The 71,234-nt window shown below is 43.6% G+C and overlaps 1 protein-coding gene across 4 annotated transcripts; it reads left to right on the forward strand.

Moving 5' to 3' along the window:
- The first annotated feature begins 277 nt into the window (after nt 1–277).
- On the forward strand, nt 278–42,133 carry Gad1 (glutamate decarboxylase 1). Of its 4 annotated transcripts, XM_074071075.1 has the most exons (18): nt 278–421; nt 3,893–4,050; nt 5,471–5,615; nt 8,966–9,028; nt 14,525–14,683; nt 15,956–16,198; nt 20,888–20,978; nt 27,971–28,083; nt 29,354–29,469; nt 29,554–29,633; nt 29,859–29,913; nt 31,120–31,236; nt 32,653–32,717; nt 35,140–35,218; nt 36,257–36,406; nt 38,394–38,501; nt 39,725–39,814; nt 40,619–42,133. In XM_074071075.1, exons 3-18 carry the CDS (start codon nt 5,534–5,536, stop codon nt 40,790–40,792), a joined length of 1,785 nt encoding a protein of 594 aa, XP_073927176.1. In that variant the 5' UTR covers nt 278–421; nt 3,893–4,050; nt 5,471–5,533; the 3' UTR covers nt 40,793–42,133. The 4 variants fall into 4 exon arrangements, with proteins under 4 accessions (XP_073927176.1, XP_073927179.1, XP_020035475.1 ...); XM_020179886.2 differs by lacking the exon at nt 278–421 and having other exon boundaries at nt 3,816–4,050; XM_074071076.1 differs by lacking the exons at nt 278–421; nt 3,893–4,050 and adding an exon at nt 4,730–4,862.
- The last annotated feature ends 29,101 nt before the right edge of the window (nt 42,134–71,234 follow it).

The following is a 71,234-nucleotide window of genomic DNA, read 5'->3' on the forward strand; positions in this document are numbered from 1 at the left end:
GAAAGATTCGCCCAAATACAAATCCCCCAGTCGTCCTTGATTGATTCTTTTTTGCTAGAAGGTTCACAGCCTCTGAACATCAAAGGGGAAGGGGCATTTGACAATTATCTGAATCCAGCTCTCTTCGGTACAAGAAGTGATTGTTTCCGGAGTCCTCTCCAGCGTTCTGGCAAGAATTCTGCCTCCTTCACCCCCCTTTAACCCTTCCCTGCCTGCCAGCAGCGACCGTTAGGTGCTCTGTGGGGAGAAGGGTGTGAAGGTAACTGCTGTCCTCCGTTGAAAGTCCAGACTGATTGGGGAGCTATCTTTAGCGTGCACAAGCACAGCACGTGGATCTGAACTCTGACTTAAGAAAAGCCGAATGTAAGGTTAAACGACGCTCCCTCCCCAGGCTTCGCCTCGGGAGACAGACGTTTAAGCGGTAAGCACTGCGTATTTTTTTCCTCTTTTGCTCATAAATTAGATACTTAAAATAGACCTTCCAGAGCCAGCCGGGATGAACCAACACGTGGCTCTAAATTACCTTGTCTGGAAGTTAAAAATGCTAAGTGCGTCAAAAAAAAAATGACGTTTCTTATCTACTTACCTTGTCACACAATATTTTACTCAGAAAAATTTTTTTTAATTTTAAAAAATAAATAAACCTCTATCTGGAGGCATGGCTCAAGCTGTAGCGCGTCTGCCCAGCAAGCGCAAAGCCCTAAATTCAAACACCAGTACCGCCAAAAATCTCCCCGGAACCGGGTTGGGGCACCCTTTATACGCCCTACGCTCCTCCCACCCATCCACTTTTTTCTTTCTCGGAAAGCCTTGGCCCCAAATGCGTTTGGAATCTCTAAACCTCCCAGCAAAGGGCATTGTGGGCGAAGGACTGTGTTCCCAAGTCCCAGCCACGACCTAAGGTAATGTTGTCCTTGGCAGACAGGGCAAAGTAGCCGGGCCGCAGGCTCCCCAACGCCCCGGAGAGAGACCGGAAGGACAGCAGCATATTCGCCCACTTCTTTGCCTGTAGGCGTTGCTTTGCCATTTCTTCAAAGCGCTAAACCTTAGATGTAATGCAAACGAAACAGCTGGGCGGACACCACTCCCTTCCGAGCCACCCCTCACCACCGGTTCGAGTCCTTGGAGAGGATATCTTTTTTCCACCCCCATTATCCTAAGCATCCTCCCCTGAAAGTATTAAGATAAAAAGAGTGAAAACCACAGGTAAAAATGTAAGGTTCCAAATATTGGTTCTGAAAAGCCAAGTGACAACCAGCTATCCTCAGTCCAAATTCTTACGAGGAGAGGAGGGGGGTGGGCAAAACACACCATCTCCCAACGAGGCAAAATAAACAGCAATTACTGTCAAGAGGGAGGAAGGTGGGGGCGAGCCCAGAAGGCTGGCCCTATACCAGTGGTGATGCAGACCAAAAGCAGGCGAGTGGGGCCACGCGGTGACTGTCCTTGGTGCTGAAATCTGTGTCCTGCCTCAAAACTGATGTACTGGACCTGGGTGGATATCCAGGCCTTTGATTCCTTACCATCCCTGCTAAGCCCAAGAGGCTGAGTTGGGATGGGAGATAACTGGAAATTAAATCAAAGTCATGAGTTCCCACGTCTACTTCTCGCCCTGGCTCACTGGAATGTCAACTCTATGAGTGCAACGGTAATGCAATCTAAAGCAGAGACAGCAGTGGCTGGAACACAGTTGGTCATTAATAAATATCCATTTAATTAATTACTAATATTTAAACATCTTAAAATTAAGGACAAACAGGAGCCTTCATTCCTTCCCTCCCCACCATAAAGGAGAAAAAGAAAGGTATCCTCAAAGCTGTTCCATGCTTGTAGAAGATTCTTTTTATCCAACTAGAATTTTCTTGGCTGAAGCCTTAGGGGTGAGACTTTTGGGTTCTGCAGTCAAAGAAGGAAGTGGTTAGAAATTTCTCAATCTAGTGCCACAGGTGAAGTAAATGCATCTTTGCAAAAGAGAGTCTTGGGTCCTGAGTGAAGGTCGTGGAGACGCAGGGCGAGTGGGCATCTAGGTGCGACTGTGGATATCTAGGGACACCGAGATTTGTTGTCTCCTCACTCCTGTCTCTTTGCGGGTGAGTCTTGAATGATTAACCACTGGCACCCAGCTCCTTGATTGGTAGGACATTCTCTTTTTAGGGAAGGCCAGAGGGAGGGGGCGGGGATGAAATCCAAGTTCATCTCTGTAAACCGCGCATTTCAAGCAGTTTGGAGAAGCTATCGAATGCGCCATTTGGAGGGACATTTCCTATGCGAAACAGGCACTCCCATATACACCATGCGAAACCCAGAGCCCCGGCACCTGGAGCTACGGTCACGGTGCACCCCGCCGTTCAGGATGCTTTTGTGTCCTTACAAAGTGTCCGGGTGTTTATTGTAAGGTAGACAGAAGGCGACAGTATTTGCTTTAGTATCCAAAGCAACGCTGTTATTTAAAGCTTCACTGTACCTCCCTCTTGGTGAGCGGACTCTATCTTCCCAGGGCGGGATCTTCCATCTCCCTTACGGAATTTTCAATGATTTATAAGATTTTTTGGTGTTTTCACTGTGTCGTGTGAAAATTGGTAAGATATTCACAAGGGACAAGCTTCGTATAAAGCAGCGAGGGCCCCAGACGTGAGCATAAATAAACCCCTGCCTGCTGCATCGCAGCTGAAAGAAAAAAAAAAATCACTGTGAAAACGAGTAAAGCGAGTACATGGTGTCACCCAAACACGCACAAAGATCAACTTTGTTTTTCCCCAAAGAAAAAGGAAACAGAGGAAAGAAGAGAGCACAAACTAGAGAAGAGAGTGGCTGAGGGAAGGCATAAAAAAGAGGCAAGCGAGTTAGAGAGCCGGGCCAAGCAGCTCCAGGTGTTGGCTACGGCGCGCAGAAACCCCCGGAGCACAGCGACTCTTGGTCTCTGGGCGCTTGGCGCCCTCTGGTGGGAATTGTTCCGCCAACCCCCTTTTCATGATGAGGGACTTTACCCAAGGCAGCAGTTCATTAATGTGCTTAAATATTGCAATGGGAGCATGTAATCGAAAAGGAGTGAGGGGAGTGGGCCAGGGGAATGAGGTCCGGCACACTCCTCCCAGGCCACCTCCGTGCTAGGGTTCCCCAAGCGTGTAGAGCGGCGGCACTCGTGCGTGTTATTAACCTTCAAACATGATCAATCAGGACTTCTTTTCCCATCATCAGGGTAGGGCATACAGAATGGGAAATGGGGACCATTTTTCTCTGGTGACACAGGTAGCTATGCCAAGATGAGGTAATTTGGGGATGCCTCGATCTGGATGAGGAAAGTGGAATGAGAAGGCAGTCTGGTCCCTGGACTGAGTGGTCCCCCCCCTCTGCCGCCTGTGCCTTTACAGCAATTCTGGCTCTAAAGGGAGGCAGTGAAGGCACCACCCAGAGCAATTTCGCCCAAGGAAGCGCTGCAGGGTCGTAGATCTGGGGAAATCATTGGGAAAGAGATTGAGGTAATGCCACTACTCTAGTAGTATCCCTAAGATATGGGAGAGGGAAGAGAAGGAGGGAAGAAAGAAGAACCGCTCAGCGAGGCAGATGCTTCGTAGGAATTGTCTTTTCCCTCCTCTCACCGACACCCTGACTATTTCAAAAAATAGACCGTGCTGAGTACGTTCTGGATTACTCATAGGACCTTCCTCCCCTCCCCTGGGCGCAAAACCGTGAGCTGGATTTATAATCGCCCTATAAAGCTCCAGAGGCGGCCAGGCACCTGCAAAGGAGCCCCGCCGCTCAGCGGACAAGCTGCCCCCGCGAGCAGCGGCCTCGTGATTCCCCCGCGGAGCGGGTCCCCGCCTCCCCACTCCGCCCCCGCCTCCCCCGAAGCCTAGCAGCAGCCTCTCCGGATCTCTCTCTCCTCCTCCAGGCTCTCTCGTGCCGGACAGGGATAGCGCAAGCTAGGAAGCAGCTAGAGGTGACGCCGGGCATTTACGCCTGTGGCAGAGCCTAGCCAGAGTAGAGCGGATCGCTGAACGCTACGCAGAGGAGCAGCGGGAGTGTCAAGCTCGCAGTCGCCGAGCCGAGGTGGGTAAACGCTCGACCGCCGGGACTTCCAGCACCCAGGCTCGCTGTTCAACCAGGTCCTCTCCACCCACGGCTTCTGCTCACCCTCTACCCCAGCGCCTGCCGCCCACTTCCGGAGCCGAGCGTTTCCCGCCAGCCCCAGTCCAAGCTCTCCGAGGGTACCATGCGCAGGGACCCCTGCGCTCTGCACCCTGCCCCTCCTAGTCCGCCGTTTCCTGTCCCGAGGACGCACAGAGGCTGGGGTTCGCCTTGAAGTGAGGCTAGAGCGATTTTCCCTTGTGCTTCCAGGCTTCCAGCGCCAGGCTCCAAAAGGCGCCTGGGTAGCAGCAGCCGAAGGTGCGATAACCTGTTACTTCCCCAAAGGCGGTGTTCCACGGCCGTCCGCGTGGCATTGAGAGTACGCGCTGGGCTAGGTGTGGGGCGGAATAGGGGAAGCGCAGGCCGTGACTGCTGGGCTATTCTCTGCGGGGTCTTAGATCCAGCCAGATTTGCCCTCACTCACTCGGTCACCAGAGCCTGTGGACGCCATCGCTCCAGCGCCAAGCAGGGGCGCCGCGCACGAATCTTTGTCCGCCGCCTTTTGCGCTTTGGGCGCAAGTTCGTCTCCACAGTGACGTTCTCCTTTCTAACCTCCCCCGCCCTGTCCGGTTTTGTACCGCGAAGTCGGGGTGGGGGGTATAGGGCTAGGTAGAGGAGAAACACCGAAACTGGGACGCAGCCTCGCCTAGGCTTGAGATGGCTTAAAACCGAGTGGGACAAGAGGCAAACGAGTGAGATTCTGACCCCTGCTTTCTGGATGTCTGGAATGCAAGGTGACTCTCTAGTTCTTACTGGGGTCAAGTCTGGGAAAAATGAAAAGATACAAATCTTTCTTTCAGCTCACCTTGTCTCACCAGAGTGCCCGGTTCCCGGAGCAGTTAGCCTCCTTCTTTCCAGGGAATTAGCCAGACACAACAACAGAACCAGACGCCAAGCCAGACGTGCCCGCCCCGCGCGCCCTCCCCCCGCCTGCCCGCACGCCGGCTGCTGGGAACCCAATAGGGCTTGTCGTGGCTTGGCTGGAAAATCGCGCACTGAGTGCTTCCTTGTGCTCCTAGCCCAATCCCCTGCATACCCCCCCGCGTCCTGTACTGGCCTTGGGCCCCCCCTTGTCTCAGAGCTTCACTCATGTAGTCCCGCTGCACCTCCAGACTGGGGAGCAGCCTAGGGTTACGTTGCCTGAGCTTGCTCGCACGTCTCCCCGCTCCCCCCGCCCCCACACTAACCGTGCACCCCGACCCAGCCAGCTCGCTGCCCTCCTTCTCCCTTCTCCTTTCCGCAACGACACTTCAAGGGGAGCTTCAGCGCCTGGCCGCTTAGTCGCCTCCGGTGCGCAGGACTTCGGAAGCCCTCCCCGCACAGCTCCCGCTTCTCTTTGCAGCCTGTTCCTGCCCCCGACCCGCCGAAGACTCCAAACAGTAGAGACCCCCGGACAACTGAGGTGATGGCTTCTTCGACTCCTTCTTCGTCCGCAACCTCCTCGAACGCTGGAGCAGATCCCAATACCACCAATCTGCGCCCCACAAGTAGGTCCTGTCCCAGTTTCCTATCGAATGGACTGCGGGGAAGATGGGGGCGCTGGGACGTCTGGAAACTGCGCTGTCAGAAAGGGAAACCTGAGCGCACAGATGATGGAGGCTGGGAAACAAATGGGGCCCTAACCCAGGTTTCTGCTAGAGGTCATTTGACTGTCAGGGACGTCAGGTTACTCCCAGGGCACCAAAGAGCGAGGAGCATGCCGGGGCTGAGCGGCGGTGATCGTTGGGGGCTGAGCGGTAGGGTAGGGGCGCTCGCCGAGAGCACTGTTTTTGTTGTGTTGTGGTGGTTTCTTTGCCGAGTGGGACACAGGGGTCAGAGTAAGGGCTGATGTGGGGAGCCGGGAGTCCCAGCAGGAATAGAATTTTCTGTCTCTGGCTTTCGTTGAGCTAAGATCTGACATCCTCCTCCCTTTTTCCCCCTGCGCTGTGCTCAAAGTCTATAATCAGCGGAAATTTCGACGTTAATAGCAGCTTTTTGAAAACTCAGGGTACCTAATTGCTCCAAATTTGCCTCGAGCTATTGACGGGTGAGAGCGAAGCCAGGGGCGGGAAAGGTGCACAAAACTGTTTCAGACTGAGCCTCGACATTTCATACAATTAATTACATCTCAGAGACCAAAAGGGCGGGAGGGGGGATCGGGAATCACCTTGAGTGGCAAGAGGAACTAGGAGGAGGCAAAAAGGTTTGTCAGGGCGAGAGGAGAAATCACTCCTCCTTTCTCCCCAGCAAGAGAACTGTCAGCAGGTGACAAGCCAGAGAGAGACCAGATAAAGGGGGTTGGGGAATTTATGCTACTCCATCCGCTCCTCTACCATTTGCAGAATCTGTCTTTAATTCGGACTGACGTTATACCTCTAGGTAGAGGCCTGGGGATGAAGGATTTGTTTTTCCCTTTTCCATCTTGGGGTGAAGTGTCTCCTCCGCCCACCCCACCCATCTATCAGCTCGAGACAGTAAAGCCTCAGAATTTCTCTTCAGGAGAAACTTGAGGAGGACAGTGTGGTTAGAAGGAGGGCTTGTTCTGAGTTTTTAGGGCACTTTCTATAAGCTTGAGAACATAATTGCCCTCATCAGCGCAAGTGGGAGGTATTATTCGGGAAAGCCTCTTCTCCAATCCTTTAGCTTTAGCTGCCGGGCCGGCAGGCGGCCTTTCTAAGTCCCTGGGCCACATTCCAGATCCTTTTGCAGCTCCCTTTTCCCGCCACCCAGGTGAGCTACAATTACCCACCAACAAAGAAGGACTCGGACAGCTGCCAGTCCAGGTGGCACGTGAGCCAGGCTCCGACGGTAGAGGCGGAGAGAGCAGGCCGGGAGGAACTCGAGGCCTGCGTGCCTTTTGTCTATTGCTTTGGCCTTGATAGATTTCTTTTCCAACCTCATCTCCCCACCGCCACCATTTTATTTAGGGGTGTGCGTCTTTCCTGTTTGCCTGCGGTGTTGGGCAACAGTTGCACTCACCCACCAGCATCCCCATCTTTCAACTCTAGATGCCCCATCTTCCCGGCTGACCGCGGTGGTGTGCAAATGCCTAGTCCACACTTAGCCTATCGCGCCTGGAAGCCACCAAGGTGGAGACAAGAGACCCGAGGACTACACACACGCGCGCGCGCGCGCGCACACACACACACACACACAGAAGAGCAAGCAGCCCTGTCCCAGGGATACCGGTCCTCAACAGTCCAGCTGCGGTGTCAGCGCCCCAGGCTGAGCGCGCACAAACAATGCTCTGTCCATTTTCACCCTCCCCTGCAGACACACCCTTGCCCAGCCTGCTGATTCCACTTCTTTGCCCTTTCAAGGTCTCCTGGAGGTGTCCTTGCAGCGCCTGTACAACCTGACTCTCCTCCCTCTCGCTCTAGCAACCCCTGGGTCCTGCTCAGAGTCCTCCTTGCGCTCGAAGACTAGGTCTTCCTTGAACTCTGCTACATCAAAGGGGCTCTCACGCTCCTCCCTCTCTTTTCCTTTCTTTCGCCAGAACCCTCAATTCTGAAAGGCCAGTGCAATGTGTGTGATTGGGTGAACTCCAATCACCCGCTGAGTGACATTGGAAAACCCGCTTAACTTCTCTGAGCCGAAATGTTTTTGTCAAAGGAGCCTTAGATCTACTCTCCTCCTGCGTGTTTCGTAGGGTTGTTTCGTGGATTAGATGAGGTGTTGTTTAAAATGAAATCACATTACCGGGTGGAAATAGCTCTTCGCGCACCAGGTATTATTATTAGGGTTTTGCTTTCGTACGGATTTCCTGTCAGTGGAACTCCATCTGTGACACGCTGTCTTGCCGACGTCAGGCCGTTTCTTCTCCCGCTGGGGCTCTGTTGTGCCTGGGGTTTAATGGATGTCACTCTGCTTATCACAGTCAACACTCGCGCGCGGCTGGAGGCGCGGGACGGAGCGGGGTGGGGTGGGGGGTGGGAGTGACTGGAGGCGCCTTGCTTTGAGGGATTGGAAGAGGATTTCATGCTGGGCTCATCACAGTAGCCTGCACGCAGGAGTCAGGCACAGGGCCGCTCTAGGTGCTCCTTACTGAAAATTAACCCCTAAGGCAGGCAGACCCAGAGGAGTTTGAGGAGGCCTAGAAAGATGGAAAATACGGCCGCCCCGCGGTCTGAGATTCAGACCCAGAGGAAAGGTGCCTGATTCCACCCGCCTTCGCCTGCTCCACGCCGACACGTCCAAGGGAAGGGTTAATGAGGGGCAGGTTGAGAAGAGGGGGCTGGTTTTTAAGGACAGGAGGCACGCCATTGTCTTCCCAACTCCCCAGTCTGACTGAAGAGCAGCCATGCGAGCCCGATCATCTAGTCAAATACTGTTTTTCACCCAATTAATTCCTGAACTCTTCCGCGACCCCATTTCATGCCAGTTTATTTTAAGCTGCCACTCGGCTGGAGACCCGCCAAGAAATTATGAGACGTTTCAGTCCCAGATGCCTCTGTGTTCCCTTTCTGTGCTGCTGTGGTCGCCCTTCGAGTCTGCGGGCGAGTCAGGGGACCCGGCCTGGGTGCGTGCTGGGCATCTCAGGCGTGGAGGGCTGGCCCTTTGCGCGTGGGTCAGCCTCCGCCCCCCCCCCAGAGCGGGCCCGGCGGGGTGCTGGGAGCCCCGTCTTTTAGAACCCCCGCTCTGTCTCTGAAGTCAGGAGCGGGAAGGACGGTGATGAGGGCCTGGCTGGGCCTGTGGGCCCACAAATCTGGCTCCTTACTCCTCTCAGAAAAGTTTCTAATGGGGAGAAATGAAGACCACTTCCCTTGTGCCTGCGGAAACCTTTACCCTCTTCCCAGTTTCTCGCCCTCTGGGTCCGTGCCTTCCTAATCACACCTTTTCTTGCTGTCTCTCTTCCTAGCATATGACACTTGGTGCGGCGTGGCCCATGGATGTACCAGAAAACTGGGGCTGAAGATCTGCGGTAAGTGAAAGGACCCGCTGGGGACAGAGGGCGGGGCGCGCGGGCCTTGTGGGTTTGGGAGAGCGGGCCGCACACGGAGGGAGATCCTGGTTCTTGGGTTTGGTTTTCCAAATGTTATCACAGCAAGGACGTTCCCTTCGAGGCCTTGTCTCTCCTCCGCGCTCCCCTGACCAGACAGGGTGGGGGTACAGGAAGCGGCTTTTTCCATTAGAGTCTTTGCTCCCCATGACCTCCCAGAAAGAACGCCCGGCGCCCAGTGAGCGCGCGGAAGCGGGGACACAGCGCCCCCACGCGGCAGCCCCGCTCGCCTAACGCACCGCTGGGGCCGCAAGTACCCGTGCGCTCAGCCCGCGGGGCTCAAAGGTCGCGTAGAAAATGCCAACTGACCTAGCTTTCTTGAAGTGCAGGGCAAAGGCGCAGTATCTATCTAAGGCGGTGGCTAACATGCCCCCTTCCGCTTCATGATCGCCCACCCTCACCCTCGACCGTTGCCCCAAGCCTGGGTGTCTTGAAAGTGGCTTCCCCAGCTCGAGATGTCATAATGGATTCAGATGTCGTTCCTCGGGGCCTTGAAGGCTAAGGGAAAGGACTTCTTGCAGTCCTTGGTGGCCTGCCTTGGGGAAGTGCGTGTAGCACAGGGCAGAGGATTTGCCGGGCGTTATCTCTGAAAGCAAGGAACGAAAAGGACAAGGGACAGTTGGCCACAGGGGATGGAAGGACAGGGTTTATCTGGCACGATTTGCCAGCGGGGAAGGAAAATAGATCCGAGAGCGGGAGAGGAAAAAACTGCTCTCGGGAGACGCGAGGGTCTGAAATGAAAACGCCCAAGGGATGTAATTTTTTTTTTTAAGGGAAAAAGGGAGATTTGTTCGAAGGGACACAGTTGAGTGGCTCCGGCTGAACAATGAGGACTTGCTTTCCTTGCTACATTTCACCGTCTAAAATTCTCTAGCCTTATCGGGCCAGAAAATACGGATGTCCTCGGGCAGGAGGAGGAGAGGCGGGGGAAGATTAACGAGGGGCTTATTAAAGAGCCATCCGTCAGCTGCTGCGCGCGGAGATAGCGGTCGAGCAGGCGCGGGGCTCCGGGAGCAGGTCGCCTAGCGGGTGCTCTCGGGCCGGATGCTCCTAGCCTCCCCCGGCCCGGGGCCAAGGGCAGTGACACGCGCCCCGTCCTGCCTGCATTTCTGGAGCTGTCCCCCGATTCTGGCACTTGGCATTTATGGCGAGAAAGGGTTGCTCAACTCCTAGACTTAGCTAGCCATTTTCCAAGAAAAGCCCGCGGAGCGGCCTGGGGTGGGAGGGTCTGGCCCACTCCCCAGGCTGGTGGGCGAAGCCAGAATGGCGTCTCTGCACTGGGGCAGCCGGCAGCCCGGAGCTTTGTTCTATTAATAACCCCTTCCCACTCCCACCCAGCCGCCATTCCCGGCTTAATGGCCCATTTCCCGAGCCAGGTCCCTTTGGCGGCCGCGGCGCTCGCCTTCTGCAGCCATCATTGTCTCGAGCCGGGCAAGCAGAACTGAGCGAGTTTGGGCATCCTCCGAGGCCGAGGACTACTGAGTAGGGACAGGCTCTGAGTGACTGCTGCCTGCCCTACTGTCATTTGCCTTCGCAGGAGGGGGACGTGCAGGGACAACCCTCATCCACCCCATCCTGCCTCCTGCTATTGCCCTCTGCTGCTCCTGCTACAGGACCCCTGGGTCCCCAGAAAGAATAGTCTAAGTGCCCCTTCTGGGGACATACCTGAGGTCCTGAAAGGGTAAAGACTTAGGGACATGTTGCCTGCCCCAGCTCAGGGAGTGCAGGGGCAAGACAGAGTTAAGGTTTGCTGGGTCTTGGGGGGGGGGCCCTAAATTGTCATCAACTTTCTGTCCTCCTTTGCCAGCCAGTGCCAGAAGGGAGAGCCCATGGGCATTTGGGGGGGTTACCATCCTTAGAGTATGAAGTTACAACCTGAGTGACAGAAAAGGAGAAGAGGACAGAGTGGCCTGATCAGGGAAAATTACCTTCTACTAAAATCCTGTGCCTTTGGGGCCACAAATTAGAAAGTCTCCCATTAGGTTTGATTGTAAAAGAAAACAAAACACCATGAGGATTCATTTTCCATACTTTGCGCCAACTCTGGCTTTCCATTTTAATCCAGTGAAGCAGAGTACACTCTTTAGTTTGGCCTTGAATCCACAGCGCCCTCCCCAGCACACTCTCTTCATCCCAGACCATCACATACCAGAAGGCTGCTTTCTTGACACCATCTAGGTTGGTTTGACCTTTCACCTTAAGACAGCAGAAAGACTAATGGTCCTCTTTACACCTTCAAATCCATTGCTGTGGGTGACCCCTGCTCATAGCATCTTCAGCACTTTGCCAAGATTCAACCCTCACCCACTGTCCTACCCTCCCTCCCCTTGGACGGAGGAATGAAACTGCAAGGAGGTCCTTAGTGCCACTGATGGTGTCCTTAGTTTGGAGGGAGCACCCCTGGGAAAGTAACCAGACAGAAGAAATCCAGGATTTTGCCAAGAGCTGGAGAGTGGCTGCAGGCATGGTGGCGTGACCTACATAGAATGGGTCCCAAGGAGCCCTGGGCTCTGCTAACTCCCCAGTGTTTCCATCAGCATCTATGCAGAGGTCCCAAACGTGCTACCAGTTACAGCCCCAGAGCCATTTTATTCAGTCCACATCATGTGTGTGTGTGTGTGTGTGTGTGTGTGTGTGTGTGTGTGTTGTGCCAACTTTTAAAAATAGAGAATACCTTAGTATTCTGTATACAGTATTTTATACTTCTGGTTTCTTCTGAAAAAAAAAAGAGTAGATTTGTCAGGGTGCTGTTAGCTAGAGCCTGAGCTCTCTGGTTCCACACAGCTCACTGGTCTCCCCCCTTGTCTTTGAGTTGGGGAGCAGGAGTAAAGAATGGGTAGAAGGACACCCCCACCCCAGCCACCACAAGGTGGAGTCCTGGCTGGCCAGCTATGACCAAACACAACTGCAGTTTTGCTTTCCTCATCTTCCCTCTTTATCCTCAGAATGTCGAGCTCTGTGACCAGTTACCCACAGGATGGTACTAGGTCCTCGCAACTGGGGTACAGAGCAGGGAAGAGTACAGTTTCAGGGACCCTTGCTCCCAGAACCCCTTTCTAGCAAGGGCCATTGTCAAAGCACCCACCTTAACATTATCCTCCACCTCACTGTCATCATCCTTGAAGCTTTGGAAAAAGAGGAAATTCTTTCCAAGGCTTCCCTGAACAAAGAGAGGTCTGGACCATTTGTTTTCTTTAAAGATCCCAATATTTAAAAAAAACAGCAGCTTCCTAAACAAAGTGAAATAAATGACAATCTACCTTAAAAGCTTACATTAGCATATTAATGGTTTTTAACTCAAATTATTATGTCAGTTCATAAGATGTTCATAAGATGATCACAGAATCTAGAGAAAATTGTGATTCTTAGTGCATCAGAGGAAGTGCGGTCCAGGAATACCATGCAGGTGTATAGTTTTGTCATTGTCAACTCTTGACCCCATCAGGACATCTCTGGGTGAGCCTGTGTATAAACTTTCACAGACAATATCCAAAGCCTAAACTCAGTCCTTCCTCCCTGTAGCTGGTTTCTAAAGGTGTTCAAGGTGAGAGACTTCAGACTTTTCCAGGAGTGGGTCAGAACTCAGCACACAGGCCGGAGACAGTTGGGCAGCATCTCACACCCCAATGGACCACATAGATTTGGTCTCTCCAGCCTGGCAAATTCCATAACCACTATTCTGGGACAAGAGGAACAGCATCGGGGTTTGGGAATCAGATGATCCTACATCCCTCTGGCAAAGGAGCACTAGCACCTGATTCTAGACACGGGGGATTTGGAGAAGAAAGTAGAAAAGAGGGAAAGGATACAACTCCCATCTTTATACCCATTTATAGTGTACCTCCCTCCTTCTGGTATCCTTTGGGGCTTTAGTGATAAGTTTAAAAGGTGCTGGGAATAGTGAAGTGCCTGGTGTTTCTGCCTTGCTTTTCTTCCCTCCAAAAACAGCCCCTGGCTACTGTGTGTGGGAGGATTCTAATCACCACAGCCTTTTCCCTGCATTCCTCTGCCATCCATCACCATTGAATTGCCGTCCAGGGAAGCAGAGCTGAATTCCCAGATTAACTTGCTTTTCTTTGTACCTCCTGGGACTTCCCTCTAAGCCTGTCTTGTGACAGCTGTGATTCCCCTAGGATCTTAATGTCTATAAAGACAGGTTTGGGGTCACCAAGAAGCTTTGCATTTTCTTCCTCTTTTCAGTGTGCTTCCTTTAGGGCTAGACTGAGGCTGCCTTGGAGCAGGAGACACTAAGGAAAAAGCAGGGTGGCAGGCCAGAAGCCCAGAGGGGATGGAGATGCTCCTCCAAGTTGACATATTCTCCAGCCCTTTGACTCAACCCTGCTTCCCTGTTTCTGTGGATATTGTTTGCACTTCTCACCTCCAGTGGAGAGATTTCTCCTCCCTGTGGGGGGACGAGATGAGGTGAGGTGCTGTGGATCTCATCCTGAGCTGAGGATTTGTCAATGGAGTGTTCTTGGCTGACTTCTATCTTCGTTACAACAGTGGTCACCATTTATCAGACTGTGAGCTCCTAAGGGAAGGGGATCTCACTTATTTTCATCTGTCCCCATCCTAAATGCATAACAAACTGCTTTTCTACAACAGGTGCTCAATAAGGACTTACAGAATGAAATGCCAAGAACCATAAGATTTAAGTCTTTTTGTCTTTTTATCCAATAGCTTTGTTGTGGCTGAGGGGAGCAAAGAGGTGATACAGGAAAAGTTGTATTGTGGGTTTGGGTCAGAAAAATCATTATCATGTTCAACCTGTGAGGGTCACATAGTGTCAGAGGACAGCATCTTTCCTAATCCCCAGGCCCTCACCATCCTCCCTCTGCCATCCTCACTCTCCTCTCTTCCCCCTCCTCCTTCTGCTGTCCTCACCCTCCTCCCTTCATCCTCCTCCTTTCACTGTCTTCCCTCTGCTGTCCTCATCCTTCTCCCTTCACCCTCCTCCCCCTGCTGTTCTCACCCTCCTCCCTCTGCCATCCTCACCCCTCCTCCTCCTTCTGCTGTCCTTTCCTCTCCTCCTTAGGTTGCACAGCCCATAAACCTACTGTTGGCAGCATCCTCTATGATTGGCTCCCATCCTTCCAAACCTGATCCTGGGGCTGATTACTGGAGTGGAAGCTGTCCAGTTGACTTAATTCTGAGTTCACCGTCACGTTCAGCGAGGAGAATGGGCCTCACTTACTATTTTTCTCTTTTGCATGACTGGGTCTGTGTCACTGATGACACTTGTCACTGCCCTCCCTGCCTAAACATGAGCAGGGTCAGAGTCGTGACATACAAAATACAGAGAGTCACTCTGCTTCCCCTCTCAGCAGAAGCAAGAGCCTTGCTCGGAGTTGACCTGGTCCAGCAGCCTTGTTGGCTGGCTAATTCCCAGCCTCTCTGACCCAGCTTCTTGTGCCCTAGGCTTTTTGCAAAGGACCAACAGCCTGGAAGAGAAGAGCCGCCTCGCGAGCGCCTTCAAGGAGAGGCAGTCCTCCAAGAACCTGCTTTCCTGTGAAAACAGTGACCGGGAGGCCCGGTTCCGACGCACAGAGACAGACTTCTCCAACCTGTTTGCCCGAGGTGGTCCCTCCCCAGCTCCCAGCCCTGGTGCTAGCCAGTTGATTCCTTATTTGAGTGTCCTGGTTTTTTCCAAAATTTTATTTTCTTTTACTAAGAAATGTCACTACTCTCAGTGAATGCTCATGAAACTGCGTTTCTGACATTGGGATATGACAGACTCCCTACCGCCCTGATATCTACTGTTTCAGAAGGTAGATGAAGGTAGTCCATAAATCTGTCAATTCTAAAGACACTTGCCAGGATAAACATGGATTAACAGAATCTCAGAATCTAAAGGAATCTTAAATGTAAGAAAATCCAATGATTCCCAACAACATCTACCCTCCAAGATTGCCTTCACTCCCTCCTAAAAAGAAGGAATCTTTATGGCTGTGCCCATCCTCATAACAAGGACTATGGATGTCGTTTTCCTCTTGAGATATTTCTCTCACTTCTGCTGCCCCCACAATGCTAGTCTCAGTAGGCACTTTACCAGCCTCTCCTGAGCAGCTCAAAGTTAGACCTAACAGTGCTTCCTCCTTACTCCACAGGGGCCCACAAAAGGCAGAGCAGACCATTGAACACCACTTCACTAAAACCTCACAGATGGTCCAGGGAATAGATATGGAGCACCATGCATAGCCAGACAACCCATGCTTGAGCTATGACTGACAGTCTCAGCTGGGGTCCTCCACAGCTCTCCTTCCTGGCTAACCCCAGTGTCATGTGACTCTCCTTGCAGAGCCTATAGCCCAAAGTCACCTCCATACATCTCAAAGTCCAGATCCCAAAGGATGAGGTCAAGAGAGAGCTGGGGGTCCCCTTTTACCTTCTCAACCCCCCTCCTCCAGTTTGAGTTTACTGTCTGAGGATGCCATGAAGGACACCTCTCTTCGGGAGGGACTTCAGCCTCTATCCACAGAAGCCTTACCCTCTGCCATCAACAAATCAAGCAGATCATTAACACTAAGCTACCTGTATAGGAACACCTGGTACCTGGAAGCCCAACAGAAGAACCTTCCATTGCATTCCTTACAGGTGCCCATTCAGCAAATGGACAAATGTAGTGGCCCGACTATCAGAAAGTCTGTGACCCCCTCCCTAGAAAGTGTGTGCAAATGTCTGTGTATGTGCACAAATGCACTCTTCTGAAAGTCCAATTCTCAGTACAGATAGATATCTTGGAATGCAATTAAGCCTGTCAGAATATCTTGGCTGACATTAGGAATCCCTGGACCCAGAAAACCCAGGTGTGAAGCAAATAATAACCACTCTTTGGCTTTCTCCCTTCAGATCTGCTTCCAGCAAAGAATGGGGAGGAGCAAACTGTGCAGTTCCTACTGGAAGTAGTGGACATACTCCTCAACTATGTCCGTAAGACATTCGATCGCAGCACCAAGGTGCTGGACTTTCACCACCCACACCAGTTGCTGGAAGGCATGGAGGGCTTTAACTTGGAGCTGTCTGACCACCCTGAGTCCCTGGAGCAGATCCTGGTTGACTGCAGAGACACATTGAAATATGGAGTTCGAACAGGTAAGGGCAACAGTCAGGTGGACAGCCCTGGGGAGGGAAGGTACCAGAGTGCTCCCTGACCCCAAGAACAATTCAGAACCTAAAGGGGAAGAATGGCTTATTCCCGACGTGCTTTCCCACCCCCATGTTCTTGCCTATTTCATCCTTATAATTCCTACCTACGCTTGCCTTCACTGACACTGGGAAGAATTAGGTCCGTTTTCTTCCCTTTCTTCCCTTTCTGAATTAATCTCCTAGGACTGTCATTACAAATTACCAGAAACTGAGTGACTTTAAGCAATAGAGTTCTGGAAGCTAGAAGTTCAAAATCAAAGTGTTGGCAGGGTCATGCTGTCTTTGCAGGCTCTCGGAGACGATCCATCCTTGCCTCTTCCAGCCTCTGGAAGTTATGGGAATTTTCCTTGGCTTTCTTTGGCTTGTCACTGCATCACTTCCAGCTCTTGTCTTCATCTTCACGTGGCCTTCTGCCTGTGTATATTTATCCAGATAGTCTCTTCTCAAAACTATACCAGTCTTTGGGTTATGGCCCACTCTAATCCAGCATGACCTCACCATAATCCGCAAAGACCCTATTTCCAGCTAAGATCACACTCACAGGAGCAAGGGATTACATAGGACTTGAACTTACCTTTTTGAGGAATATAATTCAACACAAAACCTGTTCTCATTGGCTAGGCCAAAAGGTCTGGTATCTTTTCTTAGTCTCTTTCTCTCTGTTCCTCAGTGACCTAACACTACATTTTTCCCCACCAGAAGTCAAAAGTCATTCACTTTAAAGTGTATATATAGCAAAACACCCAACATGTTCTCTCTCTCTCTCTCTCTCTCTCTCTCTCTCTCTCTCTATCTCTCTCTGTCTCTGTCTCTCCCCCCACACTAGACACACACACACACACAACATACACACTCCCTTCACATTCTGTTCCAGTCTCTGGAGTTTAGACACTCTGAATCACCAAATCCTATTTCCAACTAGGACACTTCAAGGTTGTTCTCTTGCCTCCTTTTCATGTTAACAGGAGTCATCTCTAATCAACAATCCTGGCACAAGTGGTTACTTTCCAACTGCCTCAAGTTCAAGGACTTTTTGGACCTGTGTCTAAGCTGTTTCTTAGCACAGAAGTCAAGCAGTAGATTCTTCTTCCTATAACCCTTTCTTCCATGCCCTGCCTTTGCTAAGATCTGAGACACACAGATATTCAGGAACTGGCAGTCCTTGGCACAGTTGCCATCAAGAAGGGAAGCCACAAGACCATGACCAGCAGGCAGGCCCTTGTTCTTTTTACTTTTTCCTCTCTCCTTGTCCTTTATTTTACCTCTCATTCTTCTGAGTCATTAGAAGATAGATTTAAGACCAGGACTGGGGAGGCAAGTTGGGATAAAGCTGAGTAAGGCTATTAGATGTCAAAAAAAAAGTTATAATGAATTAATGAGACTGGCCAAAGAAGTTTTTTAAAATAAGGAATCCCAGAGAGCCTTTTGGTCTGCCAATACCAATGGAATAAATGTAACTTCACGAAATAACTGCTGTATGGACCAGACTCAATTATATGTGCAAGGTCTCTGTTGTTTGATCATGAAAGAAAAGCACTCATCAATTTAGGTAGATCTCACATTGGTCTAATGGCTAACCTATTCCTGAAGTCATGTTATTTGACTGAATTTTTTTAAAAGTCCAAATTCCCCACATATGTTTCAGCTTGGTTTTTTTGGTCCAATGTTTTGCATTTTGTCACTTTGTTCTACACACATGATTTCTCAGAGAGTTGAGGACCACATATTTTTATCATTGAATCCCAGAGTGGTGTTGTCCCTTAAAGAAAAACAAGTGACTTTGTCATAATAGTATCTCATATCAAATCAAAACTGAAGAATATCATGGTCAGGAAAGCATGGCATTGGTAAGTATGAATCCACTTAGAATCTTAGTCTGTGACCAGGCACTGTGAAACTTCCTGCCACACCTCAGGGTGTTAGCCCTGGTTAAAGTATAAACTATTGCTGCCACATCAAAATGCAGCTCCTGGATGCTGATCTATGATTTGAATGTAAACACAGGAGCAGTGGGGTAAACCCTGCAGGTTGCTACTCACAGTGGAATGTTTTTTAAAGGAGGTATTAGTGAATGAGTATTCAGCCAAAATAGTGAACTGGATTTTAATAGTGAAGATATACTGATGAGGACACAGTGTGTAAAGGGATGATGATGGCATTTGGAGGCTTTTCTACAACCTAACAAAAGATTCTCCACAAAAGGAACCAGCGTGTGCAGACTGCCACAGACAAACAGAGATCTTTGTCAGCCTCCAGTCACAGCAGCTATGTGGATGACTTAGTAGACACACTGGGCTTCCTTTCTTGATCATTTTCTAACTTATTATTAAGGAAAAATTTTAAACTTACGCAAAATTAGAATCCTATAATGAACCCCATGTACCCAACAACCAGCTCTAACTATTATCAACTCCTGCCAACTTTATTTCACCTGTACGTCCACACACTTCCTCTCCTCTCTATTACGTGGAAGGAAATTCCAACCTAATGTTACTGTACCCATCCATCTTGAGTTCTTTATCTTCAAGAACTTAAAAAAATAACCATGACATCATTGTTCTATCTGAAAAAAACCAAAATTTACATCCCTTAATATGATGAAATATTCAGTGTTCAATTTCACAATTGTCTCATGAATGTCATAAATGTTTTATTTTATTTGAATCAGGATGCAAATAAGTCCTCATATTGCAGTTGGTTGATATGTCTTCTACTTAATAGATGTCCTTTTCCATCTCTTTTTTTCTTGCAACTTATTTGTTGAAAAACTTTACTTAAAAAATAATTTTATTTCTCCCCTGACCCCCTACTTGACATTAGGCCATGCACTGCCCAATGTCCTGTCTATCATCTGTTCTGTTCATTGAATACATAGAGTTGAAGTTGGAAACTAGTGGTAGGTATGGTGGCACACAGCATTTGGGAGACTGAGGCAGGAGGATCACAAGTTTGAGATCAGTCTGGGCTATATTGTGAATTCTAGGCCAGCCTGAGCTACATAACAGGACCCTGTCTCAAAGAAGAAAAGAAAGAAAAAGAAAATGGTACTGGAATCTAAACTAGGTTGTCATGAGAAATTCTGATGGAAGATTTTAGGGGTAGAAGTTGTAGCCATATGCCAAAAAGTTTGTGCCTTACATTTTAATGGACAAAGAGATAGTGTTTCACCTTGTACCAATGTCTGTCATTGTCCGTCTTTTGTCTCTGCATAATGTGGTTTTGATTCATTATCAAATTAAGTAGGATTGCATTAATGATTCAAATCCTATCTCAAGATGAAAGATTTGTTTTCTAAAGTTTTCAAATGGGTACTGCATGTATATTTTAATGGATATCAATAAAATTATTTATGTTATAGGAGAGCACGTAGATTCTGTTGGTACTGAGCAAAGTAGAGTAAAATGGAATAATTTAAGCTACTTAGCCTTGTCTACATGAATATCCGGAATCTGGGGCATATGTACATTATGTTTACTGCTTATGATTCTTTCAGTTTTTTTCTAGAAATCAGTATTATTTTTGGAGGGGTCAATATGAAGGAATTGGTGTCTTCTGATATAAGAAACCACAGTCCAGATATTCTGAATGAAAACCCCTCACATCTAGAGAACAATAGATTCCCAGGGAGGGGAGCTAGAGAAGAAACATTCAAACAGTAGCTCTCTGACAGTTATTTCAGAGACAAAGGCAATTTCCACTGGAAACATAGTAGTCAGCAAATCTTTCTAACACCAGTTCTCTGTCACACATCCCCAGATAATCTATTGTGTTGACTTCTTTGTGACAGCAGAGCCAAGCCAGCTGATGTGAAGTTGAGTTTTTTGGTGAATGCCAACTTGGTAAGAACTTGGCAACAGTTCTGACTTTGCTGAGGACAAAGCCAGTTAAAGTATCCCTTGGGTTACAGAAGGCTTTCAACTTGCACAACAGTAACAATTCTTGCTCCACCAGCTCAGTGAATGAATAAGGACTGGCACTGCCCATTTCACTGAGGAGGTGCTAGGTCAGCTTGGCCATTTATCAGCTCAGCTCAGCTACTGTAATAGGCACCTGACTCTAGACGGGCAAAACACACTGATGCTTGATGTCACATCTGTCACAGAGACCCAGAGAGTGATGGGATGGGGATGGCCTCAGCATCATTGTCAGAGCTGATACTTCCCTAAGCTTGTTTTGGTTCATAGAGCTAGGAAACTTCCCTGAGGCCTGCAGTCTCTTCTCTATCAGCAAATCTTGATCCAGGGATTAAAATCCTTGGGACATTGAATTAAAAGTTGAAACAGATATGAAAAATTAGTAACACCACATTCTTTTTTTGTTTAAAAAATTATTGTGACAGAGGAGTTTATCTGGAAGTCAATGAATAAAAAAGGAAACATGACTAGTTTCATGGTGCTCAATTTTTCATATTTAAGGGCAAAATGCTTTAGAAACATAGACATTTGGGGGTATCATTAATGCTAATGGTTACATCGAGTAGGTCAAGTTGTCCTTCCTTCTCCAGTATTGTTGGGCAGCCCTGTCAGACCACAGGATAGAGACCTCATCAGTGTGGTTCAGTAGGGCAGGCTTGTTACTCTAAAGATAACTTGAAAATTCTGGATTTGGCTTGATGCTTACTTGTCACCTCTCTAGGTCATCCTCGATTTTTCAACCAGCTCTCCACAGGATTGGATATCATTGGCTTAGCCGGCGAATGGCTGACATCAACTGCCAATACCAATATGTAAGTCTCATATATTCTTTCCACATAAGTACCCGTAATTCATGTATAGCTATGACTTGTTGCATTAAAAATCTAGTTCTAATAGTTTTATTTCTTAAATTTTGTTTCTCCCTTAAAATACTAGGTTTGTCAAGTTTTGGTTTAATAGTAGATGCTTGCTAAAATATTCTTGAATAATGTAACCTAATAAAATCATGGTCATGAGAAATATTAAGTCTAACTTTCAAAGTTCAGTATGAAATTTCATGTTAATAGACTTTATTTCTCAGAGTGGTATATCTAAAAGAGGTCATGTTTTGGGTATGATCTTGGTTTCCTTTTCCCATCCAAGAACATTGGCCCTTACCACTTAGGCCATATTTTCTCTATAATTAAAGCTGCCATAAAGCCACAAATCAATTTCATCAACTTATTGCTTGACTAAAAATTCAGCTGGTATTGATACATTATGTATTCATGACTACTAACCATTTTTCTGAATTTGGTATTTTTCCTGTATTTGTTTATGTAGATGAAACTTTCATTTCTTTCTAAATTCTTATAAATTTATATAAAGCAAACTCTCAGGCCCTAGGGCTACAAGTACTACATGAGTTGCTTTCTTGCAATCACTCCAGAATTTCCTTTGTATACAGGTGCCTTTCCTGGAGATAAAACAGATTATAAGATATGGAAAGTCACCAGAGCCTAAGAACTACTGTCTTTTAACACTAATGACAGTGTTTTACCACTACCTATACACCCAGACAAAAGTACTGCATTCAGTTAAAGCATGCAGGAGGGAAATAATGAAACAAATTTCTTACAATATCCTAATAATAACAGCATATGAATTATAAGGGTGTCAGTCATTACGGCAATATTCAGAAACAAGGTACCCTCCTACTTACTTAACAGCTGATTCCTTTATTTATTTATGTTTTGTGGAGCTGGGGATCACACCCAAGGCCTAATGCATGGTAAGCATGTGCTCTATCACGTAGCTACATCCTACCCTCTGACTTAGTTTTTAAGTTCACAGTAAAGTAGATTCTGAAAAATGAACTAGTAGAAAGAGTGGTATTGTTTAAAATGAGAAATTCCATTTGACATCAAGACAGAATGCAAGTTATTAAAGTTCAAGCTATTCTATTTTTCTTAAACAAAACTTGACCAGCCAAAAAATCAAAAGGGTGTTTTAAATTATATATTGTTCATGTGTGTTCCAAAGCTGTCTAATGCTGTAACTCAAAATACTAAAACTACATTCTATTAAGAATTCCTCCTATGTTTGCTAATTTTAAACACCACTGACAAATCGTTCAAAGTCAATGTGACAAGTGAAGCCTTTCATGCTAAAAGGCATAAAAAATTCAATTGATTGAAAAACGAAGATGGTTTCATGCTCCCTGCTCACAGTCATGAGTAACTTCATGGAGTGTCCACATTAATCACTGAGACTTCAAAGGGCCGAGAAGAATTCATGTCAAAGATACAATGACTTAGATGATCTTCTCAAACAAAAAAGTCCACTTTGCAATCTTTACTATACTATGATTTGTGAGATAAAAATATATAAGCAAGCATAAACATCCTAGTTACTAACTTTAACAAAAATACCAATGCTTAATTATAGCTTCTAACACTAAGGAACAATTTAAATTAGAAAATAGTTTGTTTCTGTTTTATCTCAACAATTTGAAAAATATGTGAGAAAAGCAGAGTAAAAGGTATTCATCCACTAAGGCTCAGGTATCCATAGTAACATAGGTACTGAATTCGACCAGTATCTTTAACTGTATTCTGTAAACCTCCAGCTGCTGCTCTTAATATAGATGGCCAATATCAAGGTAAATAAAATGAACTCGCCCTTTTGAACTATTTGTGACCAGATAATCTCCTAAGAAGCTTTTCTCCAATCAGAAAGCTCCTGCAAATTCTCCCTTTTTTTGGTCTGTGTTCATAAAATCAAAGTCCCTTGCTCTGCTCTTACCTCAGCTCAGTCACAAAACACTAAAATATGTCCCAGCCATCTGAGGTCAAGGCCAATCCAACTAAATGACACATAGTAATTGCCTCTTTACTGAACAGTAGGTATTTATAAAATATGATCTGATTCCGACTGATCGATCGAGGTTATTTAAAATAGTGAAATAGTTTCTGTCAGTTGTAGAGTCAAGGCATTTTCTGAGGAAGTAATAAGTATTATCTCGAAATTGTTCTAAGCCAGTTTCCCTGAAGATCATGAAATGTGCCAGCATTGAAGGAATGTGGCAGCATTTGCTCTCTTGTGATAATTCCTTCTTCAACTGGGAACAGTGTTCAAAATAAGTTCAAAAAAATAGCAAAAGAATTTTTCTTTAGCAGAGTGTGATTTTAAATTAGTGATACTCTCTTTCTTTTTAACCTGTATTCATTGAGTTTGGGTGGCTCTGGTGACAGAGAATACTTACTATACTTCTCTGTATAGTCCTTGTAAAAACAATGATTCAATGTTCTCATTCAAGTGGTGGTGCAAGATGCCTGTCAGCAAAGAAAGAACATTAATTTTCATGTTTTTACACCTGTTTGTGCATGCAGCTTTGAGAGCTAGTCTTCCAAACAAGGACCAGTGAGTATCCAAAGAAAACTTTGCAAACGTGTAGTTCTCCTTGACACGTATAGCTCTTCTCTTCCAAAACAAGTCCCCCAAGAACAATTGTGCGGGTTAACCAGAGTCCAAGTGCAAACAACAGCCTGCTCTCAAACAACTGAGGGCAATGCATAATCTTAGTGGCAAGGTCCATCACAATCCTTTGCCCTGAGATTCTGACTTCAGTCATCTAGTGCTTTACTTCCATAGAAGTTACACAGAAGAAATGGTCTATGGAATTATCAGTCATGTACACTACTGGCAGGCTGTTACAGAGAAGTCTGCAGTAAGCAGTTCTGATTTGTCATAGAAAAGCATTAGTGATGTACAGAACTAATAATTCTGGCTCTGAAATGGACTAATTGTGAGATCTTAACACATATCATGGAGTTTCTCTGAACTGAGGTTCAGATGGGGGGACAATAATATCCATCCTACAAAGTGGTTCTGAAGACTAAAAAAGGCTGGGGTCTTAAGTGCCTAGTGTATACAAGGTACAATGCATGTACCTAGAAGAGGCAGCCACCCCACAGGTCACTGTCAGCATTTGAGACCCCTCCCTTCAGCCTCCAGGCTCTTTAGTTTCTATCTTAAATCATCTCTAGAGGGTCCCACTAACCTCCCCTCAAGTGTATTATCTTTGAAGTTAAAGATGTGTTACCTGCTACATCTATAAGGAGAGGATGTCTAAGAGGAGTGTTGTGATAGTCAGTGTGGAAGAATGTTTCTTTTTCTCATTAAAGAAGTCTTCATTTGAAAGTCATCAGGGAGCCAAGTTCCTTGTGCCTTTCTGATCCATATTGTACCACATGGCTCTCATCTACAAAGTTACCTCATGGTGCATGCTGGCTTGCTGGAGTGCTAGCCATCACTTCTGTGTTCTAGAGCTCAGAAAGGAGGGGGGGAAGAAAGGGGTAAAGAAGGACTGAAGAAGGAAGATAGGGAGAGAGAGAGAGAAAAAAAGGAGGGAGGAAAGGCGAGCAGGCAGGCAAAAGGGGAACATACTCCCTACTGCTAAGAAACTTTCTCAGGAGTCACACACATTTCCCATAGCAACTGTTTAGCCAGTACTTAGTCCTGTGGCCACACCTAAAGAGGCTACAAAATAGTCTTTGATATTGGTGAACTACAACCCTAAATAAACTTTAACGAAACAAGGGGAAACTGATACAGTTACAATGGCAGACTGCCACAAGAGAACTACACCATCTTGATAATCTGCCTTAGCTCTGAGTAAGTCCCAGTGGGAAGGTGAGTTGAACCACTGAGAAAGAGCTGACTCACCTCTCTACTCAGAATTTAGAAAGGCTCGGCATTTTCCTTTAGTGTCACTCCATGTATGTCACCATCTTCCTGCTTTAAATTCTTCCTTCCAGTTATGCTATAACCCAAAGCATTTTATAGTTTTAGTTTCTTATTCTATGATTCTGAAATGTAACCTTGTCCTCTGACTTTAGCATCTCACAGGCTTCTTCTGAATCCATATTTGACCTTGGATTTCTTGATTTCATCTGCTTGTACCTGTCATTTAGGGAAGAAGTACCTACCCTGGGTTCTGGGTTGTAAGAGGAAAATTTCCTGTAAGCGTATACACAAATAATGTCATCCTTCACCTGGAGATAGGGACCACAGCTTTTCTAGGATTTCCAAAGAGGGCTGTGACTCCAATTAAGTCAAGAACCACTGCTCTTGGATGAACTTCAGAGCCTCCTATGAGGCTTTGAGTGCTGGCACCCCACCTGATTATAAACATGGATCAGAATGAGAAGTATCCAGAACAGAGAATACCAACCATATTAGCCTGTTTGCCTATCAATAGCCACAGACCAGTCTCCCAGCTTCTAGGAGAGGATGAATATCAAAGCTAAGCTTCTACAAGTCAGGACAAGCTTAGTGTTAGCTGTGGGATAATTGGTCCCTCATACCTGGGCAGGGACCATTAAACAGGATGCAGCTCAGGTCAAGAGTGAGAGACACTGGATTCATCCAGTTTCCTCCTCAAAGTTGGGAAGGGTATGTAGCAACATCTTTTCTGCTACAAACATAGGATGTTGTGTGGCAGAGAATAGTTACTTCGTATTTGTGGAACAAAACTGAAAGGAGGGTTTAGGAATCAAGTACCTAGCATAGGTAAATAGCCTGAAATAGAGAAAATCAGATGGTCTTGTGACTGAACTCTCTAGACTCTTCCAGCTGTTCCTGATTCTCAACTGGGAATGCCAATTCACGAAAATGTGGGGCCTAAGTTGCTTCAAATCATGAAGCACAGAGTTGGACCAACTCTCTGGTCTTCAATTCCATGACTTCTCCCCTCCCCATGTGGTTCCTGCCTGACCATCCAACACTGACTTCACTCTAACTCAATTTCCATCCGTGATATGGTTCTGATACTATGGTGTATGGTTCCATTGTTCCTTGCCTTACCCCAGAGAGCCTTCTCATTTGATGTTGTAAGATTCTAACATATGAACTCCACCAGTACCTCTTCACCATGAAAGCATTTTTTGCCATTCCAACATTTCCAATAATCAGTGGAACCATGGTAAAACATATGTTCAAGAATGGGTAGATGTACACCATGAGTTTGCCTCTTGGTACGCTCATCAGCACAGGCTAAACCAGGAATCCTTCTCTTCTTCTTCCTTTATCAGGCCATCAGACATGAGGGAGTGTTGGTTGCTACGGTGATGGGGCTCAGAGCAGAACCAAAGCATGATTGTGACTTCCAGAGGTGATGGTAACTGAACATATGGTTTCCAAGGGTCTTCCTCCTAAATTTCCAGGGTCCTCCCAAGGAAAATGGACATACTCTTTTGGGAAACAAAATTCTTCTACCAAAAGACATATCCTGAGGATCCTTCAGGATCTTTTGGTCTTCTCCTATTGCCATGTGATTAAATGTGACTATTTTTCCCCTCCATGATTAAAACTTAGTAGCTTCACCTGTGTCTTATGTCTGCCAGTAGTTATCTCATCCTTGCAAATCTCTTTTCTAAATCATTAAGCAAGCAAGAATTCCCATTAGTTCTCAGCATTGGCATTCAGCCCAAACAACCTAACCACTGATAACACCTCCTCATATCCTCTGGCTTAGGCAGGCTAGGCATCTCTCTTCAGCAGGGATGGTCTAAGCCCAGCCCACAGACTCTAATGGTTAAGAACTTCAAGCCAGAACAAGAAAGACAAAGAGCCTCAAAGCGTAGTAAATATCTTTTTGTCTTCTGGCTTAATTATCTGGGGATGAACCTTCCTTGGTTTCTCTTAGGCCTTATGTTTGCTACCCTGATCTTGTTCCAATGACTATTCTACCAGACTGTGCCTCTGCTTTGAATTGCCTTGAAACAGGATGCTTTGCTTTTATATCGGTTTATTAGGAGACACATGTAAGACACCAGGAGATCTGATGCCCACAGCTATGTATGCCAATTGACCATCTTCCTGTTATTTAGAAGTCACAATTAAAAAATCATCACTTATAATTATTCTTGACAGATATTGACTTCAGAGAATTATAGATACATAGCTGTCCTTGGAATTTATCAGTAGAAAAACCATGAAGATAATTATATTGAGATCTTTAAAACATGGGTCAATATTTCCAATTATCTTCATAGTTAGCTTTCAGATGTTTACATTGCTTTTAAAAAGATCAACTTTGGCTCTAGCTTTTATAGATTCTGCAAGTGTGAAACTGGCAGTCAGTTTTTTTTTATTTATTTTTTATTTTTTGGTGGGACTAGAATTTGAACTCAGGGCTCCATTCTTGCAAAGCGGGCACTCTATTGTTTGAGCCACACCTCCATTCCATTTTGCTCTGCCTATTTTGGAGAGGAAAGTCTCTCAAATTATTTGCCCAGGCTGGCCTTGAACTGTGATCCTCCCCATCTCCACTCCCAATTAGCTAAGATTACAGAAGTGAGGCACTGGCACCCAGAAAGGTTTTTTGTTTGTTTGTTTGCTTGCTTGCTTGCTTGCTTGCTTTGTTTTGTTTTTTGATGTTTCAAACCAATTTTAAATAGAACTTATAATACATTTTTTTCAATTAACATTTACATTGTCCTACAATTTTAACATAAAAGAAACCCAGAAAAGTCTTTATCTTCCCTCAATGTCTCTGGGTAAACCACACCTGTGACATGAGACTCTCTTTGCTGGTGAAGTATCACAGACCAGACACTTCCACCACCTCTCTGGGTAACCCAAGCTGGTTTCTAACATTTTATGAATGTGGATTTAATGCATTTCCAGGAAATGAGTCATTTCAGTGGTTTAGAACATTTTTTATATTTTTAGAACCCAAGCACATGTACCAAGCCAATCATCTGTACTCCCCAAATAAGTGGTTTTGCTTCCTTATTTTCATCCTTCTCAACCTGTCCAGGTTTACATATGAAATTGCACCAGTGTTTGTACTCATGGAGCAAATAACACTTAAGAAAATGAGAGAAATAATTGGATGGTCAAGCAAAGATGGCGATGGGATATTTTCTCCTGGTAGGTTTCCTTTCCTTTCTCTGGTTATCCTCAATGTTTGTTGTATGGGCCTTTGGAATTCTTGGGAACATTAATTAAAATGTAAATTTATGGAAGATTTATATTTAAAATATTTTTCCTTTTTTATTATTATCATTATTAACACATGTTAATTGCAAAAATTGGTGGTGTTCATTATGATATTTCCATACATGCATATATCATACCTTGATGATATTAAAATTTTTTCATAACATTCTGTCTTTCTGTCTTTGTCAGGTCAAAGGCTAGCAAGAATGCTATATTCTCTATAAACTAACTTTAAAAAGGCTGTGCCTAAATCTGTACACACGAAGTCCATGTCTAGGTCATGCTAAATGACAGTATTCTGTCAACAGCAGTTTGATGTGCTGGGGGGTCAGTGAGTCAAGATTATCAATTAATTGACATCAGCCCAAATAATATAACTATTATCCCTAGTAATCACTAGTTCAGAGCAGAATCTGTAGTTCAGAGTAGATGCAAAGAATCTTTGACACAAGGACAGGTATTCCCGGAGGTAGGGAGAAGATACAGGTGGTGTTAGAAACAGTGCAATTATGTATGGGAAGAAATAAGAAATACAACCCTCTAGGTAATTCAAGCAGATCCTGAATTTGCCTATTTCATTCTCAAGTAATTGATGCAAAAGTAACTAGTTCATATTGGCCAGACATACCTAGATAGTTACCTCTGTTCTCCCTGTGTCTCAACATAGGTCAACATGAATTTGTTTTTATTTAAATAAACGTAGAACTCTCCTGACTCAATAACTCAGTTGGACTCTTCTTGAAGAGAGTACCCAGGCTAGTAACCAAGCAATGCCATGGTTTCCTTCTGTAAGCTCCATTACTCTCTCATTCTCTGTCCTTCTGAACTCGGAACAGACCCATCTTTGTTCGGTAAATAGATTGAGCAGAAAGTGGAAGCTAGAAGATTATAACTCACCCATCTCTTTGTACTCACCACAGCCACCTCCTCTTATATTCTGTGTAGCCCTCAGGTGGAAGGGTACTAGAATATGTGAATTGCCTCCTGCCAGATTGTCTAGGTGGCTTTGGGAATGAGTGTGACTATTTTTATTCCCAGGGCAAAGGATCCAGAGGGAAGCCCTGATAAGAGGGAAGCCAGCAAAACTTATCAGGATATTGTCCTTCCCCTTTCTGACATCCTTTCTCTCTGGAAATATCAGCTGAGCCTTTGTGCTAGTAACAATAGCCCAACATCTCTCATTCTGTCTGCTCGCGCGTAGGGGGAGCCATATCCAACATGTACAGCATCATGGCTGCTCGCTACAAGTACTTCCCGGAAGTTAAAACAAAGGGCATGGCCTCCGTGCCCAAACTGGTCCTCTTCACCTCAGAACACGTGAGTAAGGGGCAACTGCTCATGGATTGTGGTGTTTTCCAAAGGACTACCTAACTTTTAACCTCAAGCCCCTGTTTGTCGCAGAGTCACTACTCCATAAAGAAAGCTGGGGCTGCACTTGGCTTTGGAACTGACAACGTGATTTTGATAAAGTGCAATGAAAGGTAGGCAGGGGAGAGTGAAGATTAGGTTCTTGATGTATTAAATGTGTTCATCTGTTAAATTTGTTTTATTGTGCTTTAAGAACTGGCTCAGTACAGTATGCCAAGTTCCTAATGATCTGTTGAAAATATCTGATTAAATCACTTTTTTGCGGCTGCTAAAGTGTTTTTCATGTGCAATCTCACTGATTCTTCATTTTAATTTCTCTCCTTTTACAATAATTACAGGGGGAAGATAATTCCAGCTGATTTGGAGGCAAAAATTCTTGAAGCCAAGCAAAAGGTAATACAACATAGTGCATTCAAACTCCAGTGAATACAAATTTTTAAAAATACCTTGTTTCCAGTCTAGACAATAAAAATCTTTGATAATGAGATAACTTTAGTGTTTCTAAATTTTTATTCTAAGCTATTCCCTTGTTTCCAACTTACTAGATGATTAGGCCTTAAAGTTGTGTCTATAAAATATCAGTTTTTCTTTGTGAAAAATGAAAAAGTTCATCCATAAATCACCTTTAGGCCAAGGTGATTAGTTTGATGTTCTTCAATAAATTAACTACCTGGGCATCAGGAAGATGCAGCCCAACTGAACTTTTTACTTGTTTCTTGTTAGATATAATTTCATTTTAATGAGTACCATTTGAGGCCTTTGCTAAATAGGGCTTGCATGACCTAGCAGATGGTACTTGGCAAATCCAGCTTCAAAAAACTTTATTAAACAAAACAATCCTAGAACAGATACATCCCTAAGTAGCTGTCAGGCCACCTACCACCACATTTTTGTTTTGGTTCCCTTCGTGTACCTCCTTCTCTGATTGAAGAAGAGGTGAATGGGAGTATTGCTAGGACCAAGCAAGGTGGAAAGGCACCACTGAGCTTCAAAAACATCTAAGCCTCACAGGTTTCCCCAACCTATCCTACCACTATTAAGTCACTTCCTCATTTCCTTCTCATTCTATGTTAACATTTTATTAATGTTTCAGCTTTCACAGTGTATAGACATATTTTACATAACCAAACAATAAAGTTTAATTATTTTATCAATACACTTAGAACAACATAGTACCTACAAAGAATAACATCCAAATGATATTCAGAAGCAAAGAATTTGGAGCGGTACCTACCTATCACTCCAAATACTTATTTTTACTCTTTCCATTTTTTTTTTTTGTCAAATGACATCACTACTAAATATACTATATGCTTTGCTTATTTAATTTTACCCACATGATGGCAAAATTCTGCATCTGCTGTGCTATCTGCTGGAGCCCCAGTATCTTCCATAATACCTGGCACATAAAACTCACTCAAAAATTTTTTTATTGCATGAATGAATGAATGAGTGGCTGAACCAACCATTGTATCCAACATCACACCAGCTTTTTGATCACTTGTACAAATAATTGCTGTTGTAATTCTTCTGTTTCATGTGGAAATGAACAAATGAGAAAGGTTAAAGCAATAATCAGCAATCTCTCTCACCTTGTAGGGATTTGTCCCTCTTTATGTCAACGCAACTGCTGGCACAACTGTTTATGGAGCTTTTGATCCAATACAGGAGATTGCAGATATATGTGAGAAATACAACCTTTGGCTGCATGTCGATGTAAGTGCTATAATTCACAGGGACCAGGCCATTCAGCACTGCTTTATGATTTGCCTCAAGCTGCTCCCAACACCCCAGCTGGCCCCCCTTCTGCACACCATGTTAGTTCCAGCTCTTTCCCGGCCCCAAGCCAGCCACTCAGACCTAGTCACCTTCCAGGACTCATCCAGTCCCATACTGGCCAATTGCTTGCTGTCTTCTGTGAGTTCTCCTAGAATATGGATATGGAAGTGGCCTTCCCAGGTCACTTTAAACAAACAGCTGCAAAGTAAAATATAGCTGAGTTTAGAGGGGAAAAATGATACAGAGTATTGAAAGTGGCTGTGAATGTGAATGTTCAGTTACCTGCCAGTGTCTACACATCTGTGACACCTTTCTAAAAAGAATGCATGCCTGCTACATGCAGGAGAAATCAGGAAGTTTCTGAAAGACATTATCAGCCAAGAGATTTAGTCCTGACTTTTCCCACAACACAAAAGGTGCGTTTTCATGTGTGACTGGGTAGTTTTTTTCTTTCTGTCCATTATACTCGACTTCTCACAATTGGACAGTGGGAAATGCCATTGAGCAAATGACTAACAAAAGGTAATGTGTCTCATGACATGCCACGCTATCCAGGAACCATGTATCATGTGCCCAAATAAAGTCTTGCTGGTGCTGGAGCTTGTTGGGACCTCCATACCCAGCAGGGACTGCTGCTTTCCGAGTTTCTCAGGGGCTGATAGAATTCCACCCCAAAAAGAAGCAGACAGTGCACCCCAACCCTGTCATTAGCTTTCAGAGTCTCCCTGAGGGCTCAAAGTATCCCTGGCTTTCCACAGCACATTGGGCCTTTGGTTCTTTCCTCACAAGCACCACAGGCTCAGCCCTGGCTTACCTATATCACCTAGACAACAAGCAGGAGGAAGTTTTGATAAGAAATGGGGCTGGGTGTAGTGGCATGCCAATAATCCCAGCTCCATGGGAGGCAGAGATAGGAGGATTGTGGTTCCAGTTCAGCCCAAGCAAAGTTAGCAAGATCCTATCTCACAAAAGAAGCCAGGCATGGTGGCAGGAGGTAGCAGGGTTGTTCAGAGTCTGAGGCTGCCCATGCAAAAGCATAAGACCTTAACTGAAAAACAAACCAAAACAAAAGAACTGGGGCATGACTCCAGTGGTAGAGCACTTGCCTAGCAAGTACAGGGCCCTGAGTTCAAACCCCAGTACCACCACCAAAAAAAAAAAAAAACAAAGATGGCGAATGGTAAATAAGCACAGCTGCCCGCGCTGGTGGAACAGCATGGGCTCCTCCTGCCAGAGACACTTACGTTTCACCTTTGCCATTCTTCTTGCATTTTTACTAGAGGTGTGGCGTGACCGACTTTAGGTTCTTCAGCATCGCTGCTCCCTGTCCCTCTCCTTTCTCTGTCCTCACAGGCTGCCTGGGGCGGTGGGCTGCTCATGTCCAGGAAGCACCGCCATAAACTCAGCGGCATAGAAAGGTATGGGCAAGCTTGCTAGGCCTCCATCCATTCGGAACATCACCGCCCCATGCACCACACTCCTTCCCACTCCTCCTCTCCCAGCTCTAATCCCCAGCACCATATTTCAGTCTGACTAAGTGCACTTCGATTCAGTAGCCATCTGTGCAGTTCTTATTGTAAGATGGACTTCCCAATCAAATGAGTCCTCAGTGAGGCCACAGTTTAGAAAGAAAGATATGTAAACAAGTAATTACAGCATCACATGAGAAGTGTAACAACAGATGAAATTGCAGGTGACCAGGTAGGAAGGACTAGAGAGTGTGGGGGACTGGAAGCTAACTCAGAGTTTCCCAAGGGGGAAGACAGGCCCACTGGTTCCTTATGCTCTTCCTCGGTAAGCCGGCTGAGTCCTGTCTTATTTCAGTAGACACTGTGATAAAGGAAGACAGCAGCTAGCAAGGGCATAGGAAAGAGTATTCCAGGCAGTGGAAATGACAAGTGCAAAGGACCTGGGGCAGTACTGTTCTTGGCAAGCTGAAGGGTCATCTAAATTGCCAATGGGGTTGGAGCAAAGAGGGAGGGGTTAAGAGCAGACTAAAGCAGGAGAGATGGATGAGGAGCAAGTCTCAGGAAAGCACACCATTGACTTTTCCCACAGCAAGGATTCAAGGTCTCTGCTACTGTGCCTCCTTCCTCTGTGTCAGTTTTGGAAGGTCAGTGTTAACATAGGCAAGATTGGTCCTTTAAAGCAAAATTCTATGATTCCATAGCATGGAGAGGAGTATGGTAAATATAGATGCCACAACACAACTGTACTTTAGATTTCTCAAGCAATTTTCATCTTCCATCCTTAAGTCTAGGAAAACTTAAAATATTCTGCACTAGACTTTTTGTTTTCTTAGCATTTGAAAGCACAACGTGTACCCTAAAGGAAACCAAAAAACCATATCACGTGCTCTTACATTCCATTTGGAGCAGCAAAGAATCATTTATAACTCTAGAAATTCAGAAAACCATTTAAGGTATTTTATGAGATCTAAATTTGATTTTTAATGACTCAATACATGACAGCCATGAGAAAATGGGTTAAATTCACTACTTCCTAAAGGTGGCTCAACTCAGGTTCTTTTTCATGACGTCAGCTCTTGGTTAACTTTCCTTGAGGTTTCTCACAGGTCTGGTTCACGAGGTTTTCTTCCATATGCAATTAAGGGAAGAGTTCTTCAGGCCTTCCTCTCTTCTCCTTGAAACTTGGCACACACAGGCACTAAATTCTTTCCCCTCTAAAAAACCTAAGCAAGATGAAGAGATTAAAAATTCCAGCCAGGGCTCAGTGCTAGGAGAGCAGAGGCAATGTAATTCCAAGGCAACCGCTAGTAGGGGACATCCTTCACAGGAATTAAAGAGCAGAGCCCAGCTGTGGGACAGGCCATCTGGAAGAAGTCTGTAACCCACTGAAGCAAGTTACTCAAGTTTTAATCATCATCCATTATTCTTGGTTGTGTCTGTGATGTACTAGCTAGTGTGCTCCTTGACCATCTCATTGTGTCTGATGGAGTGATGCGGTTGCTAGGAGACTGCTCGTTAAGCTAGCATTGCAACCCAAACTGGCAAAATCATGGTCATTTAGATGCAAGCAACCCTACTAGGTAATCAAAGTCTATAATAGTCCAGGTGATCCTTGCTCCATAAGTAGGTAGGTCCACATCACCAGTTCATCTTATAAATACAAATAGAGAGGCGAAAAGAATGCAGTCTGTTACCTAGAGGAAGGTCATCTGGTGGAGTGGTTATAAGCACTGGCTTTGGGATTAGAATCCCTGAAATTGAATCTTGGCTCCATGGCTTCCTAGCTATGTGACAAAAGTAATGTAGTTAACCTATCTGTGTATCAGTTTCTCCATCTAAACTAGAAGTAATAGGAATACCTACAGCATAGTGCTATTGTGAGAATTATGTATACCAGGAACTATTATAAGCATTTTATATTTATAAAGTCACTTTCTTTTCTTCATTTCTACTGAGGCAGATACTCTTCCATTTTACAGATGGAAAAACTGAGGCACAGAGTTTGCTATCTATGTGCCCTAAATAGCAAATGTCAGATCTGGGATTCAAACTTGGATAGTATGGCTCCAAAGCCTGAATTCTCAACTGCATTACCATAGTGATGGATACCTGAAGCTCTCAGGACAATAGAGCCCATCCTAAGCTCATAAGTGGTAGTTGTTGTTAACAGCAGTAACTTAGAAGGTATGGTCTGCAATGCCATAGCCTGAGACTGCCTGCAATTATGTGTCCCCTACTTGACAATCAATGTAGGAGACTAGATATGGAAAACATCTGTGACCTGAGCAGGGGTGGGTGGTGGTTTCTTCAACAGGACCGTGGCCTCTCTCTTACTCATGCGCCTTCTCAAAGGCTCACATGCTTCTTTCAGGGCCAGCTCAGTCACCTGGAACCCTCACAAGATGATGGGCGTGCTGCTGCAGTGCTCCGCCATTCTGGTCAGGGAAAAGGTCTGTACACTAAAGATACGCTGCTGGCTGCACATCCTTTCGACAGTGCCTGAAGGGAGAAGCAGGGCACCTTTTCACAGCGCTTGCTGGCTAACTGGCAAAGTAGGCAGCCACTCTGTGAGAATGCCAGGCTTGCCTTCACTGCCCTTGAGGTAGCCTAAATTCTACTCTTGGCTCTTGCTGTCATCTGCCCTTCTTCTTTGTTCAACACTTAGGGCTTTGTTTGTGACAGAACCTTTACAGGAGCTCTTTAATTGAGTATTTCATCATGTTTGCACAAACATGAAAGTTATGCGGTAAGCCACTCAATCCATTTTGTCCCCAGTGAGAAGAAAAAGTGCTCACTGGAGCAACCTTTGACTTCTTACTGTAAATTTGTGGTCCCAAGAGCTGAAATCAATGAGACAGAACAAAACCTGCAATTGCCAACTTAGAGCAACAAGGAAGGTTGAGCTAGTGCCGTACACCATTCTGCATACATTTGGCGACAGGACCTGCCCGGCAGTGTGTTGTTGCTTTATAGAACTGCTGCACCTGAGGCACCCCAAAAAGTCTGTCCCCAGTCTGTAGGAGTCAGAACGTACACAGGGTCTTCGCTTCTCTCACATGGAGAGTCCTCGTTAACGTCACAGGAGAGCTTGCAAAGGTTGGAAGACTCTGGAGACAGGGCCTTGCAGGAGGAGAGTTCACAGCTTGTGACTTTCCCACCTACTGAGGAAGTTTATTTCCCCAGCCCCTGCCCAGACTGCCATAGTAATCCTCAGTCTCTGAAATGACCCACGACACCCACACACATTTCCATGTGTCCTTTAGAGGGACAGCGGGGCTTTTGTTACAGGCCTCTGAGACAAGGGATCATTTTCTAGCCCAAGTGATAGGAGGCAAAAGGACAAAAAGTTTTTCTGAGGATGGTTTCAGAGGACATCAGAACAAGTGAGGCCTCCAAAAGACAAAAGAAAGATTTCATGTGACCTCAAATCCCTCCTTTCATACACATCTCTCTGAATACAGATGCGTGAATCTTGATTTCCACAATAGGGTATACTCCAAGGATGCAACCAGATGTGTGCAGGGTACCTCTTCCAGCCAGACAAGCAGTATGATGTCTCCTATGATACTGGCGACAAGGCAATTCAGTGTGGCCGCCATGTGGACATCTTCAAGTTCTGGCTCATGTGGAAAGCAAAGGTATGGGGGAGGGGACCAGGAAATAGAGCAGAAATGTAATTTGCACAGACTAGCTGGGGAAAGAGAGGAGCATAGATAATTCACTATGTTTGTAATCAATATCTAGATAATTGGGTGAGCTATATTTTCTTTGTAAAGGAAATAACTTTATTCCTTATGTCAAATTCTCTCTTCTTCAATTCAGTCTCCTCAATTTGAATTATCATGAACTTGCCTTGTAACTTTCTCTTACCGTACTAGAAATTATGCCAAAATAAGGATTTCTACAGCAGTCTTTAGAGGTACTGAAATATTTAGTGCAGATACAGGGAAAGAAATAAAACTACTGTGTTACTCTGAGTAGAGACTTGGACTTCTTTCTGAGGTGGAATACATGTATGACAGTTTTAAGTTCTACTTAAATAATGGCGTCCCTAGTATTCACACTTTATACTGTTATGAAATCTGCACACTACTTATCCATCTATTTATTTATTTATTATTGTGGCTACAATTGCAAACTGCATATTTTAGTCTAAGAAATCCTACTGCTACATTGAAGTATGCTTGCGGTCATCAACTTCTCCGATAGCATTTCTAAGAAAAAGCTAAACTATTGGACTTTCCCCCAAAATATGAGTAAGGGAGACTACCACTTTTATGCACAAAAGTAAAGGCAATTTTGATTTTATAATTTTGATTGTTTTTATTCACCTAAAAATTAATTTCCATGTTTAATACTGGGACTACATAACACAAAAAAATCTAATCAGACATTTCTTCTGTAGGAAAAACTTGGTAGATTATTGGGGTTTTTTTTCCTCATTAAGTCATTTTGCCTCAATATAGAAAGAGTCTACGTTTTATTTCTACCACAAAGTAGCCATAGGTATTTTAAGCATATCAGTGTCATTCATTGCAATAAGAGAAAGCCCTATCATTTTGAAAGATTATAATGACCATATGGCCTGTTTCAGTTTGCCTGACAATAACCTCCTGAACTGTGTTCAAGGTTTGGCCCATAGAACTGTGTTCAAGGTTTGACTGAAACAGGTCCTAGTGTGGGTTTTTTCCCAATGTACAATCAGCAGTGACTCTACTTGGGGGGCTCACACTTTGCCAGTGTTGGACTCTGCCTCAACGCATTAGCCATCCACAAACCAGCATCTGTTCTTGTTAACACCGACCCACTCACCAGCCCTCATGCTGCTGTTAGTAATCAGCCATGCTGGCTTTTGAAACTCATGGCCAACCAGTATGTCAGTAGTTGGAGCTATTGCAATCTCAGGGCATGTACTGGGACCAGTGGCTTCCCCATCTGCCTGCTTGCCTGTCACAAAAAAGGAATAATGCTGTGTTGTGTGGACGGCAGCCTGCGAGGGTGTGAGACACATTTGGTGGGGGCTTCCTGCTAGAAAAGTGAAGAAGGGTTCTAAGACAGTGCCTTCCAAAGTACTGCTGATGGAGAACCAGTTGTCTGTTCTTTTAACCTGCCATGAACCAATGCAATAAAGATGAATTGTTAGAAAAGTAAAATATAAAGTATTCAAAGTACAAACCCCTATTTTTGTATTAGTGTCACTGGACATAAAATTACTTTTGAAGTTGCTTTAAAAGATTCTTAATGCTTAATCTCAATTTCTACATTCATCTCAAACCTGGATCAGTTACAGGTTGTGGACTGGCCTCAGTCTAGGGAGGACACTTTGAGTAGTACTATCCAAAGCCAACCAGAAATAGGCTTCAAGTTCATGCTGAGTAACTAGCAAGAAGCTAAAAGCCCTGTTGACAAACACTGCCCAGAGACTAGAGAGCCTTCAAAAGAGATAGCAGGCACACTTTATTTTGTCACATGCAGAGCTGCAAAGAGGCTGCATCTTTCCAACAGTTGCTCTTTCCAACTGTCTCCAAAAATATGCTTGCTTATATTTCTCCTAACAATGACAGTGTAGCCTTCCCAAGAGACCATCACAGCTATCAACAAACATGACTTTTCTCTTTAAAACAGGGCACAGTGGGATTTGAAAATCAGATCAACAAATGTCTTGAACTGGCTGAATACTTGTATGCCAAGATTAAAAACAGAGAAGAATTTGAGATGGTCTTCAATGGTGAGGTAGGTTGTCCTCAGAGATCATAGATGCATAGTGCTTTCAGAAAAAAATATCAAAGAAAGCTTCTGAAGCCATGTTTCCCACATTGGCATGGCTGCTTCTGAACTTTCATTCTTATTCCCTCTTCACTTAATTCCCTTCTGGTTGCACTGGGGTGAGTTTCCTCCATTACCTCTTCTACAGCCACATGGCCCTCAGACGACCTTTGCAGACTAGAGATCTTGCTATGGCAGTCTGAATCCCTCACCATTCTGGGCTTTCTCTTGTGTTGGACTCCATGTTAAAATATTTCTCAGATCCAAGAAGCTTAAAGTAAACTGGCTCTAAAATGAGGTTCTACTTGACATAGATTCATTGTGAAAAGAGCCAAATAAAACCATCTCTGCCCTGAGTTCAAATCCCCATTACACGCAGTAAAGTATCTGTCATACTCATGTTTCCTGAGTATTCACCGTATGCCAGACCCTATGGCAGGGGCTGGATTACATGGTATTGACCACAGCACATACTGTCTTTGCTAATGGAGTTCACAGTTGAATAAAGATTGGATCAAAGCCAGTGCCCATAAAAGAAAATCCACTTGCAACCCAATGTAATAGATATAGCACCATCTACATTCAGCATTTGTCTATCAGACAGCCTCAACTATTAGGAAAATACCCGAGAATCACCAGATAAGCACAAAAGAGCTCTGGGCAGGTAAAATCTATGGTCTAGTACTTATGCACCTCACCTCTAGGACCTTACTCTGATTCTTTATACTATTTTAACATTGTATTTGCAGATTGAAAACAGAAAGTGTGATGCCTCATGCCAGTTAGAAATAGCATAGTGCCTGCAGGTAGCAACAAGGAGGAAAATGAAAAAATGATACCATCACCAGTTAAATATTCAGTATCAATAAAATAAACTGTCTTTTGAGCACTGTCTGTAGGTGAGGCACTATAAGTGGAAAGGTATATAGAACCTTTTTCTCAATTACCCAAATGTGATGAAACACTTCGGTGTTTAAAGGTGGTAACCTTACTTAGCTAGAAAATTGATGGTGGAGAACAGTTCTTTTGCCAGATTTGATTAGGTAAACCAGGAATCAACTTTGCCTTTGAGACAGACAATCTGAGAAACTTATTCCAAGGGTGCATATGGGTTTGGGAACAGTTTTCTCTCAAGTGCTTATAATTATTTGTTTGTTCGTTTGTTTGTTTGTTTGTTAAAATCTCTGCAGCCTGAGCACACAAATGTCTGCTTCTGGTATATTCCACAAAGCCTCAGGGGTCTTCCAGATAGTCCTGAGCGACAGGAAAAACTCCACAGGGTATGGACTCCCTTTTTGTCTCATTTAATCCTCTGAAGTTTTTCTGGCTGGTCAGGACATCCTCATTCCAATGTGCTGTTCTAAAGGGTGAGGAACAAAAAAGCCTTGGGGTGGGCTTCCAGAAATGGTGGGGTTGGGAAGCCATCTTGGTATGTACTTCTGAGATCTGCATTATTCCATTGCTGTGACTTATATATATCAGGCATCTCTAAAGGATGCATCTCTGCCATAGGTTGTGCTCATTACAGGGGCTGTATGCAGAGCAAGCAAATGGTATAAATATTCCTAAGAACATTCTACATTAAACTATGTCTGTTATAATATCTTCTAAGCCTAAGTTCACGCTAATGCTGATTCATTTTAGAAGTTGATTGCTGTATTTAGTTTTATGTTATTCAGAGTTGTTGGTATTATATTTATGTTATATTGCATTTATCCAACCATTGAACAAATATTTGTTAAACACAGTCTGTGTGCCAGGCAGTGTCCTGGGCTCTGGGTTATGCTGAAACCTTAATTTGTATTGTTGAGGTTTTTGTCATTGTTTTCCTTTTTGATTTTAATATCATTGTTCCATGGCTGACTTCAAAATTGAGTCACTCAGTACCTTTCAAGGAAACTTATGATTAGGCAGGCTTAAATAATTACTAGATATTAACCACCAAAGACACCTGGAACTAAAATATTTCTTTGCTTTTATGTCAGTATAAACACAAGTAATGAAAAGCAAAATTAAATTGAACTGTTAAAAACAGGAGGTGCTCATGTCAGTGTTCTACTTTGTTTTGCATTTTCCATCACAAGGTGGCTCCAAAGATCAAAGCTCTGATGATGGAGTCGGGCACAACCATGGTTGGCTACCAGCCTCAGGGGGACAAGGCCAACTTCTTCCGAATGGTCATCTCAAACCCAGCTGCTACCCAATCTGACATCGACTTCCTCATTGAGGAGATAGAAAGACTGGGCCAGGATCTGTAACTGCCCTTTACAGAACAGGAGTTGATGGGAATTCCCTTTCCTTTGGCAATCTAGGTCAAACCTCTATCCATTGCTGAAACACCTCTGCCATTTCACTGAAGGAAAACATAATATTTTGAAGAATAGTTGTTACAACCTTACTGAAGCTTGTTTGTTAGAGTTAGCAGGAAATAATGTTCTTTTTTATTTAAAAAAAGTTGCACATTAGAAACACAGTATATATGTACAGTTATATATACCTCTCTCTCACTCTCTCTCTCTCTCTCTCTCTCTCTCTCTCTCTCTCTCTATATATATATATATATATATATATATATATATATATATATAGTGAGTGTGGCTTAGTCCTAGATCACAGCATGTCTCGCACCCCCACAGAATTAACATCACCTTCAACAGTTACTGTGGGTCCAAACACCCTGCAGACCAGCTTGCCCAACAGCCACAGGAAAGATGGCTTTCCAAATGCTGTGTCCTAGGGACCAAGGGAAATGCTATTGGCAAGGGTTGACCTCACTGTCAGCATTTTTCCCACCTGAAGTAATGATGGATGAGAAAAAAGTACTACCAGATGACAAGAGTCACACCCTCTCCATTAGGATGCTGTTAGGGAAAAATAGTAGCAGAGTTATTGTTATAGGTGTATTGTATTTTTAGAGATTAATTTGTGTAGATTGTATATATCACCGTTGTCTGACCTCGTGCGCCTGCGGGGAGGAACATGTAAGGATTTCAGTGACTGTTTAATTGTCAGTCAGTGAAATATTTGCTTATTTATATTCAGAGATTTACCATGTTAAAGAGGCATCTTGTATTTTCTTCCCATTTGTAATTTATCTTATTTATATATTAATGAAGTAAGTTCTGAATACTGTTTATGGTATTTTCGTGCATTTGTGAGCCAAAGAGAAAAGATTAAAATTAGTGAGACTTGTATTTATATTAGCGTGCCCTTAAAAATGATTTAAGCATAAGTGTACTGTCTTTAAAAGAATTCTCATACAGTACATAGAGTCATGCATATGGAAATCCTATTACTTCAATAGTATCTGCTCTTGTCTTACCCCCGGTCTGGCTGTATGTCTGATGTTCTCAATGCTTTTCTAGTAACTGTTGAATAATAACTAGATCTCCTGTAATTTTGTAGTAGTTCATGACCAATCTCTGTGACTCGCTTAGCTGAAACCTAAGGCAATGTTTTTAAAGACCTTCTGAAGATCTCCAATAAATTGAGCAGTCTCACAACTGTTTTTGAAGAAATGAAATCCACACTGTGCGTTTTAGAGTATGCAAAAAGAATATAAATAAATAAAAATATTCTCCATGGAGAATTTGAACAAAGTTTCTCACTCTGGTTTGTGTTTCATATGTAGAGATTTCTAATTATTAGTTACTTGGTCTCCCCAGCCCATTCATTTTCCACTAGTTGACTTTAGGTTATGCTCAGTATTTTTATTAAGCTGAGACTCGATCCACTGTCATAGGTCCTGAACCTCTCATCAATATCATTATGATTGTAGTTAAGTAAAATTTGCTGATCAAGCCTTGAGAAAGAGAAGCCATCCCTGTTTCTCATTTTCCTGTTTGCATCTTGGAGTTCTATTCATTCAGTCTTTCCACAAGCATTGTCTTCTAGGCACTGAATTGCAGTGGTATATAAGACACACAAGTATTCCTGCTGGTGAGAATCATATCATTAGGCACAAGATCACAGAATCATACCTTCTTGCTGCATATGCTTGTATTGTATAGTGTGGTCCCGATACAGTTCCTCAGAAAATAAATTTTGCTTCTCCATCATTAGGAAAGAGGCCCCAATTTCTATGATATTTTATTAAGTTACAATAAATACCATCTCATCATGAGGAATTCTCTATTTAGCACATCTAGGGAATAGAGAAGAGTCATTTGTAGTTAATGTACTGATTACACATGTAACTATTATATTGCACATACTGAACTCTACAAGGAGTGGTCAGAAAGCCATTTTATTCTTCCACTGTTCCTTCAAATCCTTTCAGTGGGCTGATTTTTTTTCCCATGCCCTTATTTTAATTCAGGCCAATTCCATAGCTATTCTGGCCTCTGAGGCACAAGAAGTGTTTAATTTTAGCAATTAAAGGTCCATCTCAGCCTGATAAAGTGGCTCAAGTGGTAAGAGTACCTGCCTAGCAAACTTGAGGCTCTGAGTTCAAGCCCCAGTACCACCAAATCAATTAATCAGTAAATAAATAAATAAAGGTCCATCTCAGTGAAAGAAGCAAGGCTTCAAATTTTTATACCATATAGTCTCCCCACCCCTAGTCTGCCACTGTTTTAGGCTGCAAGCCTCGCATGGCAGGGAGGCTGGAGGTGAGGAGAGGTCTTCTTTTCTAAACCCTTTGAGTTCATACCCAGCAACTGTATTTGCTCATACAGGGTCACCCAAGGAGTTGGGGGAGGGTTAAAGTAACAAAGGCACAATTTTTCGTAGCATGATTTAATTGTCATCTGGCATTTGGGACCCTGGGACAGTTTTTGAGGGTTTTTAAAATTAAGGTAAATTCACTCTTTGCAGTGTTCTGTGTATAGTTTTCTGTGAATTTTGACAAACCCATTCATTCATGTAACCTCCACCACGTTGAAAATCTAGAAGAGTTCCGTCATCCCAGGAACTCCCCTGCCTCTTTGTACTCAATATCTCCAGCCCCTGACCACCTGGTTTGTTTTCTCCCCTTGAGTTCTGCCTTCCCATCATGTAATGAGTCATATATTGTTCAGCCTTTGTGTCTGCTTCTCTCACTTCTCATGGTGCACTTGCAATCCATCCATGTTGTCTATGTATTCCTTTCATTTCTTTCATTACTGCATCACAGTCAGTGTGGAATTTGAGTTGTTTTCACTTTAGGGTAATTAAAGTTGCTATAAACATTAGTATGTAGATTTTGTGTAGACATACATTTCATTTAACTTGGGTAAATACATAGGTGTGGGATTCCTAGATTATATGATAAGAGTATGGTTAACATACTTTACAAGAAACCGCTAGCTGGGCATGATGGTGCACACTTGTAATCCTAGCTACTCAGGAGGCAGAGACAGGAGGATTGCAAGTTCAAGGCCAGCCTGAACAAAGAAAGGACTATGTCTCAAAATCAAAAGGGCGGGCAGTGTAGTTTCAGTAGTAAGTACTTGCCCAGCATGCACAGTGTGAGCCACTAGAGTGGCTGTGCCATTTTGCATTCCTACCAGGAATGCACAAATTTTTCATTTCCTCCATATTCTTCCTGACACTTGGTATTGTCAACTTTAAAAAAACATTAGCCATTCTGTAAGTAGTACCTTGTGCTTTAATTTGCTTTTTCATGAAATACTGGGAGGATGCCACTGGGGTTCTCTTCCCTCATCACAAAGGAGGCAACCGCGATGACCACTTAAGATGTGACCCTTTCTTCTGAGCCCCTGACAAACTACTCTGAAGATTTAGTCCAGGTTTTTTGATGGGATCCCTTCTCCTTCAGGCAGGATTGTTGGCATTCCCATATACTGTTTTGAAGATACGTGCCTTGTTATTTTTCTTTTCTTTTTCTTTCTTTCTTTTTTTTTTTGATACCTTTTTACTTTCAAGTCTTTAACTGACCTTTATGTTTGGCTCTTCTTTAATATGACTAGCCTTCTCTTCCATATAAATTTTAAAACTATATAATCAAGCTTCATAAAAAAATTCCTGTTGGAATTTTTATTGGAATTTCATTGATCTCTGGACCAATTTAAAGAATACTGAAGTCTTTCTATAGTAACCAAAAGCATACTTTATATCTCCATTTAACTAGGTCACCTTCGCTGTCTTCCAATACATTTTCATAACAGACATGCCCAGCTTTTGATAGATCTGTTCCAAGGTGCTTTATATTGTTATTTTTGAAGGCATCTTTTAAAAAGTACTGTGTGTGTGTATGTGTGTGTTTTGAAACAGGGTCTCACTATGTAACCCAGGCTGGCCTCAAACTCCTAATCTTCATGCCTCCAGCTCTCAAGTGCTGGGATTACAGGTATGTACCACCATACTGATGAAAAATTACATTTTCTGTTTGATTGTGGTTAAACATGTGGTTGCATTTTGGGTAATGATTTTGAATCCAAAAAGCTTGCTAAAACTCAAATAACTTTGTACCATTGATGGATCATAACAGTATAACAGTTTTGTTTATTGATTCCTGATTCTCATACTTTCTTTTCCTTAATATTCTGCCAAAGCTTGGATATGCAGCACTGTGCAGAAAAGAAGTGTGAGTAGGCATCCCTGACCTATTCCTGACATTAGCAGGAAGGCTTTCACCACACGCTACTTGGCTTTGTTGCATTCAGGTTTTTTGGAGATAACCTTCACTGAGTTAAGGACATTTCTTTTTACTCCCAGATAGCTAAGAGTTTCTATGCTAAGTGAATGCTTAATTCCATCAACAACATTTTCTGTTGATTGGGACAATCATATCTTCTTCACCTGGTAATGTGTCTTTACTCATAAACTTAAGCTTCCCATGTCTTATTGAGTCAGTTTTTGCAGGTTGTAGGTTTCCAGAAATTTATACATATTTGAAGTCTTCAGATTTACAAAGTCTGTTTGATCTCTAGTCTGTTCCCCATTTTTCCCAATAGTGTTAACTTGCATCTCCTCATCTTCTGGTATTGATTAGTGTCAGCAGAGAATTACCAGTTTCATTAAGCTTGTCAGAAAATGTCTTTGACAATGCTCTCAATCATATGATTGTTTTTTACCTCATTAATTTCTCCTCACATTTTTATTATTTTCTTCCTTCTACTTTAAATTTCTTTAAGTTTTATCTGCTATACTTTTGTCTAACTTCTCAGGTTTCATGTATAGGTCATTAATTTTGAGCTTTTCCTCTATTTGGAAACATTTAAGAAATGAGGGCTGGGAGTGTGTCTCAGTGATAAAGTGCTTGCCTAATGCATGAGGCTCTGGGTTTGATCCCCAGCACCACAAAACAACAACAACAAAAAGCCAAAATAGAACAAGAAGTATATGTTTCCCTAAAATCATCCCTTTAGCAATATATTACAAGTTTAAGTACATAACGTTTTGTTATCATTCTATTATATATATGGTAGCTTTGTTAATTTTCCCTTGTACATCATGATTTTTCTTATTTTTATCTTTATATTTTTGGCAACACTGAGGTTTGAACTCAGGGTTTCATGTTTCCTAGGCAGACACTCTACCACTTGAGCCAGCCCTTACTTTTCAGGTACGGTCTTGCATTTTTGGGGGGCCAGCCTCAATGATCCTCCTACCTACAGCCTCAAGAGTCACTGGGAGCCAGGTAAACACCACTACGTCTGACCTGTTGGTTGAGGTGGGGTCTTGCTAACTTGTTCCCCTGGGCTGGCTTCAAATCATGATTCTCTTGATCTCCACCTCCTGATTAGCTGAGGCTATAGGCATGAGCCACCACACCTGGCCTCGTTTATGAATTTTACTTTATCATTAGTTATTATTAAGTTTATAATTTTCATATTTTTTCTAGTGATTTAAAACTTATCACTATGCAGTACCTAACAACTTTTTGTCTAAGTCTGTTTGTCTAATACACAGCTATACCATATTTCTCAGTATCAATCTTTGCAGGTGCACATTTTCTTCTCTTTGAATTATATTTCTATGACCTTAAGCAAACCTTTAAGTTTACCTTGTGTAAATGGCCTGGTTTTTTTTTTTTTTTTTTTTTTTTTTTTTTTCATTTTTCCATCTTCCTTTGTCTTCCAACTGAAAGATGTCATTCACATCATTTATTCTGATTGTTGATATATTTGTCTTATTTTTACCATGTACTTCACTTTTTCTGGTTTTTCTCTCCTTTCTTGTGCAAAGCTTTGCATTCATTGCTGTGTGTTTTTGCTTCTGTTGCTTTTCTGGTTTCCCCTGCCTACCCTAGATGCAACAGCATGAATGCCCTTCCATTCCACAAGCTAACAGTTTTGCCCTCCTCACGAATCATATTGGAACCTTAGAACTCTTTGATCATCTACATACCAGCATCATTCTGTATTTTCAGTCTTTTTTTAACCCACAATTTCTACGTTAATCATTTTATTCAGTTGAGTTTTGCTTAGATCCACTCCTATATTTATACTACATTTCTGCAAGATTCCTTCTTACATCTCGGACCTTTCATTTGGATCATTTTCTTTTTCCTTGATCTCCATGTGTTTGAACTTTGCTTTATTGAAGCCGGTTAATAGCCCCCTCTCAGAACAGGCTGTCTGACTCTGCCTCCTGGTCTTCATTTGTGAGGCTGTTTTGAAAGCCCAGTGATCCAGGTGTTTTGCTGCCTTGAGGATGGGGAAAGTAGCTATTAGATAAGGCAGACGTTGTTAAACAGGAAACATTCCAGCCACACCAAAGGGCTGTGCTTTCATGCTTTAAAGAATTCTGTTATCTCTTACACAAAAAGGAAACCAGATACATGCAACAAACTTACCTGCCAGAATCTTACATCCTTTCATCTAAGCAAATGAAGTAAAGCAAATTAATAAAGAGGATCTCACTAAATTTAGAGCTGATGAATGGAGTTTTTAAAACTATTTTGGCAAAACTGGGTTTGAATTCAGAGCTTCCCACTTGCTAGGCAGGTGTTCTACACCTGAGCCACTCCTCCAGCCCCTTCTGCTCTAGTTGCTTTGGAGATAGTGTCTCACTTTTTGCCCAGGCCAGCCTGGGCTATAGTCCTCCTCTTTTAAGCTTCCTGCCATTACCACAACACACAGCTTTTTTCAGTTGAGATGGGGTATCATGAACTTTTTGCCCAGGCTGGCCTGGAACCCCAATCCTTCTAATCTCTGCAGCAAGGATTTTAGACATGAGCCACCAGCACCTGGTTTGTAAGTTTTTATAATAAATGTGGCATGCAGATTTACTACCTAATAAAACCACTTCAAAACTTGTCTTCCTCCTTCCTCATTCTCTGCAGTGAGCATGTCGGCCTGACATCTGTTCTTTCTTCTTCTGGACATATAACTCTCATTTTCTTTGAGAAAAATCCATTCTTCATTCTTGCCCAATGTAATTTCCAGGGAAAAGCCCACTCTCTGCTTCCAGAGGTGGTTACCTGTCCCAGGTGTGGTCAATCAGAGTCCTTCATCCCTTGAGTCACACACTCAACCATCTGATGAGATTCCTAATGTGAGGTCATAAAGCCACAGACCAGGAATGAGTCCATGAAGAAAGCAACACTGGAGAACCTATGCAATCTTGGCCTTGACACGAAAGATGGAGCAAGAGCCCCATCTTACAAGCCCATGCTATGTGCAATCTAACATTTCCTAATAATGGCTGACCTTATCTGGGGGACTATTGCTGGAACCAATTACCACAAATTTAGTGACTTACAACAACACAAATGTATTTTTTTCTTATATTTCTGTAAGAAGACCTACAGTCAGTGTCAGTGGACTACAATCAAGGTGTTGGCAGAGTTGTGTTCCTTCTAGAAGCCCAAGGAAAGAATTGCCTTTCTTGTCTCTTCTAGCTTCCAGCTTCCTGCATTCCTTGATGCATGACCATACATCCATCTCCATTTCTGTCCCTTTTGCCTCCCTGTTTCCATTATGAGGACCTGGTGATTAAATTGGACCCACCTAGAGAAGGCAGCATAATCTTCCCATCTCCAGAGCCTTAATCTAATCACACCTGCCAAGTCCCTTTCGCAATGGAAGGGAACTCACTCATGAATTCCAAGGGCAATGGTATCTTTGGGAACCTTTGGTATACCACAAAGGCCTAAGGATAGCGTCCAACATGAGTAAATGTGCACAGGGACCAAATCCTGTCACAAACCTCATCTGAGGAAAAGGGACAGGTGATGGTCCAAGAATGTTGTGTTGGTGTGAACAGGTGTTGAATGCAGCTGTCAACATCCTGCTGAGGTTATTATTTTGTAGAGGGAGACCTTAGATTATTTGTAAGAACTTGCTCCAGAAATCTGTGAAGAGGAGGTGGTAAGGACAGAAGTTATTTCATTATAACCTGAGAAATTAAAAACATAAATAGGCATGGCTTTGAAGCTACACAACAGAGGAAAATGCACAGTGGAGTGTGTGGGGAGCAGAATCCAATGGCTCTGTGGAATGGGCCATACTTCTACCTGGAACTCAAGTTACTGGGTTAAGTTTGGCTAAAACAAAGACTCTAATGATGATCACTTCAAAGCAGTTAACTTCTGAAAATGTTTTTCCCCGCCCATAAATACAATTCCTTCCAAGCCTCAAGAGAAGAGCACCAGATGAAAAGAATAGGATTCTTCAGCATGAAAGGATCCATTGACTTGAGGGAGGCAAGTAGGGATTAAGAAAAAGACACAAAAACAAGCATAGAGAAAAGCTGAGATCGGATGGGTCCAACACTCCTGATGAGAGATGCTGGTGACCCCCTCCACTTCCAAGTGCATTTATTTATACAGCATGTATGAGGAAGCAGAGTGAAATACAGGTTAAGTTCTCATGGGTCCAGTCATGTAGGCAGCAGGAACAGAGAAGCTGTGGTATGTTGTTTAGTGCAGACTATCCTGACCAGGTCAGCATGTCCTGTTTTTCTTGCAAGACAGCCTTGTTGAACCTTGCCTCCCTTTGGCTGGGTCCATGCCTATCAGCCAAGAGGCCCTTGACATAGCCATACTCATGTCAAGGCCTTCTTCCATTGTCTCAGTTTCCCACACTCCTGCTCCCATGCCAGGACAACTTGGCCATCATGACACCCACCTGCTCACTCCAGCAGGCGTGAGCAAAGGAACAGCAGCAGATCAATGGCAGGAGGACACGCCTGGCAAGCCATCTCTGCGCTCCTGCTCCTCAAGGCATGGGTGTAGGGGGAGGAAAGAGGGTGTGAGGGATATTTTTGTGCTCTGGAGCAGGTTAATAAATGAGATTTTTCTGTTCACTTCCAAATTGGTGCTTGGGATTCAACACAGGAAACACAAAGGTGGTAAGTACCCCATATTCTAAGTACCCCATCATTGGGTCACTCATTACTTACTGGGAAGGTAGAACTGGCCCTTCTGACAATGACCACAACATCAAACCATCCCTCCAATCCCGCCACCTTCTCAGAGAGGAGAGAAGGTATTTGTCAAGGTTGTGAGTTGGGACCTAATACCCCAGAGCAGCTAGAGCCTGGAAGATGGAGCCATCCCAGAGGAGATGCGAGCCCCTCCACTCAGGTGAGGGGTGAAGAAAGAGAAACAGTGGTCGACAGCCCTACTTCTGCCGCTTCATGTGCCTTGAGTCAGAAGACTGGCAAGATGGAAAAGTAGACAGCTTTGAAAAGCTGGAACATCCTTAATAATCAAGAGTGGTCAGATTAGATCAAGGGCAAGCACAACAATGGGATTGGACTTTGAGCACATGATAAAAGCGAGATCACACAAGGGAGGGGTGAGGATAGCTAAGACACCTAAAAAACTAGCTAGCATGTGTTGCCCTTAACGCAGAGAAACTAAAGCAGATACCTTAAAAGCAACTGAGGCCAATAGGAAAAGGGGACCAGGAACTAGAGAAAAGGTTAGATCAAAAAGAATTAACCTAGAAGGTAACACACACGCACAGGAAATCAATGTGAGTCAATGCCCTGTATAGCTATCCTTATCTCAACCAGCAAAAACTCTTGTTCCTTCCTATTATTGCTTATACTCTCTCTACAACAAAATTAGAGATAAGGGCAAAATAGTTTCTGCTGGTTATTGAGGGGGTGGGGGGAAGAGGGAGGGGGTGGAGTGGGTGGTAAGGGAGGGGGTGGGAGCAGGGGGGAGAAATGACCCAAGCCTTGTATGCACATATGAATAATAAAATTAAAAAAAAAAAAAAAAAAGAGTGGTCAGGAGTTATGTAATCTAAGTTGTCATCAAGGGGTCCACTACCTGAGAGAGACATTCAATAATTGGGAGCAGATACTGGAAGACAGGAAAAAAAAAAAAAAAAAAGCCAGTTCATGTTTTACCCCACTGATAGGATTTAGGCTTGTTCAAACATTACAGCTAATTTACAATAATGGCAGAACAAGCATGGCACCTTTGATCCCAAGGTCATAGTAGTCAAGCTGCCTCACTCTTTCCTAGAAGCTGGATTTTCCCAAACAACTATAGAGAACAAAAACACAAAAAAGGGCAGGCAGACTCAACCATTTTGTGAGCAAAGGACTTTGACCAGGCTTCCTAATGCTTCATATTGGGAGGAACAAGACAAAGAAACTGTCTCCTTTCCCATCAAGGTAATGGCTCCATTATGCCTGGCCATGGGGTCCTTCCCACCTTGAGTAAAGTAACACTGAAGCATGCCTGCAGACGCTGGAGAACATGTGCCATACTGTGGCTGGTTGGGAGCCACCAGTGGGACTTTGTCAGATCACAGTAAGAGTTAGGGGAGGCATGAGAGCCTGGCTGGAGAGAAAGGTGAATTCCCCATAAGGAGGAAGCAGTAGGAATATCCCAGTCCCTGGCTGGCCCTGAGCACTGAGGAGATACCATCCCTACCTGGAGCTTTCCCAACTAGCTAAAAAGAATCTGAACTGGCCTGCAATTCCCTCAGATTACAGGCGGGGTAGTCCCAAAGAAATTGAGTCTTACTACTATTGCTATGACCCAACTTTTTACTCCCATGCAGATGTGACCTGGGGAGAAATGGGTTACAAAGTGTAAGACTATATTCAGGAACTGGAAGGCAAAATTCCAACTCTCTCCTTCAAGCTGATCTAAAAATCCACTTTTAAACTACAAACTCCTTTGAATTCCCTGGAAATGGCAATGTCTTTTATTGGCATGGCTTCAGTTTTTATTTTGTGGAAGCAAATCAGTGTTACTGCTCACTTTTAGGTCAAATTCCCCCAACCCCCCATACACCGAGGAGGAGGAGGAGGAGGAGGAGGAGGAGGAGGAGGAGGAGGAGGAGAAAAAGAGAGAGAGAGAAGTCAGTGAATTGTGGGCTCTGGAGAAAATGAGCCAAGAGGAAAAAAAGGAAGGTGACAGTTATGGTGCTCAGTGGGCTCCAGTTACAGAGAGCAAAAGAGACCGGTTAGGCCAGTCTCAAATACAAGATTTAAAAAAAAAAAACAAAAACCCAGCTTTCTCCCCTTACTCGGGAGCAGCTGAAAGGCTGGAATCCTCCTGAGAGGGAGAAGTAGAAAGGTGCGTTGTTTTAATGTTATCTTTAGGATTCAGGGGTAGGGAAGATGATGGTGGTGCATGAAACCAATAAGAGAGAAAATAAACCACACACCTTTCCTTTGTGCATTTTTAAGAGCAAAGCCCTAGTCTCCCCATTAGAGTCCAGAGACGCCACCTAGTGGACAAATAAGTTGCTTGCACTCAGCTAGGACCGGCCAGCATGGCTTAATGTACCTTGCTTCATCTGCCAAATACAGGAGTGGAAACAATGAGTTAGCCCCTTGAAGGCTGCCCATCACATTGGGGAAGAAGTAGCAGCTAATCAAGACTGATGGAGGTGAGTAGCGGATTCCTGAGAGGTGGGATAGAGCAAAGCAGAGTCTGGTTGCCAGACTCAAGCCAGAGGCTAGAACCAGAGACAAAAGACTGGCCAGGTTACAGCTGTGTGTGGACAGTAACAACCTTCATCTGGAGCCTGGGGCCTCCAAGGAGGCAGGCTGAAACTCACTGGTGCTCAGGACAGAGGTCTGACATTTAGGAGGTCATTACTATTCAAGACGGTAGCACCAGCCAGCAAAACTACGGTGTTGGGAGTTCATTCTACGCCACATGGTGTATTTTACACCACTGTGTGTTCCTAATGGGTCTGCAGAAGGCTTTAGGGGTCCGTGGGCGTTAGCAAGTCTGAAATATGTTTAGACATTATCAAGAATCCTGAATAATACAGTTGCTTACTCCTTTGCAATGGACTATGGAGTGTGCCAGCGGTCAGAAATAAAGTGTCAGCGAGGCAGCAAACAGGTTCCCTTTACCTACCTGCCCTGGACAAAAATGCAAGACCCTATCCAAAAAATAACTTATGGGATGGGAGCAGGGCTCACATGATAGAGCCCCTGCCTAGAAAGCATTAGATCCTGAGTTCAAAACCCCAGTACCACTACCAAAAAAAAGATGCTAAATGTTATAACTTACAAACGTCTAAATTGCAGGTGCAATTTTGAAATGAACACAGAATACTTGTTTCTCTTTCACATTACAATTCAGGCAGCTTTCTACTTGGTGATTCAGAATCCCAGTCTCCTCCTATAGAATTACTCCACTGTCTCCTATGGTCCCAGAGTCCTCTTCCCGCTGGCTAACAGGGAAATAAAGGTTGGAGAAGTGAGAACAGGGGCTTCTTAAGGCCTTTGGTTCATAAGTAATGCACACAGTTCCACCTACACACAAGGTAGATTGGAAAATAAAGCTCCAGAATGGACAGCTACTTCTCAACCACAACACTACACTAAGAAGGAACAAAATCTGCTGGAAGCCAGCCATCCTGCTGCATGCATTAAAAGATAGCAAATACTTAAGGTATTTTCCCATTTGTGATCAAGCTATGACTAAAGGAATGTATTAGTTAGTTAGATTGGCTGAGGTGTCAGAATGGGGAAGACAGGTGTGGGGATCAGCTGCTTTAATATGAAGTGTTTCTTATGTGTAAAAGTCCAGAAATGAGCAGTCCAGTGTTCGTGTGATGACTCTGCTCCATCAAATCCTCAGGGGTCTAGAATCCTCCACTTTGTTGCTATAGGCACAGCTTCCATTCTCCAGGATGGCTTCCTCTGGCTCCTCATGACTATTGCATGCCATTATCTAACCAGTCACTTGACCTTGAGATATGGATCTGGTAACCAAAGTGAAACCATTGCAACCACCTGAGCCCTTTGAAGCAGAAGAGTGTGGAGAGATGTAGCAAAGGGAGAATTCAGGGCACAGTGGCTGTTTTGAACATAACACTGGTGGTCTCAGGAGCCAAAGACAATCCCAGACTGACAGCCAGCATGGAAACAGGAACCTCAGACTTATAGTTGCAAGGAACTGGGCTCTGTTAATGACAGGAATAAGTTTGGAAATGAGTTCTACCCCAGAGCCTCCAGATGAGCAGACAGCCCAGCTGACATCTCAGGTGTGAAACTCCAAGTAGAGAGTCCAGCCAATCCCATCCAGACTTGTGATCTAGAGAACTGTAAGAGAGTAAGAGTATGTGTTGTCAGTTGCTAAATTTATGATAGTCCATTACACAGCAATAGAAAACTTTACTAACACAACTGAGTTAGCTAGAAGAGAAGTGAGCTAAAAGTTCCATGGTGTAGCCACTTTTTATGAAGCACTCTCTATTCTATGCATAAAAACTTGAAATGGTTCTATCTTCCTCCAACCATGGCCTCCAACTATATCCAAGGTACATCTCATTGCCCATTGGATAGCAAGCAGCCCAACAATATTTTGGGTGATTTCTTCAACCTTCTAGTCACTGTTAATTATGAAGTCTACCAAATCTGAAGTTCCAACATCATACTGGGTTGAAAGCGTTCCCTTCCCTCATCACCTGCCAGCTGAGGCTCCTGGGAACTGAAGTAGAAGAAAAGACATGGCTGTTCTTTTACTCCTCCTCCATCTCTCCTGAAGCAGGGGCTATCGTGTGGACTGGATCTGGGACACTGTCCCCTCCTCTTTCCTGTGAGCAATATCTCCCAGTGGGTGGGAGGTGAGGCAGGGAGAAGGCAGAGGGAAAGGGACTAGTGTCTCTACTCTACCCGCTGCTGTTGTGGCTTCTCTCTGGTAGCTTTGGGCACTGGTTCTCTAGTAGGATACAGGGTGCTCGAAGCAAGGAGCCTCCCTACTTCACAGTTGCCCAGATGGGCATTCACCTCTGACTCGGCTTCTCCCAACCCCTCCTCATCTCTGCCATCCCTCTTGGTCCAACCCCATTCACCCTTGATAGGTCCACTTGACCTGTAGGATCCTGGCCACACTTACCAGTGGGAGTGAATCCTGATCACAGTCTTCTCTTGACCCTGCCATCATTCTGCAATTCTCATTTCTCCTGGTTTGAAAGATACAGGACAAATGCACGTGTCTACTGCCTAACCAGATAGCCAGCAAGAAAGTATCTATCCACTCCTCCCTTTGAAATTTCCCCACTCTCTGTGAGTGGATCTCTTGGAATTCCTTCCCCCATCATTTAGCTTCACTAAAGCAGTGCTCCTTGAAAAAGTCACTGCACAACACACTGGGATCACAGCCACCCTACTTGAAATGGGTGGAGATGAGGACTTGAATGATGGATCCAAGTACATGAGCCATTAAGCCACAGTTTCATACAACCAAGGGGTCCAACCCCAGTTGGTGATTCTTTCTTTCTCTCCTTTTCTTTTCATTTACTGTATTATTTTTTGAAATGGGGTCTTGCAATGAAACTCAGGCTAACCTGGAACTCACTATGCATCCCAGGTTGGCCTTGAAAACTCACAATCCTCTGGCCTTGGCCTACCAAGTGTTGAGATAACAGGTGTGTACCCCCACATCTCCGCTGGTAGATGGCTCTCTTCAAAACATGAAATGCCATGTCTTTGCCCTCATCTTTGAATGCAATCACCAATTCCTGAGCACAAGAAAAAGTCTCACTCAATATCCTATTTTGACAGTACAAAAATAAAAATTGTCTCACAAGTACAGAAGATTCCTTCTTTCCTTCATTCCTCCCTTCCTTCCCTAATGGCATATAAATGTTAAAAGAAACAATACTAATAAAACAAATACATAGACTTACACATACATCAAAATGCATCAATGAGAATGAGATCAATCAGGTTTAAAGTAAAAAGAAAGAAAGAAAAATAAGAAAGTTGAAAGGTTTTGGCTGAGCTTTCAATGCGACTTGATTGAAACTTGTGGCTGATGCATCAGAGGATACTGTCCAGCACAGGATGAAAACAGCCTCATTGTCCTCCACCCTCTAATGGGCCACATCTGGAGAACCAAGTGCAATCCTAGGAGCCACCTGGGAAGGAGCAAATGGCCAGGAAGTATTGACAAGTTCAGCAGAGTATTTGGATGAAAAGGTGCTTGCAGAAGTTGTCACATGGGAATATTTGAATAGACCAGGATGTTTCGTTTGGAAATGACTTAAAGGAGGGCAGAGGATAATGACTGCCTTTTGATAGTGTTCCAGGGAGCAGAACCGAAGCCATGGAAGGAAGTTACAAGAAGGAAGACAGCAATTCAATACAAGAAGAAACTTGATAGCTATCCGTGAGACCTCACTATGAGTTTAGCACATGATATTCACTATTCACAGCGACTTAAGAAGTGGCTGCCATTATTATCTGCACTTATAGATGAGACAGGGTGGCACCAGGTTTAAGTAACTCACCCAAGCTCAGCAGCTCTTGAGAGTCAGGGTTGAGTCAATGCAAGCAGTTAGCTCCAGAATCCATGTACCTGCTGTCAATGGAGTGGGAGGCTCACCTTCCCTCCAAGCTTTCAATGGACTGATTTAGCAGGTGTCTGCACTGGGATGGGAGGTTTGACTAAGAGCTCTCTGAGGCCTTCCCAAATTGCCATAAACAAACTTCCATAAACCAACTAATTTTTCCATGAAAATGGTTTTTCACTTAAAAGGATTCATTCATCCAACAAATATATGGTGTTCACTTATGATGGACCAGGCCCTATGCATAATAGTATTCATAGATGAAGTCCTTAAAAAAAAACTAACTTTTCTTATGGATTTAAAATATGACATAAGTTTGTTCATCTCAAAGTTTTCAGAAATGCATCTGTGAAAGAAACAAAGCATGTGCGTGCTTTTTCCTTTGCAATGCTGACTTAGTTTGTATAGCTAAACAGTGCATCATAGTAAAACTGGAAGGAGTCTTTATAGCACCAGGTCTACGATTTACACCTGCACCAAAAATTTGTTTCTGGATTTTCTTAGCTAAACTATAGATTATCAATCCATACCCAGGAAATTTGCTCTGTCTTTTTAGAAACCCTACAGTGATCAGGTTTCGTAAGCATCCCAGTAATAGAGCTGTTGTCCTCCCAAGAGACTCAACACAGATCCACTACTTCTGCAAGACGTGAAATGCAGAAAATGTTCTATTCTGAAGAGTTAGTCTTGAGTCACCTGGAGATCATTCAAAGAGGAATAAAAGATGCTTAGATGTAACCAGCTTATGTTTGTATCCAAAATAAATACCACAAATACTTAAACATGACCAAAGTGCTGCAATTACTTAATGACAAAGCCACATATAACAGGAAGGGAGGAAATTTATTTTAAGAGCTGGCTGCAGTTCAAGAAAGTTCACTGGTGAGGAGAGACCTGCTCTTTTGTTTTAGAAAAATAGCCTAATGGATGGGATTGGTTACCAATAATGAGGCTTCTTAGGGTTAACCTAGATAGGAAAGAATTAAGGAGAGTCCAGTCACTATTCACAATGCACTCGTGGAAATTCCTCTAGTGTGCAGGAGGGCAGGTTGTAGGAACAGGACAGAGTCAAAGAGAAAGATCTTAGTGGAGAGGGATCTGGATACAATGGTGCATTCATTTGCTGGGGCTGCTATAACAAAGTACCACAAATTGAATGGTTTAAACAACAGAAATGTACTTTTCACATTTCTGGGGGCTAGAAGTCCAAGATAAAGGTGTTGTAAAGGTATGTTCCTCCTTAGCACTGTGAGGGAAGAATCTGCTCCAGGCCTCTGTCCTTGACTTAGATGGCCATTTTGTCTCTCTGCCTCTTCTTATTATCTTCCCTCTAAGTGTGTCGGTCTTTGTGTCCAAACTTCTTATGAAGACATCAGCCATGTTGGATTAGGATCAATCCTGATGACCTTCATTTTTTAATTTGATTGCCTACAAAAAGACCTTATCTCTGAATAAAGTCAATGTCTAAGATACTGGCGGGTTAAGTCTCCAATATATCTTTTGATAGGACATAATTCAATCCCATAACACATTGTGAGGAGAAGAATGGCTGTCATAAATTCTCTGGAGGACAGAGAGGACCTTCAGGAATAGCCATGCTCAATATGCAGTTTAAATGTTTTGCTCTGTTCTGTAAAGCCCTTCTACTCCTCCAAAACTTTGGTTAAAAAAAAAAAAAAGGATGCCACACATGAATGACACATGGGTTGGAGTAATTTGGGGAATGTGATTCTCTGTGTAAGAAAGCAGTGTCAGCCTTCATTTCTCTCAGAGCAAGCCTGGGGAGTGAATAGCCCTGAGAGACTCTCACCCACTGCTGAGTGACGGGTTGGTGAGTATATATCCTGGCTTCCTGCCTCCTGCTTGGAATAACTCCAACGTGTTCCTCAGTCTCTAGACTCCCTGGGGCGTCAAGCCCCCAGTGCTCACGCTCATGTCACTCACTTCCTTACCCTCCTGACCTCACTTCCCCACAGCTACCACTCCTCCTCTGCTGCTTTCTGGCACTACCTCCCATGTGAACTACTTGTGACCAAATCCTAGGCTGAGGGTTTGCTACTGGACAATCCTAAAGTTGGACAACGACCAAAACTCTGAAAACCAAAATTAGATTCACGAGCTTTCTTAGATTAGTATGGGGGAGAAAATCCTAATATTAATTAATCTCTGTTAATGTCTCTGATACCCCCCTCCCTGCCCAAGAAAACAATACTATATCTAAAAGTCTCTCATTTCACCCATGGCCTTATCAGCATTAAATTTGAAAAGTTGGAAAACAACAAATAATTGTATTTTTGAAGTTCAATTTCACTTTACTTCCTGCTAATACCTTAAAACAGATGGTATGCATTCAGATGAAAATGAGTTATAAAAGTGATTTTTATTAAGATTAACATTCAATTTAGGTTTTGTTTTATTATACACATCATATATAACTATGTGAGTTCCCCATAAATAGGTTGTACATATGACATAATTCATAGTTATTCATGCTGTGCCAATTACATTGAAATTATGACTGGAGTTACCACAGAACCTCAATAATCATTACTCTGTAATTTGCAGTTTTCTGGATTGGGGAACTCTTTGGAGCTCAAGTAACTAGCCAATTGTTTTTTAGAGAGTACAGTAATGACTGTTATTACCGGGGAGTTGAATGAAGCTCCTTTGTATGCCCTGAAGATTACTTGATAATTACATTTAATGGTGTCATTTAAAAAAAAAAGTAACCAAGAGATAAACAGACAGCAATATAACAGTCCAATAACACGGGCCGATATTGTTGATTGGGAAAATTAACACAATCTTCTTTTGATTTTTGTCTCTCTAATGGGAACACCTGCCTATATAAGTACACTAATTAGATGGGTTGCCTTGGCTCATGAACGGTATTAGAACAAGTGAAATTAAAGGGAAGACTTCTGAGATTTGGTTTATTTACTTGAAAGTACAATATGCTGCAGAATGTCTCTAAGTCATCCCCCCCCCACTACCACTTATCCCAGCTCTTCAATGCTACTTGAATACGCATGCCCAAACCCACTTCCACTTCCTTTCAGTAACCTGATTCTGGACTAGAATTTCCTAGTACAGCCCACTTCTCAGAAAATCTTTATTTTCTATTGGGGAAGCCTATTAAAAAATATCTAACATTAAGTACTTGAAGGCCCCATTGTTAGTTTTTTGTTTTGTTTTGTTTTTGTTTTTCCTTTCAAAGCTGAGTCACAGTAGACTTTTCTCAGACATGTTTTGTGCAGAGAAGCATGCTTCCTTGTTTCTAAGGAGCCCAAACAGTGTTAGGCATTCGAAGATAACTTTCAATCCCAGGAACTTCCTTCTATCTGCTTCTTCTGCTTTCACCTTTAAACGGTCAGTGTACATCTGAGCAAAGCCTGATGTTGTAATTGTATCTCAGACTATTATGTTTATCGTTTCCAGTGACAATTTCTCTGTAAAGTCACCTCTAGGGAGTGAATAAGATTTTCTCTCCATCTGCAAGTACCTTAGTCAGGGGTTGGGGGAAGACATTTGGGAGAATCAAGTGGCTTCTAATCTATGTCACAGACAATACCTTGTCATATTACCTTCCTGCAACTATGGGTGTAGCCCTCAAAACTGTTCAGCATCCTAACTTCACGGCCAGAAAAATGGGAGTCCCTCTCTGAAAAGAGCTACAATGACTGTATCAGGACAGTTTTTGGTGCCCTCATTTTCTACAGCAACTATTCCAAAATAAAAGCTCCTGCCTCTCACTGGTAGGCTGCCCTGGGAACCAGTTTAATATGTTTATTAAGGCATTTGTTCAAGCTCTGTCTCATTGCTAGTATTGGGCTCCTGTTTCCAATTTTAATAAGATTTACACTAGCCAGTTCACTGAAACTGCACTCTTATATTTTTATTCAACTGATTAACTCCAACTGTTTTATGACTAAACCATTTTATTTAACAGTCTCCAAAAGTACCCACAAAATGCTTCATGAGTCCTTTCTCCAGGCTATTTTAACAAGCAAGACCTACTACACTTCCAAAACCCCCATGATCAAAGTCTCATTCACTCCAATTGGTGCAAATGCCCCCTGTAGAAAATCTATTGCCTATGAGGGATGAAATGACAAAACGACAAGACCAATGGTAGAAAGGCTGAAGAAGTCACATTAAGTGCTGTTCAGCTCTCCCTAGCTCAGGAAACTTCATTCCTCACAGCATTCCACAGTGCAGGCCACTGGCACCCATGTTTATACTACCCATCTCCAGTGCTCTGGCCACTGCTGACTGGACCTGAGGGGACCACCTAAGCAATGTTGGGCCAATCCAACCCTCTATCCCAGGAATTTGGAATTGAAACCATGAACTCAGTCTGTGTATATGTTGCAGTCTCAAGAGCAGAGGGTCAGGGTGGAGGTAGGGTTGGATGTCACATGTGGACAAAGGAAGCAAGAAAGCCAACTCAAAGAGAAAGGAGACCAAAGTCAACAGGTGGCGACATAGGTGTTAAGTGTTCTAACAGTATAGTAGTCCCTGAGCCCTGCCCTTGTTGAGGCTCAACTGCATTTGTGCCTACCCTACGGGTCCCTGAGTCCCCTGCAACCTTAGAACAGAGCCCTCAGTTCTGTTTAAATGGTCCCTTCCCAGGGCCCACTTACACATTTAAATGTACCCACAGATTCTTCAAATGGCAAAGGCTAATTTCCTTCCCCTTGAAGGTGGGCCAGACTTAGCGACTAATGTCTAACAATTACAATGGGCACTTCCACTCTACCTTGCTTTCTTGTATCTCGCCACTCTTGAGCAGTCTAGCAGCCATGTCCTGAACAGCTTGTGGTGAGGCCTACGTTAAGAGGTTCTGAGGCCTCCCACCATTAACCAGTTCTTGCCAGCCATGTGGGATAGTTACCTTGAAAGTGAACCCTCCAGCTCCAGGTAACTTTCAGGTAACTGAGGACTCAGTCATCATTCTAACTAAAATGTAATGAGACTCCAAGTTAGATCCATCCAGTTAAGCTGTGCCCCAACTCCTGACCCCTAGAAACTTCAAGGATAATTGTTTATTGTTTTAAGCCCCCAAGCTTTGGGGTCATTTGCTATAAAGCAGCTCTCAAGGCTCCACATGTCGGTGCCCCCTTTCAGCCATCATTTCTGGCCCCTGCTCTCCTTTCTCATCATGCCCTGACCCATGCTTTTCCCTTCTGATAGCCTTGTCACAAGGCATTCCCATTACAGAAGTCCCTTTGCCCCAAGTAACACCTCCTCATCTTTTAGGCCTCAGCTTTATTGTCAGTGCTTCAAGGAGATCTTACCCAGCACCTAGTCTAAAACTCTCCTTCCACTCCACCCCACTATTTTCTCCCAGTACCCTGTTTGTATTATTCCTAGGTTTTACTATAACTTAGAATTATGTATTTACTTGGTTGGGTGTTTTCTTATTTATATCTGTCTTTCCACTATACCTCCCCAGGGTCAAGCACTCTCAGTAATATTGGTGGAATAAATATTAGTGATTTCCATGTTACAGCCAGTCATAACTAACGGCCCAACATGTTGAGCACAGGGCCAGAAAAACCCAGATTTGACTTCCTGATTTGCCATAAGCCCAATGCCCTTTCAAGGGTGTTTTTAGCTCTTCAAATGTCTGTAGGATAGGTATAGATCACTAGGTTCACCTAATGAAGAGACTTCTGAGCCCAGACAGTTTGGCTGTCAGAGGCCACAAAGTTAAAGGACCATGGACAAGCCAGCTGGCCAGTGAGAAAACCAAAGGCACCACTTCTCAGAGGCCACTCTGCCAGTTCTCTCTGTCTTTCCATGGATTTGCCATATCTTGCTTTCCAGTGCTTTCTGTAATGGCAGGATTTACCTTAATCCCAGAATGTTAGAACTCTGCCTCTGGTCAAGAGTTCCTGGTTCTTTTCCATGAGTGCTAGAAGCTCTTCATACTCCCGCTGTCCTCTATATGATAGAGATTGTCCTTCTTCCCGCCCTCTCATCCCAACTTCACCCCACTCAGCTCACTCAGCACATCTTCTCCCAGAAGGACTCAGCCTCCACTACATTCTCAGACTCTGTCTGGTACCAACACCCTCAAGTCTTTAATGTACATTTTAGGATATTTATATCCTAGGGATGGGGGTAAGGTGACTTTTCCCTATACCTTGCAATGCCTAAGCCTGGGAAGGACATAGGTAAGCTCTGAGAGTAGTCTTCCATGGGCACAGCCCATGGTTTATATGCTGAATAGATAGAGGAGTGTATAACAGGTGCTTAAGCACTGACTCCTTACTTGGGCCCACAAATCAACTAAAAACAGGGTAAAACCTTGGCATCTCTGTCTCCATTTTGTACCTATTGTCCTTTGCTCTGAGCTATTCTTTCCTGCAGCCACCTTGGAGTCGAGGAAAAACAGGAATTATCAATAACATCTTTATGGCATGGGACTGAACTACCCTTAAGGTACAAGAGAGCCTTGCAGGACAGACCACCCCTCCTAATGAGGACAATTACCTATAGCAATGAGACTGTACCCTCTAGCAGGAGTAATCATCTCATGGGAAACAGATTGCTCCCCTCAACTGATGACAGCAATAGCAACTTCTCTAGGACTCTCTGGAACCCTCAAAGAGCTAATGGTCAACCAGGCCCCACCCAACAAACCCGGGATAATGAGCTGCTAGACCCCCTGCCTGCTGCCACCTCTGACCACTGGAACACACCTGTGACAGGGACTGCAGACCTTCCCCCTCCCTAATCCTTAGTCTATTTAAAGCTAAAGCTCATGTCTGTACCCCAAAGATGGCTACAGATGGGCTGAAGTGCTTACTTTGCCTCTTCCCATGGTTTGTCTCTGGCTGTGTAATAAATCTCCTTTCTCTGCCTTCACCATGTCTCTATATTTGGTATATAGGGACACATGGCTGGGCCCAAGAGTTGTGGAAGCCCAAGAGTTTAGGTCTGGGGTCTTAAAAACCCCAGTTTCAGTGTGAGTTTTATAGGACCATTTAGAGTCTTTTCTATGGTAAGTATATCTCATTAGACCAGCAAGCTGAGGCTGTCAGGTGGCCTCTTCCCCATGACGTGAGGATGCCTGCAGGCAACAAAGATAGAAGTCCTGCAGAACAGAGAGGGAGAAGGGGGTGGGGGAGGTTTAATAATATAGCTTGCCTTACTGGATCCTACTATGCACAAAGAAGTCAATGAATTCCTCTTTCTCCATCAATATGTACAATTTTAAAGTATAAATTAAATTGTTCATTTAAAAAGAAGAAAAAATGTTGCATGGGCTGAACATTAAGTTGTTGAATTACAGTTTAGAGGCCCTTCTTTATTTGACTCTGGAAACTGAGATCATATTTGTCCATCACAACTCTTTCTGAAAACAACTCTAATTAATATTCTTCCAACACATTCTTCACAGTTCCTTAATAACCCAAAGGGTTCAATGACTTCATTTGCAAGTGATTTCAGTACTCTGGAGTTCATCTAGGTCAGGTCGTTCAGCTAATTTAGATCATCTGGGCCAGTGGATTTCAACCCTGGCTGTCATTAGAATCACCGGAAACAACTTTGAAACAACCAGGGCCTGAACCCCTCTACAAGTCACTTGAATCCACATCTCTAGGGTAGCGTTCTGCATGATAGTCCTGTTTTTAAACACCCCAGATGATTTTAATGTGGCCCCAAGGTTAAAAGCTATTAAATGAAGGATGTACATGTGTTTAATCTAGTGTCACAGGCCCATAAACTCAGACTCTCTGAGGCTGAGGCTCAAGCATCAATGGTTTTAAGTGCTCCCAATGATTCTCGGATGCAGCCAACATGAAGCAAACTGAGCCAACAGCACTTGCACACTCCTTTCCCTACTTCAGCTCCAGTATTCTCAGGTTAGCACTGATTCCAGTCTTCTTCTCCTGTGAAGGGACTTCTCCTTAACAAAGAGAGTCAACACAACATAGAAGTTCCTGGTGCCTTTTAGAGAGGCCAGGTCTACAGTTTTAGTTTGGAATTTGTCTCTTCCCTCCTCAGTGCAGTTTGAAGTCCTCTTGATTTAACCACCTTATCCATAGGAAAACACAGTCCAGTTCTCATGGAATCTACACTGTTCCTAGTTTTGGAATCCAAAAGTCATATACCATTTTAGGGTATTTATAGAGTTAGTAGAATCAGTTATGCCATATACTTCCAGAATTTTTTTTCCCCAAAAACATGCAGGAGAGCAAGACATGGTGGTACATGCCTGTAATCCCAGTATTTGGGAAGCTGAAGCAGGAGGATTAAGAGTTTGAACCCAACCTGGACTTCACAGTGAGACCCTGTCTGGAAGAAAGAAAAAAAAGAAAGAAAGGAAGGAAGGAAGAAAGGAAGAAAGGAAGGAAGGTAGGTTAGAAAAACTGATTTAATCAAATCTGCAAAGCCAATACGTGATTGAACTAGAATTTGAAGCCAGGTCACATGATCCAAAGATCATACCTTTTCACTACAACATGGTGCTCCACAAGGTTTTGTTTGATTTTAATTTCCTCCTAAGCATTTTTAAAAATTAAAATCTTAGGTGTAGAAAGTATGGAGATGCAGAGGAGTTTGAATTCTCACTACAGATGGACAAGACTAGGCAAAGAATTTCCATCCCTGATTCCTAGGTCAGATGTATCAGCCTGACATTGAAGCAGGAGGTCTGTCCACGACTAAAGGTCAGAACTGTGGGAAACCAGTAATGGAATGGACCGAGAAGAAACCTTGACATGGGCATGGCCATGTCAAGGACCTCTGAGCTGAGAAGGCATGGCCCCAGCTTAAAGGAAATGGACAAGGTTCAGCATGGCTGCCTTGCATGGGAAACAGGACGTGTTTACCTTTAGACGAGAACAGTCAGAATAGAAAAACAGCTTACCACAGCATCCTTGTTCCTGCTGACTACATGACTTGGCCCATGAGAACCTAACTTGACTTCCACATGTGCCCTGTATAAATAAACGCACTTGGATGCAGAGGAGGTCGCTGGTGTCTCTCATCAGGAGCATCGGCCCTACCCAGTCCCAGCTTTTCTCTGTCTGTCTTTGTGTCTTTCTTCTTATCCCCAGGTGCCCCCAGTCAGGTTAATGGACTTGCTCACGTGGGCGGTGACAAGAACTACAAGATCTGACCCACTGAGATTTGCAAAATATTTTCATCCCTCTTTTTTTTCTTTTTCCATGAGTTTTTGAGACATGGAAGTACAATGCTGTATTTCCAACATTTTCTTTTGCTTGCAAAATAATATTTTTAAATACTGGAATTCCTTGTAATTTTTCTCCCCCAAAAGGAAAAATCTAAACAAATCCATCATATCCAACTGTTAACCAAAGTATCATCTTTCTCTCTTAAAGTAAATAAGAAGTACAAGACTGCTAAGTGGTCCCTTTTTTGGTAGTACTGGGGTTTGAACTCAGGACTCCATACTTACTAGGCAGGCAGTCTACCCCTTGAGCCACACCTCCAGCCCTTTTGCTTTGGTTATTTTTGCCATAGGGTCTCAAGTTTATGTCCTTGCCAGCCTGGGCTTGATCGTCCTATTTATGCTTCCCAAGTACCTGGGAAGTCAGGCGCGCACCCTCACACCCAGCTTCCTTTCGAACTTTTTGCCTTGGTGGGCCTTGACCTATAATCCTCCTGATTTCCGCCTCCCAAGTAGCTAGAATTACAGTTGTGAATCACCACACCCGGCTAATGGTCTCCATTTTTAAGGATGATAAAACATGAAATGGATTTGAGTTATATTTCAGAAATTTAAATGTGGGCAAGTTCTTTATAGTGTTAAGGAGATAGAAGTTTGCCTCTCTATCTGAGCCTTTATCAGGAAACTCAGGATCTAAAGAAAATTAGAGGGAGGAGGAGTACCATTCCATCTTTTTAGGGATCTATCATTTTGCATTGGGAGTTTTTAGCAGGTTTTGGTGTTTTAGGATGAGTTGAAAGTCAGATAACTAGAGAGAGGCTGATGGGATTCTGAGCTACTCCTGATTAGAATTGCTTCAAGGCTACAACAGGTGTTCCATCAGGAATAGCAAGTGTGGGAAATGTCTGCCTTTCAAAATTTGAAATGCAAGAGAAATACATTCTGGAGTAGATTAGGAAGGGGCAAAGCCACCGGAAGAAGACAGTGTGCCTCCCAGGCTAGCAGGTCTCCATTAAAGCCTGTTTTGTTGGCAGTACTGGGTTTGAACTCAGAACCTTGTGCTTGCTAGGAGGCACTCTACCACTTGAGCCATGCCCCCAGCCCTCTATAGCCCATTTCAATGTAATCTCTGCCCTTCCTCCTTCCTGCTGCCTGGAACAGATTGAGATGGTTGGAAAGCTCTCATCTACCTTGGATTGTGAGATGACCTGAGAACATAAGTCACTTTCCTGAAGATAGAAAATAAAAAACGTAGCAGGCTAAGTTTCTGATGACTCAGAAAGATGCTGTAGCATAGCACCTGCAGGGTCTAATTCCAGACAAGGAACTAGTCTTGACTTTAGCCAGATGTTATGTATTCTTCTGTTATATGCAGCCCAACCTAATCCAAACTAAAGGTTATCGTTTGGATAAATCCCCCAACCATAAAGTAACTTGATTATCCTAGCCTAGAGCTCCCTGGAAAGCAAGGAGAAAAGATCAATGCAAAGAAAAAAATACGGAAGACCAGTTCAACAAAACTACAGCTGTCCGATCAGCTCCATGACTAAGGTGCTATTGTTACTGAATTGGAAATATTCCTCTAACCAACCCAAAGATGGCAGGATAGCCCTTTTCCAGACCAGAAGAAAATGATTTTTGATCTTATTGAATTTGGGTCCAGATTCCTGGAAGAGGCATAGAGTGACTGGGAGTGATAATAAAGGCAGAAGCTGGATGAGGGAGGAGGGGAAGGCAGACTTCTTCAGGCTTCACCTGCACACAGGCCAATTATCCCTATATAGATGTGAAGATACAGGAATCAATGCACAATGTCACCCAGATCCCAAAGGTGGACCAGTGAGGCCTCGCTGATGTCACCCAAAGAACTAACTTCTTACCAAGGGCAGCACGTAAGAGTAAGAATTTCTAATTACTTCTCTTTTATTGATCTTAGCTGATATATTAATTTGGTCCAATCTGCTCTGAATGAAGCCTGGCCTGATTAGTCTCCTCAGGGCTGTGGGGCTTACTTAATTATACCTGGTATCTAGTGGATCACCTTCCCCATGAAAGATGTCACTGACACCCTGAAGAGGGGAGGTCTTTAATACATAGCATTTTCTGAGAGGATTTTACCTGCCAAATGGGAAAACACAGCTTGCCATGCAACCTGGTGGAGCATTTTTCAAGCTTTGAGATTTTTATTTTTTCAGCTGTTGAGCAGGCTGTGATGTGGGTCATTTTTGAGACTTCCTGAGAACTAGGGAAGGGCTGGCTGTGCCCACACACCAGGCTGCACAAGCCTCACAGTGCTCTTGTCAACACTTCTGTGCTTGGGCCCCTGGTGCTCTTCTGAGGGTACAATGGTGCCTCAGAAAGATCAGTGTGCTTCTGGACTGTGTTCAAATTCTGACTCTGGCTTGACTCTGACAAGGCCTGAGGTAATGCCTTGGAATATGTCAGCTCATTTCCCAGTGCTTCCCTGTGCACATATTTTTAAGCTTAAGGAACTCAATTATTCTATAAAGCTGGGCATCCATGGCTCATGCCTGTAATCCTAGCTACTTAGGAGGCTGAGATTGGGAGGATCACAGTTCAAGGCCAGCCCAGCCAAATAGTTCATGAGACCCAGGCAAATAGATCACAAGATCTCCAAAATAACCAGAGGAAAATAGACTGGAGGTTTGGCTCAAACAGTAGAGTGCCTGCTTTACAAGCATGAAGCCCTGAGTTCAAACTCCAGTCCCACCTAAAAGAAAAGTTTACAGCTTAAAAAATTGTAATTTTTGTGGGCTTTCATATTTGGAATAGAAAAATTGTAAAAATTCATCTTTTTTCATTGCACATCAGCAATTTCCCAGTTTTTGAGGCATAATTGACAAAATTGTATATATGAAAGGTGCACAGGTGACAAATTGATGTACATATTTATTATGAGATAGTGACCACAATCAGGTTAGTTGATATATCCTTTACCTCACACAGTTAGTTACCTCTGTGTGTGTTAAGAACATTTATAACTACTACCTCAACAACTTTCAAATATTCAATACAGTATTATTAATTACACCATTTTATTGCTCACACAACCTACATACTTTGCCCCAAAAAGCACAAATATGTATAAGCAGAAAGATTAAAATGTAAATCTTCCATTATCTTACCACTCCTTTTGTATATGTCCTTCCAGACTTTTATCTAAGCATAATCATGTAAGACATCTTTTTATAAAACAAATCACATCCTAGGAACTCTTCTGTATTACTCTTTTTCAATGAACACATATTTAAAACATTTTTCTATGTCAAATATGTATACGTACATCTTCGTGTTTAAAGATAACACAGCATTCTAAGAACATACTAAAATTTATCTTACCACACTCCTCACTTTTTGCTATTGTTCCTCACTCATGTATATGCACCTTGTCTAATTTGTTCCCTTGTGAAAAATTCCGGGAGGGGGTGGGGGCAGGGGGGAGAAATGAACCAAGCCTTGTATGCACATATGAATAATAAAAGAAAAATGAAAAAAAAAGAAAAGAAAAATTCCTAGATGTAAAATTCCTGAATTAGCAGTATCCTTGTTTTAAGGATTATTAAAATAGTGACTAGGAGGCCAGGAGTGGCAGGAAGATTGTGAGTTCAAGGCGAACCTGAGTACTAGGTCAGCCTGTGCTATATATCAAGACCCTATCAAAAATTCAAGTTAAAGAAAGAAAGAAAGAAAAGAAAAAGTGACCAGGAGAAGACAATGAGTGATGGCATGGTAGGGAGGAACTGCCTCCAAAATATTTTGCCTCACTAGTGATCTATATCCACATTTACACTTTTAGGTTTTTGACAAATTTTTATTGAGTATTTACCATGCATCAGGGACTATGCTTACCAAAATAAGTAAGTGCACTATCTGGGACTGCATCAAACTAAAGAGCTTCTGCACAGCAAAGGGAACAGTAACCAGACTCAAGAGACAGCCCACAGAATGGAAGAAGACGTTTGCCAGCTATTCATCCAATAAGGGACTAATATCCAGAATCTATAGGGAACTCAAAAAACTCAGCCCCCAAAGAATCAACACCCCAATGAAGAAATGGGCACATGAATTAAACAGGAAATTCTAAAAGGAAGAGGAACAAATGGACAGTAAATACATGAAGAAGTGCACAACTTCCCTGGTTATAAAAAAAGCTGCAAATCAAAACTCCACTAAGATTTCATCTCACCCCAGTCATAATAGCCATAATCAATGGTAATAACAACAACAAATGATAGCGAGGATGTGGCGAAACAGAAACACTTATACACTGCTGGTGGGAATGCAAATTAGTACAACCACTAAGGAAAGCAGTATGGAGATTCCTTTAAAAACTAGAGAGAGAACTGCCATATGATCCAGTGATACTGTTCTGGGCATTGACCCAAGAGAACCTAAGACAGCATGCTATAGAGACACCTGTACACTGATGTACATCGCATCACTACTCACAATTGCCAAGCTGCCCTACAACTGATGAATGGATCAAGAAATTGTGGTATATATACACAATGGAGCATTAGTCAGCCATAAGGAATAATGACATGGGGTTTGAAGGTAAATGGATGCAACTGGAGGACATTATGTTAAGTGAAGTAAGCCAGGATCAGAAACACAAAAACTCATGTTTTCTCTCATACGTGGAAGATAGATCCAAAGATAAACATACACAAAAATAAATATGATCATACACAAACTCAGATGTAGAACATGTTTGTAACAGTGGAACTACTCTGTGGAACTTGGGGAAAGCAGGAAAGGAAAAGAAAATGATAGAGCATCAGTAATGTCACATAACATAAGATGTGAAGGCAGAGGATATAAGGATGTGTATTGAAAGCTGTTGAAAGATGGGGGGTGGTAGGTAAAGGGTTAAGGGAGAGTAATGGAAGGGGTTGAATGGACCAAAGTAAAGTACACCCACAGTGGGCGTACAATGAGACACCCCTTTGAACATCAATTTAAATATTAATAATGAAAACCAGGACTGTAAAATAGGTACAATGGGGGGGGTAATAGTAGAAGGGGGGAAGGTGAAGGAGATTAAGGTGACAGTATATGGCAGATGGACTTCATAAACCTATATGAGACAGAACTAAGAAACCTCTTGCAATTGCTTTAAGTGGGGTGGGGAGGGGGCTGATGGGGAGAGACGATGGGAGCAACGTAACTAATGTACAATAGAAGTCTAATCGGAATTGTCACTATGAATCCCCCTCCCTGTATAATGAATACATCCTAATAAAAATTTATTTTAGATTTTTGAATGGACATTTAAGATTGTTATACCTTTTTGATGCATTGATTATCACAGTGAAGTATTTATCTTTTGCTTTGAGAATAGTCCCTCAAAGTCTACTTGATCTGATATTAATATAACCACTCCTGCTTTTCTTTAATTGATGTTTATATAGTTTGTCTTATCATGTTGTTATATTTTTTTCTATGTCTTTATATTTAGTATGTGTTTTTAGACAGCATATGGTTGGGTCTTGCTGTTTTCCATGATCTGCCAATCTCTTCCAATTCATTGGTGAGTTTAGGTCATTATCATTTAATAAAATTTGTAATATTGTTGAACATAAAAAAATAAGTGCACTATTGTAAATTGTTACTGTTATAATAACATTTGGGGTTTTGTTTCTTAAAAAGGATTCCATTTTCAGTTTTCAATACCTAGAAAACTATGGGTGTTTTATTTGGAACTGTTAGACCACATACAGCACTCAGTGGAATAGCCGAATAGATGGAATGGAAGACGTCCCCAAATGACATGTCATTTCTGTAGACCATGAGATTACAGGACCTGGAGATGACATGTGCAATTGCTGCTGTGCCCTCAAGGGTTTCTTTGGGCCTGGGGCA

This window comes from Castor canadensis, chromosome 4, assembly GCF_047511655.1.
Source record: "Castor canadensis chromosome 4, mCasCan1.hap1v2, whole genome shotgun sequence".
In the NCBI taxonomy this organism is placed as follows: domain Eukaryota; kingdom Metazoa; phylum Chordata; class Mammalia; order Rodentia; family Castoridae; genus Castor; species Castor canadensis.

Bases quoted from the DNA above. Each gene is read 5' to 3' on its own strand.
- Gad1 (XM_074071075.1), top strand. From the start codon at position 5,534: ATGGCTTCTTCGACTCCTTCTTCGTCCGCAACCTCCTCGAACGCTGGA. The intron at 29,634-29,858 runs GTAGGCAGGGGA...CAATAATTACAG, and splicing joins TTGATAAAGTGCAATGAAAG to GGGGAAGATAATTCCAGCTG. The intron at 39,815-40,618 runs GTATGGACTCCC...TTCCATCACAAG, and splicing joins GACAGGAAAAACTCCACAGG to GTGGCTCCAAAGATCAAAGC.